This window comes from Dasypus novemcinctus, chromosome X (genome assembly GCF_030445035.2).
Source record: "Dasypus novemcinctus isolate mDasNov1 chromosome X, mDasNov1.1.hap2, whole genome shotgun sequence".
In the NCBI taxonomy this organism is placed as follows: domain Eukaryota; kingdom Metazoa; phylum Chordata; class Mammalia; order Cingulata; family Dasypodidae; genus Dasypus; species Dasypus novemcinctus.
The window spans coordinates 39,784,505-39,856,593 of record NC_080704.1 but is presented as its reverse complement, the minus strand read 5'-3'; positions in this window follow the sequence as shown (position 1 = coordinate 39,856,593).

Genomic DNA, 72,089 nt, shown 5'->3' with positions numbered 1-72,089 from the left:
CTTGTGGGTGTGGGATGATAAGAGGCTGCAGTCCTGCCCTTAGTGACCATGGCAAGGACTCCAGTCCCAGGAAACAGTTTAACAATGCAAGGTCTAAAAACTTTTATTCAGGGGAAATGCAAACCATATATGCTAAAAGCTTATCTAGATAATGCCTGAAGTCCATGCTAAAAGCTTACCTAAGATGTGGAAGATATTTATGCTAATTCAAGCCTATTGAGAACTGAAACAAAAGGACCATTTAACCTTTACTCTCTGTATAAAAGATACTTGAAAATCTTGTTCTGGGCTCGGGATTGAAACAGAAAGCTCCCTAGTCTGGCCCGCGGCTGTCAATAAAACATTTTTCCTTCTCGAAACCATTCCTGAGTCCTGGCCTCTCTATACGCAAATAATTGAACCTCTCTCAAAATCTACAACAATCTGATATCCAGAATCAGATACCCCCAAGAAAAACCTCATGTGCCATCAATTAAAATCAAAGGGCTCCTTAAAATACTAAAGGAATAAAATTCTTTTGTTTTGATCTGTGTTCAACTTTGAAATCTATTTAAATTTGTCAGTTTACTTGTGCCTAGAAAACCAAATTTAAAGTTCACCTTTTACAAGTTGGATGATGGTAAAAGGTAACCTGGAAATAAATGTTTGAATGACAGTACTGTCTTGCTGGTAAATTTAATGCATAACTCATGAGTGAAATTTACTTAATTGCTGAAAAAGGCAGAAAAACTACAGAATTATTACTAATAAAATATTTTAATTGCATAATTAATAAATAAAGGTTTCCAAATTAATTTTATGGAAAACTTTCTAAAAACTAAGAGTTAAAATCATTGTATAAGTACCTTTATATATATATATATATAAATTCATAACTGAAATTATTAGAGTGGAGTAAATGTAGCATAGATTTCAGCTATTGTAATAGTAATCTTAAACTAATTTACCTTTGTTTATGGCTACTTCAAGTTTATCTAGTGCTTCCTATAATAATAGTAATTATAACTTAAACTTATCTTTAATTATGGTTATTTTATAACTAATTTCCCCTACCCCCAGACCTCAATTATTGTGATGGTAATTATAAACTGAATTTGCCTTTGCTTATGGTTACTGCAAATCTAAAAAAAAAAATTGTATCATAACACTGGAAACATTTTGGTTATAAGCCATTAATTAAAAAATCCACAAAGGAAGGAAACCATGAACCTCTAGTCTGGAAAAGCCAGTAAAAGAGAGCCTTCAGAGAAATCTTTCAAGTGTTGTTTTACAATTAAACTTGTTTTGTAAAAAAAAAAAAAAAAAGAAAAAGAAAAAGAAAACAACATTCTTTGTTTAGACAATAACAGTTTCAACTTATTTAGCCTGAGTTTTATCTCTTTGGTTTGTAAAATACCAGGTTAATAAGTTAATATTATATGTATTAGATCTTTAAAATAATAAAAAACTATAAGTTCATGTTTAATAAAATTGAGTTTAAAAATATGTAAATCTGCCCTCTCCTAAATGCATAAAGTAAAATCCATCAGTTGCCAATTATAATTTAAGGTAAGTAACCAGTCTATGTAATTGCATTTAAGTATAAAAAATTTGTGAGAGCATCTTCCAAATTAAAGCATTTAAATGACTAGTTCTAAAAACACATTATTAATTAGAAATCTAAATTGTATTAATGGAAAAAAAAACTTCATAATAATAAAACCTGTCTGAAAGTCACCTCAATGTGCATATTCAAGTGGTGGCAGTAAAAGTTACCTTAATTCCACTAGGAATCTTCAGTTTTCATTTTAAAAATAAAAAGTGGTTTCTCCTCTACTCCTCTACTACTAAAATAAAATGCCTATGTAATTAATGTCTTCATAATAAAAGTATAAAAGTAAAAAAACAAAGTACTAAAAGTTCATTTAATATATAACACATTACATTAAAAATGTTTAAAAGGTATATGAATGTCAAAACATAGACTTCAGCATTGTCAAAGTCTCTTGTGCATTCAAACCAGGCATCTAATACACTGCAGGGTGCTTCTCCATGTGAGTTATTGGCTAGATTGTTCACTGACCTCTAAAACAATAAAAGTACCTACTACATCTCTGGTCATGCTCCTGAAGTGAATGGGAACTACTTTGCAGTTTTGAACTCCTGCAGCAGCCAGCAGTGGTTCAGTACAGCCAAATGTACAATGGATATCATCTCCAGACTGGCAATGTTTCATAATGCCAGAGAACACTGTGCACCAGGCTGGTAAAATCTACTCCCTGGTTTCTCTCTAGAGTCAACAGTGCTGCAGCTTCTGTGAAGAACATATGAAGTAGAGAAATGAATACCAGAATACTGTGAGTAGAACTTAAACACAATGGGCACTATAGCTTGCTCCCATGGAGAAATAACCTGTATGGTATTGCAAACCTGAAGCTGAAAGCTATCAATTACAGCTCAAAAAAAAAAGACTTAGGCATTAAGTAGTACATTAATTAGTATTGAGTACTGTACCTATATCCTATTCTAGATATATGTCTGATAACTATGGTAATGCTTCTAGTAAATCATATGCAAAAAACACCAAACATGTATTAAAAGTCCTAATCAATTTCATTTTCAGAATAGTTAGTGAACATGTCTACAAGATAAAAATGGCCACCTTACCTAAAAGCAGTAAAGCCAATAGCTTTTTAATTGAAAAAGTCACCAAATTAACTTGGGAACAACCTCTCACAGTCTTCACTCCACACCAGGTAAAAATGTGCTTAAGCTCAGAGCCACCAGTGGCTTACAGGTAGTTGGTTAATTAATACCAGGCTCAATTACTAGAAACTACCAAGGTGCAAATAAAGGTATATCAAACTCTCAACCCAGTTTTCCCTCCTACCCCTTATTCCAGCACCCATACTAGTACTTAAAGTTCCACAGTGCACCACATTGTACCCAGGGTAAACAAACCAGGGTGCTGGCTTCGGGTTCACCCTGGAAACTGATGGGTGGCTTGTTAAAAATGCTCAGATCTACCTGCCAGTAGCAGTGCAGTAAAAAGTCCTTCATGAACTTCACCAAAACACTCATCTGGGGAGAAATGCCCTAACCAGCTTAGCCAAATGGGTTTCCAAAAAGAACAAAGCCTGATAAAAACAGTCAAAAAATTATCAAAAGTTACTCAATTAAAGCCAAAATATAAAACCTTTACTCTGTAGTTCTGATCACTCCTATAGCTATTAAAGCTAAAGGGATGTCCAGCTTGATTTACTAATCCTGAATGAAATCAGCTACTCAAGAGAGCCAGTTCACCAGAAGCATCTGATGAAGCACATGAGTGCCAGTCATTGGACAGCCTGGGATGTGTCTTCACAAAAACAAAGCTAAGTGCTTAATACTATTGTCTATTACAATTTCTCTCTGGGGTTAACCAACAGCATAAAATAACTTTATATATATATATATATATATATATATATATACACACACACACACACACACTGCTGTTTGGGAAGGTGCCACCTTTGCAGGCACCTAAACTTTTCTACTTCTGTGGTCCAATATCCTCTTAGAGAAACCATGTATTCTCAAAATTCTAATTAAGTATATTTCTTCCAGAATGGGCATCTTCTTGGCCATATGAAAACTTCATCGAGCTTTACACAGAATGCCAGATTCTTCTTTCACCAGTCAAAATAAAATAACACACTTTTTACATCTTGTCAGGTAGGGACTAAAGCCCATGGCCAGCAGGAAGTAGCCACAGAAAAAAAGATCATCTCCTTTCAGCACCCCTTTAAGATTAAAGATGTAAACTCTCTAAAGGGAAAATAAAGCAAGTGAATAAGATAGAAAATTAATAAAAGGATCTGGAACCTGGCAAAAAGTCCATGTGGACATCAGTAACCCCAAGATGGCTGCTGGAAAACCCCCACCCCCAATATTCTGCTATCCAAAACAAAAACTTTTTCTGGGAACAAGAAAAAGCTCCAGATATTACCCAAGAACTTTTATCTTTAAGCCCTCACTAGAAAATGAATAGGTGGAATAATCAATCAGAACAACAAACAGCTGCCCACCTCATAACTCCAACAATAGTGATGCCAAAGCATTACAAGTTAAGCTGGCATCAGAGGGGGGAGATGATATGCGTTGTGAGGATGGGGCTGTGTGTTTCTTCATAAATAACCTGGACTGTGTGTGTAGACTAAATGTGTTAATTCAAGCTTACCTGGAACGTGGAAAATATGTGTTAATTCAAGCTTACTGGAATGTGGGAGTATGTGTTAATTCAAGCTTACCTGGAGAGTATGTGTTAATTCAAGACCTATCTGATACTCAGATAAAACATTTGAAACTCTAATAACTAACAAAAAGTCTTTTGCATATAAGCACCGTTTGACTCCCCATTCCTACATCCTCTGTATAAAAGGAAACCAAAGATCCTATCTGGGCCTTGGGTTTTTGAACAAGAGTCCCCGAGCCCAGCCAGTCATTAATAAATTTTCCTTCCCAAGAACATCACTGAGTCTTGGCCTTCTATATGCAATCTTTGAATCTCTCTGCTTCCACAACACTACATCTGCTTTCCTATTCTTTGATAATTTAATGAAATGTGTGTGATACTTATACAAAAGATCTAACCACTAAGCTATTACTAATATAGCTATTATAATATAGTTGGTAGATTCATGATGAAAAATACTATGATTACATTGTAGTATTTCCCATCTTTCTGTTATAATTATATGTATTTCTTATAAACTCATAAATAAGAGAGGAAAAAAGGGTATACTGAGGTTTTATAAGTAACATGTACAGGCGGTGGACTTGGCCCAGTGGTTAGGGCGTCCTTCTACCACATGGAAGGTCTGTGGTTCAAACCCCGGGCCTCCTTGACCCATGTGGAGCTGGCCCATGTGCAGTGCTGATGCGCGCAAGGAGTGCCCTGCCACGAAGGGGTGTCCCCTGCATAGGGGAGCCCCATATGCAAGGAGTGCGCCCCGTAAGGAGAGCCACCCAGTGCAAAAAGAAAATGCAGCCTGCCCAGGAATGGCGCTGCCTACACGGAGAGCTGATGTAGCAAGATGACACAACAAAAAGAAACACGGATTCCCATGCTGCTGACAACAGAAGCAGACAAAAGAAGATGCAGCAAGAAGACACAGAGAACAGACAACTGGGGTGAGGGGGAAGGGGAGAGAAATAAATAAATAAATAAATCTTAAAGAAAAAAAAAGTAACATGTACAAAATAATACCTAAGTGGGGACTTAAGTGGTATAAATTACAGCCTGAGATGATCATATCAGTTTTAATGAATTGAGAGATATCTTGACTTCCCAGAGTAAATTCCAGAGCAAGGTCCTTTTTCTATTCTTTATATTTTCATTAAACACTCCATGGTCTGACTCATCTCATATCCCAAATAAAGTAAACAGAAATAAAACTATATACACTACTTCCATCTGTTCGCCTAAAGAATGATTTTTTAAATAATTCCCTTGCCATGTAAAGGGAATCCTTTTATTTCAAGAGATGGCACTGCACTCTCTACTATGTTGGTTTTTATAACAATGCCAAAGTTGGTGGACTCTGGGAGTTCTTGTTTCCTTTGGTGTGTGTGTGTGTGAGAGTGACAGGGAGAAAAAAACAGAGAGAAAGAAGAATGTGTGTTAGTAGATGTGGAAGTGGCGATGGGGTTCAAAGGAGAGCATGTCTGACCAAGAAAGAAAGAAGCTCCGCTGTTTGCTAAAGATCTTCAAGGGTCAGGTGGAAATGTCACTCTGAACAACAAACTTGTCCCTTTGCTGTGTGTGGTGAGTTAAGACAGCCTTGATTTCATTTACAAGAAAATAAACACCATGCCACTTCTCTCCCAAGAGGCCCCAAACTTTTCCATTATTTATACTATTTGGTCATTATATTTGCATCAGAAAATTTAATATCACACATTTTCTGAAGGAACACACATGCATAACACACATATGCACATATACACACAAGAGAATTCCATTGTTTAAGTGGCCCTAAGAGGAAGCTTTATTAAGTAATGAGTACGTATGGGAATAAATCTTTTTTGCCTGTCCTCTGACCCCTCCAACTGTCTTGCGTTTTTTCTTTTTTTAGCAAATTTTTTATTATCTTTTTTTAAAAAGATATATAGGTCACACAAAACGTTACATTAAAAAATATAAGAGATTCCCACATACCCCACTCCCCACCCCCCCACTCCTTCCACATCAACAACCTCTTTCATCATTGTGGCACATTCATTGCATTTGATGAATACATTTTGGAGCACTGCTGTACTGCATGGATTATAGTTTACATTGTCGTTTACACTCTCCCCCAGTCCATTCAGTTATAGCCGAATATATAATGTTCTGCATCTGTCTGCAATATCATGTATCAGAACTCCAAGTCCAGAAAATGCCCCCATATGACACCTCTTCTTTCCTCTTTAAAAGAAGGCACTGCTTGTCTTCCAACTGCTCACATAAGCACCTGGAATACTCAATCCTCCTCTGCTAAGTATGATTACAGAAAAATCAAAATGTCCATAAAACATTTAACGTGGTTAAACTCAAAGAACAGTGAAGACCACATTTATAGAATTATGAGAGTATGATTAATACTTCAATTATGATGTGCTAGGCTTGGGTTCTACTTCTAAAACCTGAAAAGATTCATTGAACCATGGAACATTCTTCCTTTCTTTGTGTCAGGCTCTTGCTTCAGTTCCTTTATAGAGAAAGGAAGAAAATTGCCACAAAGGAAAAGGGACTTGAATAATCATGCATATTCACTGCAGGAGGTAGTACATTGCTATCTAAAACTGGAGCTGTGCCAACTATAGACTGTATGTGCAAATAAGATGCACAGAGAAGTCATTTGCTGGAATTTAGGGGCATGATGCTACATAGTGGAAATGTGCGTTGCATGGATTTGATCATTAGCCATTCAAATGGATGTAGGAATAGCTAGATAATTAAAATCAAATACAATTGTGGGATGAGGGGGACAAAAAAATGTCTATTACATGGATTGAGAATTCAACAACCAGCACTATCCTTCTGATAGTTGTAATAGGCCAATATTGCATAAAGCTATTGGGTGCAAAATTTGAAAACTTTTGCCACAAAGAAAACACAGAATCACGGAATGAAAGAAGAAAATCCAGAGCATAGTAAGGATAGAGAAGCTACCATAGTACTCCCCATACCCAGGGAGAAGTGATTAGCAATTGCCGCTCCAGCCACAATGTGGTTAGACTTAACATTAATTTGCAATTTGTTGTGAATCTATAAATGTTACAATAATTATAGGTCATCGTTATTTAGAGTCATCCTTGCCTTATTCAATAAATATTTGTTGACTGTTATATTTTGTGATTGCTGCTTAATTAACAATAGAATGCAGAGGACATTTAAAAAATTTAACTTCTGATAGTAATATTTAGCGTTTCTAATTAGAGAAATTAAAAAATGGTCAAGAACAGAAACTGAACTATTTCAAGAACATAAATATAAAAAGATTTAACTCTCTTCATTTCCCCAACTTTTGAATACACTACTTCAGCACAGAACATTGGTGCTGTCAGGAACCAACTCAGCCAATATATTTCTCTAGTTAATTCATAACTTACTTGTTTCTAGAAAGTAATGTACTGTTTTGGGTTTTTTTTTGAAATTGTGGCTGATAAACCTTTTTTTGAGGAAAGCCACTAACTCCCTTTTTCATGACTTCAATGTAAACTGTTAAAGGTCACTTACCAAAAGAGGAAGGAATTTTGATAGTATGGCTTGGAGAGGATGTTTCTTTACTTTGAAAATAGAATTTAGGCAATTGCATAATGGCTGATTTTTAAAATTTTATTCTAAAATAAGTCGTGCTCATAGATAATAATTCAAAGCATACAGAAAGTTATAGGGTGAAAATGAGAATCTTGCTCTACTCTTTCATGCCTCAATTCCCAGAAGAAAGTTCAACTAACATCTTCTTAAAAAGTTGTGTAATAGATTGGTTAGTTGTTCTGATGTGGGCTATAGGTGGGAGGCTCTTTGTCTCTTCAGAGATAACCTAAGCTCTCTGACTTGTGGGTGTGGGATGGTGAGAGGCTGCAGTCCTGCCCTTGGTAACAATGGCAAGGACTTCAGTCCCAGGAAACAGTTTAACAATGCAAGGTCTATAAACTTTAAGTATTTAGGGGAAATGCAAACAAAATATGTTAAAAGCTTATCTAGAATGTCTGAAGTCCCTGCAAAAAGATTATCTAAGATGTGGAAGATATATATGCTAATTCAAGCCTATTGAGAACTGAAACAAAGGGACCATTTGGCCTTTCCTCTCTGTATAAAAGGGACTAAAAAATCTTGTTCGGGGCTCGGGATTGATACAGAAAGCTCCCGAGTCCGGCCAGCCTTCAATAAATCATTTTTCCTTCTCAAAATCATTCCTGAGTCCTGGCTTCTCTATACGCAAATAATTGAACCTCTCTCAAATTCTACAACAGTTCACTAAACCTATTCTTTCTTCTTCCTGGACAAAAAGTTAAGTTACATTTCCCAACCTCCCTTACAATTAGGTGTGGCTCTGTGACTGAGTTATGACCAAAGGAATGTGATCCTAAGTGATGTGCTACACTTTCAGGCCAGGCCCATTCCCATCCCCCTCCCCTGCCATTTGTCCTCCATGTTCTTCCCTTCCTGTTTGATTCAGATTAAGATGTTGAAAATGGCTGAGGCACTTGTTGAAAAAGCCTAAGACTTGGAATCACTGTTTAGAAGATTTACACTCCCTGAATAGAAACACATTTTGAGCTCTACTTGAGCAACAAATTTATTTCAATTGCCTTAAACCACTGAGATTCAGGGATTTATCTTTTACAACAGCTAGCATTATCTTTACAAAAATTATAGGAATGTTGTAAATGTTCACAGAGGCATGCACTTGTGCCCCATTAAGCATCACACCCATTTCTGTAACTTGTTACTTAAACCTAATATATCATGAACGATTTTCTATATCAGGACATACGGATCTATCAGTTTCATTTTTAATTGCGGGAATACAAATATAACATAATATTTACTGTTTTACCATTTTGAAGTGTAAAATTTAGTGGCATTGAGTGAATTCACAATGCTATGCACATCCATCACTTCCATCCAGAATATATTTATCACCTGAAAAGGAAACCCTGAAACTTTTAAGGAATCACTCCCCAGTCCCCTCCTCCCAGCACCTGGAAAACACAAATCTGCTTAATGTCTTTATGGATTGGCCTGTGCTGGCTATCACATATAAATTGAATTGTACAGTATGTGACCTTTTGATTTTGGCTACTTTCATTTAGGAAAATGTTTTCAAGGGGCATGCATGAATCAGTATTTCTTTCCTTTTTATGCTGATAATATTCTATTGTATGGATATACCAGAATTTATTTGTCCATTCATGTTTTTATGGGCATTTGTGTTGTTTCCTCCTTTTGGCTACTATGCATAGTGCTACTGTGAACATTCAAGTTCAAGATTTTATTGGGTCATATGGTAACTTATCGAGGAACTATCAAACTGTTTTCCACAGCAACTCTAACGTTTTACCTACCCACCAGCAATGTAGGAAGGACCCAGTTTCTCATATCCTTGTTAACATTTGTTATTTTCCATTTTTTATTATAACCATCTTAATGGGTATGAATTGGTATCTCACTTTGGTTTTGAATTTTAGTTCCCTAATTACTAATGACGAATACCTTTTCATGTGCTGGTTAGCCATTTGTATGTTTTCTTTGAAGAAATGCCTTTTCAAGTCCATAGTCCATTTTAAAAATTGAGCTGTTTGTCTTTTGGTTATCAAGTAGTAACAGTTCTTTATATGTTTTGAGTCCTAGACCCTTATCACCTATATGATTTGGAAATATTTTCTCCCATTCTGTGGAATGTCTTTTCACTTCCTTGATAGATTTTTTTGATACACAAAACTTTAAAAAGTTTTATGAAGTCCAATTTACCTATTTTTTCCTTTGTTGATTATGGAATCTTTCCATAAATCCCTATTTGTTTTGTGTGTGTGTAAATTTCAAATCAGTCAGTAATTATTCCTTGTAAGTCTACTACATAGATAACACCATACTAAGTACTCTGTGGGCTGTGAAGTTGAGTAATATATAATGATTGACTTGAAGATAAAAAAATAAAAATATTACTAACTGTAAAAGATCAAAAGTGGTAAAAACAATACTGAGGTTGAACAGCAGAAATTCTCCATGGAAGAAGAAACATTTAATCTGTGCTTTGATAACCAGAGACAGATTGAGAAGGCCTGAAGATAGAGGGAGTAGCATAAGCAAAGACACACAAGTAGAGATTTAATTCATGTCTGACATTGGACAAACATATGACAACATGGAAGTTAAGCAGCAAAAAAATACTTTATACAATATATTGACTTTAAATGCCAGGACAAAGAGCTGGTTATCCATTTTGGAAAAGAGTGGCCAAGTATTTAAACATTTAAATGGCGGCGTGAAATGGTCAATGCTATAATTCCATCACATTTACCTTGACAGTGTTGTGGAGAAAGGAAAGGCTAAAATCAGCATTATTATGGGGGTGCACAATTGTGATAGTGCACAGTTGATAGAGGCTTTGAAGTTCTGAATCAGGGGTTGTAATGATGGTGATGGAAAAGAGGAGATGATATGTGATATGAAATTAGAATTCCCAATACTTGGCAGTTGATTAGATGTTGGTAAGGGTATTTGTGACAAATTATCCAAAACTTAGTGGTATAAAACAATAAATAATCATTATCTTTCATAGTTCTAGAGGATTGAGAATTTGGGAGTATTTGACTGGGCAGTTCTGACACATCATCTCACGAGCTTGGGGGCCGGTGTGAGGTAAAGGCTGATATTATCTGATAAATTGACTGGGGCTGGATGATCCACTTCCAAGGCTTTCACATGGCTGGCAAGTTGATGCTGGCTATTGGTGCAAAGCTTCAGCTTCTTTCACATAAGGTTCTTACATGGTGGCTAGATTCCCTCCAAGCCAGTGAATGAAGAGATGAAGACAGAAGCTGCAATGTCTTCTATAACCTGTTTTCAGGAATCTCATACTCTTGTAGAATTTGAGAGAAGTTCAATTATTTGAGTATAGAGAGGCCAGGACTCAGGAATGATTTTGAGAAGGAAAAATGGTTTATTGATGGCCGGCCGGACTTGGGAGCTTTCTGATTAAATCCCGAGCCCTGAACAAGATTTTCAAACGTCTTTTATACAGAGAGGAAAGGCCAAGTGGTCCCTTTGTTTCAGTTCTCAATAGGCTTCAATTAGCATATATATCTTCCACATCTTAGGTAAGCTTTTAGCATGGACTCCAGATATTCTAGATAAGCTTTTAGCATATTTGGTTTTTGCATTTCCCCTAAATACTTAAAGTTTATAGCCCTTGCATTGTTAAACTGTTTCCTGGGACTGGAGCCCTTGCCATTGTCCCTAAGGGCAGGACTGCAGCATCTTACCCTTCCAAACCCACAAGTCAAACAGCTTAGGTTATCTCTGAAGAGACAAAGAGCCTTCCACCCATAGCCCACATCATTCCCCCCTTTTGCCAAAGTTTAACTTGCTAAGCTTTGGCATAATTATTGTTGGAGCTATGAGGTGGATGGCTGTTTGTTGTTTTCATTGATTATTTATCAGTCTTTAGTACAGCATCCAGGACTGTTTTTAGAAGTTTAGAACTTTTTATTTTGGACAGCAGAATCTTGGGCAGGGGCCTCCTGCAGTTATTCTGCTGCCACTGGCACTCACGTGGATTTCCAGTTAGGTTCCAGATCCATCTATTACTTTTATTTTACTCTTAAAGAGTTTACACCTTTAATTTAAAAGGGATGCTGAAGGGAGACGATTTCTTTTCTGTAACTGCTTCCTGCTGGCCATGGGCTGTAGTCATTGCCTAATAAGGTGTAAAACTCTTATTAATTTATTTAAACTGGAGGAAGATGGATCTGGCATTCTGTACAAAGTTGGATGAAGTTTTCATATGGTTAATAAGATGTTCACTCTGAAAGAAACAAACTTAATTAAAAATTTGGAAAACCCATTTTTAAAAGAGGACATTGGATTACAGAGGTAGACAAGGTGAGGTGCCTATAAAGATGGCACTCCTTCTTAAAAGCTGGTGGGAACAGCATATATATTCTTTTTTTTTTAAGTTATTTATCTTTAGAGAAAAATTGCAACAGACACTTAGCTTTGTTTGGAGACACATTCTAAGATGTTTAATGATTGGCACTCATTCACTCTGTTAGATGCTTCTGGTTAACTGGCACTCCTTGGGCAACTGGCTTTACTCAGGATTAGAACACTAAGTTGGAAATTCTCTTGGTTTTCACCTGTGGAGTGATTAGAACGACAGAATAAAGGTTTTTTTTTTTTTACACTTTGGTTTTAATTGTACAATTTCTAGCAATTTTGACTTGTTTAATAGGTGACTCAACATTAGCAAGCAAGTCTCACCTTTGCTACACAGCAGAGTACAGTAGAATATAGAAGTTGACTGAGACTGGCTGAGACGGCCACCTTATTCTATAGACATGTTATTAACTGTTTAGAAAATGATTTTACCAGGAATTTAACATGTCTAATATACTTTTGCACTTGATCTAAAATAGAAAAGATAATATTACAATTATTAGGCATATATTTAGTACAGGATAAAAGTACAGCACTTAATATTAACTAATGTATTACTTAATGCATAAGGATTCAGAGTTGCAATTATTAGTTTTGAGTTTCAGGTTTGTAATACCTTACATGTTATTTCTCCATGAGAGCAGGCCATAATGCTAATTGTGTTTAAGTTTCACTTACAGTATCCTGGTATCATGGCTCCACTTAGCATGTTTTTCAACGCAGTGAGCAAGTTGCAGCATCTTTTATCTTAGAGAGATTTTCTAGTATTCTACTAGCCTGGTGCATAGTGCTCTCTGGCACCATGGAACAGTGCCAGTCTGGAGGCGATATTTATTGTACACTTGGCTGTACCGAGTTATTATTGGCTGCTGCAGGAGCTTGAAACTGCAATATAGTTTCCATCGACTTCAGGAGCAGAACCAGAGACTGATATAGCACATATTTTAATTGAGGGGTTAGTGACTAGCCTAGCCAATAATTCACATGGAGAGGTCACCTGTAATGTATTCAAGGCCCGGTTTGAATGCACAAGAGTTTGACAATGTTAAAGTTTATTCCTTGTTTTTATATATATTTTAAACAACTTAACGTAACACATATATCAAATGACTGTTTACTTACACAATTTTACTATGAAGATAACAGTAGGTACTTTACTTTAGTAATAGAGGAAAAATATTATTTTTCATTGTTAAAATGAAAACAGAATATTTCCAATAGAATCAAGACAACTTTTTATTACCATTTACTTAAATGTGTACTTTGCAGTGGCCTTCAGACAGGTTTTATTATTACGAAGTTATTTCTGCTACCAATACCAATCTAAGTTTTTTAGTTAACAATGACTTCTACAACTAGAATTATTTAAACATTTTTAGTTTGGACGATGTTTTACAAACTCTTTATAACTGACTATAACCACATTGACTAGCCACCTCATGTTTAAATAAACTCACTAAATTACAATTACCAATGAAAGAAATTTACTCTTTATTTAAGAGAGCATATTTACAATTTTTTTCTTTTAGCTTAATTTCACCAATGTGAACTTACAATTTTCATTACTGTAAAGAATTTGTACATATAATGTTAATTTAGTTCATAAATTAACTATGGGAGATTACACTCAAGTTAAATAAAATTGAAATCATAATACTTTATGCAAGGAATGTTCTCTTTTTTCCTTACAAGAAGCTAAAAACTTTTTTTCTTTGTTTAAGTTATGAAAATTAATAATTTAAAAGCATACTGACTACTAGGTTTTAAAACACATTACACAATTATTTAATTTTTTTTTTTTAATCATAACCTAGGAAAGATCTTTCCATAGTTTTTATGGACGTTACTTACTGAAATTTGTTAATAGAGCCACTAATTACCTTTATTTTGTTGGGAAGAAATCTTTTGAAAGAAAATAAGGCTCACTAGATTGTGGAGAAGAATTTATTCTCAATCTTGCAAGAAGGTGCACAGAGCCAGATATGGCTGGTGCCCCGAACAAAGAAAAATGACACAATTTATACCCCTAAGCCTAGCACGCAAGCTCTTCCTCTGTTTTTCCATAGATTGGATACTTCAGAAGTTACAGCTTATCTGAGATCTAACCTTCCCACGCAAAAGTTTGTGATTTAACTGCTTCCTCTATCACATTCCAACCATTTTAGTTTTTACCTGCTCCCCTTTGTCAAATAAGGAATAGAATTTAGTGCTGAAATGGCATCGACTTAGTCCTTCTTGGGCATCCTTCCACTGCCCATAGGACTGGCCTAAACTGGTCTCCTCCACTGCTGTCCAACCCGGGAGTGGGAGACTGAGGCAGCAGGCCGACGGGTTACATCAACATTTTTCTTATGTGAAAATTAACCTAATCTTTGTTTTTTGTTTTTTTTATTTTATGGCTGACAAAAGGTTTAAACTGGGAAATTACAGGGCAAACTGATTCTTAATTCCCTAGCCTAGTAGATAGGTTTAATCTGCCACACCTAGTCTTGCCTTTAAAGCTCTTGCAAAGAGGAGGCCCTTTCCCAATTGTTTCTATAATCAGATTTCTATGACTTTTCCATCCTGCTTAGTTTAATTTGGGCTTTAAGAATATTTACAAATATAACTGCATATTTAATTTTTAACAATTTGAATAGAGCTCTTTTAAGAATTTTTATTTGTTAATTTGATATTATCCTGATGTATGAAGACATACACTGAGCATTTTTTTTTAATGGGCAGACACAAAGAGTTAGACACAAACACAACTCATTGATATTACTTATAATTTGCATTATTTTATATACTGTTTAGCTTAATTAATTAGGGGTCCAGAAATACATATTACTTATATAACTGCATATTTAACCTCAACAATTTGAGCAAATAGGCAGATATAAAGTTTGAGACAAAAACGTAACTTTAATTACTTTAAACTTCTAATCTTTACAAAACAAGTGTGACTGCAAACATTTCAAAGACTCCTGAAACTTTCCTTAATTTGCACTATGACCATGCAGTTTACTAGAAGAATTTTCCTTCTTACTTAATGGATTGTAATAACCAAAATGTTTTCAATGCTTTAGAGCACCATTTTGTTTTAGAACTTTATATTTTACTTTGAAATTAGCAGAATTTCGGATAAACAACAAGATTAATCTTATATATTGACTGAGGCTATTTGAAGACTCAGGGAGACAGACGTTTCTCTCATGAATTGCCACTCTTAGGGACACTGACTGTCCAGGCAGGAGACTTCTCCCCCTCCACCCCTCTTTTGATTTTGGAGATAATAAAATTCCAGTGGTCATTTAACCTTATTCCATCAGGCAGCAATTTATTTAGTTTACACTTTAATTCATGAGAGAAAGGGTTACTAATACCAGGACAGGAGACAGTGATGTCCCAGCTCTTTTCTGGCCTATAGGGGCAGAAGCTATTATGAAATAACCATAGGCAAAGGCAAGGGGTGAGGTTAGGCTTGAAGTAACCATAAACTAAGGAAAGTTAAAGTTTAGATTTTACACTTAAATAATTTCAGGCTAAATTCACCCAGCTATAATTTCAGTTATTACCTTTCCACTGTTTTATAATATAAATGCATTTATAAATGATTTTAACGACAAAGTCATCTTCTGTTTCCTTAACAATAAAAACACATTCCATATATCCCACATACTAAGTTACCAGGCAAACTTCTTACAACATAATTGCCATTAATACTAAACAAGCTTGTTAAAATAATGAACTTTTCTTCACTTTAAATACTTAGCATGTAATACCAGAAACAGTTTCTTTGGAAGCAAGTTGGCAGGGGAGGCTGGCTGCCAAATAAATTTGTTATAAAATTACCTTTTATTATTATTATTATCAATTCAGTTTTTGTTTAATAATGACTTTCTGCTATTTGCCATTTAAATACCTTAATTTAAACAATGGCTTGTAAAACTTTTATAATTATTTATACCTTTAAGACAAATTTTACCTTCACAGAACACATTCTCTTACTTAAAGTTACTACAATACCTTCTAAGAACCTGGGCAGAATGCAAAGGTATTTTGGCTTTGACACCCTAAGGGGGGAACTTTACTGCATTTATTCTGATTCTGCTTTTCACCCCCTTCACTTCCCCCCCTTCCAGGCAGTCGGGTGCACAACAAACAAGAATGCCGCTTATGAACAGAAGGGTGGACTCACTGGAAAGGGGCAAGCCGCTCCCCGCTTTCCAGCTTTCAGCCAAAATGGGCAGACAGAACCTACTCAAATTTGGCAACTCTCCCGGGGACCCAGCCACCCTGACTGGGACATCCCCAACAAACTTGGGTGCGTGGCGCGGACACAGATGGCCTCTAAGCCCCGGCAAAGGGCCAGACCAGAGACAAGACAGCAGAGCATGCACAAACATCTAGACTCTGCAAACATCCAGACTCCTCAGCTTTTTGCCCCAGAATCATTTCACCCCCTTGCCAATGGCAAGGGAGGGCTCCAGCTCAGCTGTAATTCTACTTTACATAAGGACACAACTCCAACACTTGCATTGAGCTGACACAGACAGAAGCACAAAGGTCACTAATCTGACCCACAAGTTTATATATATTTTCACCATGGCTGCCCCCACAGCCATCACAAACCTCAGAACACTTAACATTTGGTATAAAGCGAATTCATTCACAAATTAGCACCATAACAAAAGATTTCAGCTAGACTTTTCCACTGTTTAACTTTACACCCAGACCAAGCTCCACTAGAAAAGCTGATCCATTTTTCTGTAACCAAGTTTGTTTGTTTGTTCTTTTTAATCCAGACCAATTTCCAAGACGTTAGGACTTGAACCTATAAACAACCCTTCCTATTAAAATCGAGACTCCACTCCTTTAGTGGATATAAGACCAGTACCAGATTCTAACATGCAGTTAGACAAACCCAAAACACCAGGGCTTTTCCCCGGTTTTTCTCCTTTTCCCAAGCCTAGAGAGAACGGCTTCCCCCCAGCCTTCTGGGGCTACTAGGGTTCTCTCGGGAGGTGATCAGCCTCCCCTTCCTAGCAATTAAAGCTAGGGCCTTCCAGACTGTGCTCACCCGGGGAGTCTTACCTTCTTCCATGTTCGGAGTTCTTTTTCGTTCCCAGAATCTTTCTCTTCAGACCTTCCATTGCCCTCGATTTTTGTCGGGAAGATTCTGGTGGAGCCCACATCTTTTCTGGATTAAATTTAATCCAGGGGCGCCCAGATTTGGGGTTCACCCGAGTCCTCCCGGCTTCCTCGGGGATTTGGAAGGGGCAGCAAAATGCTACCGTCTGTGGCCTTTGTTTGTAGTCCCACCAGAGTCGCCAAAAATGTTGTAGAATTTGAGAGAAGTTCAGTTATTTGAGTATAGAGAGGCCAGGACTCAGGAATGATTTTGAGAAGGAAAAATGGTTTATTGACGGCCAGCCGGACTCGGGAGCTTTCTGTTTGAATCCCGAGCCCTGAACAAGATTTTCAAATGTCTTTTATACAGAGAGGAAAGGCCAAAGGGTCCCTTTGTTTCAGTTCTCAATAGGCTTGAATTAGCATATATATCTTCCACATCTTAGGTAAGCTTTTAGCATGGACTCCAGATATTCTAGATAAGCTTTTAGCATATTTGGTTTTTGCATTTCCCCTAAATACTTAAAGTTTATAGCCCTTGCATTGTTAAACTGTTTCCTGGGACTGGAGCAGTTGCCATTGTCCCTAAGGGCAGGACTGCAGCCTCTTACAGTTCCACACCCACAAGTCAAACAGCTTAGGTTATCTCTGAAGAGACAAAGAGCCTTCCACCCATAGCCCACATCAGTATGTTTGGCTCAAATGCATCAGAAATTCTTCATGTCCTATTGAGGTTAAGGGGAGCCCCATGCGCAAGGAGTGCGCCCCTTAAGGAGAGCTGCCCAGCGCGAAAGAAAGTGCAGCCTGCCCAGGAATGGTGCCGCACACACGGAGAGCTGACACAAGATGAGGCAACAAAAAAGAAACACAGATTCCCAGTGCTGCTGATAAGGATAGAAGTGGTCACAGAAGAACACACAGAGAATGGATACAGAGAGCAGACAAGGGAGTGGGGGTGGGGGAGCCGAGAAAAAAAATAAATCATAAAAAAGAAAAGTTCATCTAATTCACAAGAAGTTTTTAGAATTTTTTGTGGTTGCATATCTAAGCTATGCTAACCATTTAGCCATATTAGTAATAAAACTGTACTTTGATTTATCTCTGATTCCTTTGCCTATCACTCAATTAGTTTCTAACCTGGGTGCAGGGAAAATGGGTGCTATTGATAAGTCACTTAATACTTAACATCTTGAATCATTGGTTGATATTTAGGGAAGAGAAGATTCCTGCTTACAGCACAGCCCGGGCAAGAGTCAACTGGTGTCAAAGCTTTAGTAGGTCATACAAGAGTTTGACCTTGGTGCTTTGCAGCAGTTTATATTGTTTTGGTTTTTCAACTGACTCAGAAGTGACAGGCCTCAGTAAGCATAAACAATGAGAGCGGCTGGCTGACCTTTCCCTAACCCTCACCGGCTTAGCTTTTAACCAAACCGGCTCTGTTGACACAAGGATTAAATGACCAAAGAAGAAAACCAGTTAGTCATAGTTAAGATCTATATCAAAATAAGCTTCACTTTCCAAGCACTGGTGCACAGGAGAAAAAGAAAAAAGAGATAGAGGGAAACATTTTGTTCTTTTCTCCATTGTTATATATGCCAAAATTTTAAACTTCCAATTGCAGAAAAAATTATGGGAGATACTGGCCAACGATAAGTTAGATTTCTGTCAGTCATAAGTATGTAATGCTGGTTCCAAAGCCTCAGTTCAGTTCCTCTTAAAGTCAACTTGAGCTATATCCAGGACTAAGGGGGAAAAAAACCAAACTGTAGCTACTCCCATATTTTGGAATTAAGTGCCTTTTCCCATGTGCTCAATTCTAAGACCTCACCACAAAATTTCAAATAGGACCTGGATTTGTTAATTTCATAAATCTGTACCAAGATTTCAATCACAGACCCAAACTGTGTTTTCACTTAGAAAATAAGGGTGAATTTTTTTCATGAAAAATTTAAAAAGATGCATTTAAAATAAAGGCAATATGGTATCTCTTTTTATAGTGGTAGAGAAATATCTGAATGAAATTACAATGTCAAAGGTTTAGAGAACAAAGAAATAACTGTGCTTGATACACTGTCTCAAAGAAACAAGTTTATTCAAGAAGTCAAAGAGGATCCAGAGTGGTTTGAAATGTATACTTCAGATTTACTGTCTGCATAGGAGCAATGGGAAAATGAAGAAACAAACAAAATGAAGGAAAGACTGATTAAGGTGACAGAAATTTACTTTAAGAATTTAGAATCCAGACTAGGCAGGTGCAAAATATAAAAGAAAATGCTTCCATTTCTAACTGTTCTTTAAGGGGGAAACCCAGACACTGGTCATTAATGAAAAATAGAAGGGCACTGAACATTTATTATTGCTAAATGACAAACTGAGCAAGAGTTAAGGTTTGGCCAACAACTTAAAATTAATCTCTGGAATACAAGGGTGAATCTGAAATGTTTATTGAAAACTGATTATTACTATAATATCATAATTTAAATTTAGTAGTCATTTTTCAGCATGGTGAACTTCAGGAGCACTCCAGAAATCACTCTGCTGCTCATTTGTGATGCTCTCTACTCACTTTCAACCAGCATGTCTGAAAGAGGATCTTGAGCTTTCTTCTTTTTCGTCCCCCTGTTATGCTTTACTATGTGTGGTACTTAATTTTGGAGTTTTTCTTGAGAAATCGTGAGATGACAAGTTTGACATTCTGCTCTTACTTGATTCTCACAAACTATAAAGACTTTCCAAATTGGATTTCTATTTGAAAGTCTCATGACCAAAATGGAATTAAATAAATTGAAGATATCCATGAAGTTTATATGCATATAAACTTAGCATATATGGTTTTTGCATATGAATCCAAGTATATTAGACAGCTTAAGATAGTACTTATCATTCTGCCTGGAATTATTTAAATTTATATGGTTTATACAACTGTTGGCTAAAACACAATATAGTGCTCTCATAAAGTTTTCTAGCTAATATACCCTTAATAGTCATATTGGTAATCTATTTCTTTTTTAACTGAACATTCTTAATTGTTTTGGGGCATCATTCATTATCATCAAGTTTACTCTTGCAAAGTAAAATATATGCTTATACATAAACTGAATGTTAGAATTGCAATCTATAAAACACAAGATTTTTGCTTCAAGTTATGCTTAGACTGGGAATCTATATTTGAAAGCAAATATTCAGATGTTAAAAATAAAGCTAGATGATATATTATGAGTGTATTACTGATTGCTACACTGATTAAAATGCGTAAAGCTAGGTAATCATGTGATCAAATACAATTCAAGAATGCCAGAGACAATAGTGAAATAGACATTTAGCTCTTCAGCTTTCCAAAATATAAGGCCAAAGCTGAAATCATATACTAGTTTTTAGCCAAACTGAGGTCCAAGTGAACCCAATTGGCAGCTATCATCTTAAAGCTGCATTTATATAGTATATAGTGTTGCAATTTTGGAATAACCACTGAAAAATTATATTCTTCTGTGGCATATATTTTTTCTTAATATTATGTTTTTAAATTTCCACTGCCCTTCACGGTACATCACTGAATATGCAACTGTTTATAGCTCTTCAATAATGGACATTTAAGGATATTTGGATTATTTATTCCTTTTCTTTTTTCCTGCTAGAAATACTGTTTTGAGCGTCCTTGTCCATGTCTCCTTGTAAACATGTGTGTCTCAGGGGTATATACCAAAGAGTGTAATTGTTGGTTTGTCAGGTAATGTCAAACTGTTTTCTAAAATGACCATAAAAATTTCCTGTCTATAGGAGACATTAGTAACCTACTGAATATCTATTTCCCAGTCTTCTTTGTACTTCAATGCCTGAGTATTGGCCAATGGCATGGAGGCAGAGATTGTGTGCAGTCTTGAAGGAGACCAGCGTGTCCCTCCCCTTGTTATTCTCACTTTCTTCTTGCTAGAATAAAGATTAGGATGGCTGAATGGGAAGGCATCTTAGATCATGAAGAAAAATCATGCCTTCAGATTAACGGGAACAATCAAGAAAAAAAAAAAAGAATGTGCCAGCGTCTCATATGATAATGGTTCTCCATACTACTAACAGATTGAACTTCTAATGCCTATGTGAGAGAAAAATAAACCACTATTTAGGTTGTGTCACTTATATTTTAGGTTTCTTGGTGCTCTCAGCACATTATAATGCCAACTAATATTCAATCTCAACAGCAGCTAATAAGCATTCCCACTGGTCTTCATTCTTGTCAACACTTGTTATCATGTTTTTTCTCCATTTTTGAGGATTTGGTGGGTGTAAACTGATGTCGGATTGTGACATTAATTTTCATTTTGTATTATTAATAAAATTAAACATATCTTCACATGTATATTAGATGTTATCAATTTATGAAATAACTGTTCTTAGCTTTTGAGTATTTTTTCTATTGGATAGTTTCTGTTTTAGCGATTATTAAAAATTTAAAAATATACATTCTACATATTAATCTTCTGTTGTTTATATAAATTGCAACCATCAAAATCCAGTTTGTGGACTATATTTTCATTTCTTGATGATTCATGGAAATTCTTAAGATAAAACACTTGTCTTTATTAACCATTTCCATTATGGTTTATGTTTCTTATGTTTTATATACCATGCTGTCATAAATATATTTTCAATTTTATCTATTAAATATTTTGATCTCTGATTTTGTCCTTTAAATTTTTACTATGCCTGGAAATGACTTTATCTACATATGGTATGAAATAAGGAATAAATTTATATTTAGGCCCATATGGCTTTCCAAATATTTCAATACCATTTATTAAATAGATATGTCTGTGCCTACTGAATCTCTGTCATCAATCAACTAATTTGTATGGGTCAGTTTTGTGAGCTTTGTTCCTTAGGTCTATATACCAATAGTATACAACTGTTATTAATAAAGTCTGAAACAAATCTTAATCTCAGACGGGATAAGTATCCCAAGTTTATAAGCATTTTCCTTTCAATCCATTAGAAATCACATTTCTAAGAATCTACTTGAGATTACAGGTTCATAAATACTAAAAATAGGCTAAAAATATGTCATTTTTTTATATGTTGACCAACTTACCTTTGTAAAACTTATACCATTTTAAACTCTCAGCAGCATTGTGTGAAAGTGACTGTTTACACAAATTCAATGCGCAGTACAATAGTAATTAACTGCAAAATGTTCAGTTGGGTAGAAAATTCTTTACATAGATTAGGTATTGATTCTAATTCTTAGCTAAGAAGCATCATTATAGAAATAGCAGTTGTCCTTTTCTCTGAGGTCAAAAGCTTTTGAAGATTAACCTTTTGACATAGAAACTTGATTTTGCTTTAGTTTTGTTTAATAAAATTATTCTAAGTTATTTTTCACTGAGTATGTTAAATAATTGCAGATAAAATTAAATTTGCTTAAGAATAACTCTTAAGTCTTTCAGTCAGTACTAATATTTTTAGTAAATCCTGGTATCAGTGATTTTTGAAGTGGAGTCAAATACTAGTAATTTGTCTATATAATAAAGATTTGTAATTCATAGTCAGCAAAAATAAAATAAATGAATACTGTTGGTTATATGTGCCTTTAGTTTCCAATTATAGGAAAGACATAGCAATAAGATCAATTGATTAGAATGACCAAAGAACAGTGTAAGGGAGAAATTTAAATTTTAAGTTTTTTCCAAAATGTTCAGAAGTGGTAAGGAATGGTATTCGGTGTTATCACATACTTGTGCATTTGTCTCTTCAATCATTCTTAGGGCACTTTCATTCTTCCAATAATAATAATAATAATAAACAAAAAACAAACAAAACTCATCACCTCTCAATCTTCTCTATGCTTCCCCTGCCATACATAACTGCTATTCTTTTTTGTTCTCTCTTGTATATTTGTATCTATATTTTGTAAAAACAGTTTTATATATATACAATATCACCCATATTTGTGTTTTACATGAGATTTTACTATCTTATTCAGTCCCATGTTACAGTTTTTAGCTCTCCTTCTGGTAATATACATGACCTCAGACTTTCAACCACTGTCATACCCATAAAATAGCTCAGATAGTTACAAACATCAAGATATGCTTTTACCATTTCTATTCATTTCCAAAGATTTACAATCTTTTTACCACTTCTGCACAGATTAACCCTCAGCTTTCCATTCTCTACCCTCCTTCTATTTTCCAGTGACCTATATTCTAATTATTAACTCCATGTGTTTACACAATATAGTTAGTTCATAATAGAACAGTCATACAGTATTTGTCCTTTTGTGTCTGGCTTGCATCATTCAACATAATGTCCTCCACGCTCATCCATATTGTCATATGCTTCATGACCTCATTTCTTCTTATCGCTACATAATATTCCATCGTGTGTATATACCACAATTTGTTTAGCCATTCATCAGGTGATGGACACCTGAATTTTTCCCAGCTTTTCGCAATCATGAATAATGAAATATGGACATTTTAAATCTCTAATATTATTTAATGCCAATTATAGTCATTATATGGGTGTGTTATATATCTATCATATGAATATATATAAACATATCCATAAATTTAATTGTTTAATAATAATGCAAATGATGGCTATGATTTATTTAGTATTATTTATGTATACACACAAATATGATAACAAATCCTTACAATAAATTGGTCATTCTCCACTCCAGTTCATATAGATACAACAGAGGATCAAGGATGTTAGAATCTCATAGCTAGGAGGTGTCAGAGTCAAGGTTTTCATTGAGGCAGATTTAATTGTAAAGCCTGCAGTTTTCCTACTATTTATATTGTACCCTATTTATACTGTAGAAATAGGGGTGTTTAAGATCAACTAATTATTTTTTTAAAATCCTGATATATCTATTAACTCACTCTTAGCAACTGCTTCCAAGATTAGCTTTGCATTTATATATTCTTTCTCATCATCAGAAATACCAACCTATTTTCCCGTATGTTAACTCTCTCCATCCATACCTCTCTAACTATAGCTACCTCTATTTTAAAGTAAAAATAGTAGGTTAAAATAGGGTACTGAATAAATGAAACAGAAACCATGTTATATTTTGTTCTCCAGTGAATATATAATGAGATACAAATATAAAGGAAGAAGAGGATTGAAATAGATGCTATGATGGCAACTTATCACAAAGCTAGTACTGAATAAATGAAACAGAAACCACGTTATATTTTGTTCTCCAGTGAATATATAATGAGATACAAATATAAAGGAAGAAGAGGATTGAAATAGATGCTATGATGGCAACTTATCACAAAGCTAATGAAGCTCAGTCTTCAAGTCCCTTCAATTGTATAGGCTCTTTCCAAGGCTCTGTATGCTGTGATAAATTTAAGTCTTTTTTCTTCAAGAGCTCCCCACCCCGAATTATGTAAGCTTTTTCTAAATGACTAGATTCTCTCCTGAGAAATAAGAATAGCAGATATGGGTATTGCTCGCTCAAATACAGATCAAGATCAAGAAAATAAAAAAAAATAGATAACAGCAAGGAAAGGTGAGGAGCACTAAAAGGCAAAATGATTTTTAAAAAATCGAAAGTTTGGGAGTAACTGAGAAATCTCTTTAGAAGAGATTGAGAAAAAATTATTAATATAAGATTAAGGACTAAAGAAATATTTGTCTCTTCTTTCACTTGGGAGCATTCCTAGGCAATTGACCTTACCTATATACAAATATCAGTATATTATAGGGAAGATTGTGCCAACTCACAATTAGGAATTGCTTATATTTCTGTAATTCTTGGAAACACATGAAGAAGTTAAAGCTCAGCATCCATAGCCAGAACACATCATAGATAAATGAGGTGAAACAGGTCAGATAATGCTAGAAAAAGTCTTCTTCAGAGAAATCCAGGACCTTCTGATCTTTGCTTACTTATAAACAAAATATTGAATCATCTCAGTTCTGAAACGCAGTTTTCTGGCTGCATGTACTCAAAGGGATTCTTTTAATTTTTTTTCTCCTTCTAACTAAACGTGTAATAATTGAAAAGAAAAGAATTTCTCTCCTTTGCCTAATATAAACTTTTTATTGTGTTCTGATTTATGGTAATATTTTGGATCTGCTTTACTTTTATGTGATCTTTGTTTACTTCCATAAGCATTTTCTTTCTCTGCTGGTGCTTTATCTTTCCTTAGGTTGACAACTTCTAGAGGCCTTTGAAAAAACAAGAAATAGAAATGCATGAAGCTGTAATTAATGTTTAACTTACCATTTATAAAGACCCTTGATAGCAAAACAATTGGATGCTCCATTTTTCTCAACTAAAAATTGACATAAAATCCAAAACTCCTGAGTAATGTAGTAAAGGGTCACTTTTCAAAGCAAAAGGGAAAAAGATTAGATTAAGGACGACTTAGAAAAGAAAGTAACGAAATAGTTTTGTCTCTTGATGACAGAGAAATGGAAGGGTAGGGAAAATTTATGAGCATACCAGAGGGAAGATTAATTTTACTCAGATGATCAAAGAAAATTATTTGAACAAATCAATAGGGATAAGACGTTTATTATAAATAATATGAAATAATCCTATACAATAAATAGTTTAAAACATTTTATTTTTACTTTCAAGGACACATAATCAAGGTGGGCTTATCTATTTGAGACCCGATTCTCCATGATTGTTGCGGTGGTTTCCTGTGCGTGTGTGTGTGTGTGTGTGTGCATGTTTAGGAGAGGGATGCAAAGGAACTGTATGAGGTAGAAAATCAGATTGAATAAAAAAACAACTATAGGCGGCAGAATTGGCCCAGTAGTTAGGGCGTCCATCTGCCACATGGGAGGTCCGCAGTTCAAACCCCGGGACTCCTTGACCCGTGTGGAGCCGACCCACACACAGTGCTGATGCGCGCAAGGAGTGCCCTGCCACAGGGGGGTGTCCCCCGCATAGGGGAGCCCCACGCACAAGGAGTGTGCCCCGTAAGGAGAGCTGCCCAGCATGAAAGTGCAGCCTGCCCAAGAATGGCGCTGCACACACAGAGAGCTGACACAACAAGATGATGCAACAAAAAGAAACACAGCTTCCCGTGCCGCTGACAACGACAGAAGCAGACAAAGAAGTAGATGCAGCAAATAGACACAGAGAACAGACAACCGGGGTGGGGGGGGGGGGGAAGGGGAGAGAAATAAATTAATAAATAAATCTTAAAAAAAAAGAAAAAAAACAACAAATATAAAGGAACTAATATCTATGATTGTGTGAAATCTTTCAGACATTTTTAGGACACTTCATGAGTTAACTCTCATGATCACCGTGTACAAGTGTTACCCTTGAGGAAAGTGAGGCTCATATTGATTCACTAATATGTCCGACATCACTCAGTGATGTAGTTTAGAAACAGTGGCATGAATTAAGGTGACTTTAATGTGAAGTTCTTACTAAATTTAGCTCATCGAGAGTGTACTTCTGGCGGCAGACTTGGCCCAGTGGTTAGGGCGTCCGTCTACCACATGGGAAGTCTGCGGTTCAAACCTCGGGACTCCTTGACCCGTGTGCAGCTGGCCCATGCGCAGTGCTGATGCATGCAAGGAGTGCCCTGCCACACGGGGGTGTCCCCCACGTAGGGGAGCCCCACGCGTAAGGAGTGTGTCCCATAAGGAGAGCCGCCCAGCGCAAAAGAAAGTGCAGCCTGCCCAGGAACGTCACCTCCCACATGGAGAGCTAACACAACAAGATGACACAACAAAAAGAAACACAGATTCCCGTGCCACTGACAACAACAGAAGCGGACAAAGATGACACAGCAATAAGACACAGAGAACAGATAACCGGGGTGGGGGGGGAAGGGTGGAGAAATAAATAAATAAATCTTTTAAAATAAATAAATAAATAAATAAAAAAGAGTGTATTCTATGCTCCAACAGAAGGAAAATAAAATTAGCATTATTAAAGGTAGACACTTGCCAATAACATCTACCCTGCACACTCACCTATCCATTCATTTATCTATCTGTTCACTTATTCAACAAAAACTGCTTTACAAATCATTATGTATTAGGCTCTGGGAAAATCATTTTATGAGAAGTATAGAGGATCCATTCTGATTTAGACATGGTTTGTGATTTTCTAATTTAGAAGACACAGTTTTGATTATTGTTTTGCAGGATGATTCTCTCACATAGAGACAAAGATCAGATAATTATTGTGAGGGACAATATTTTAAGGGATTTAAAAAATCACTAAAAATTTTACTTTTTCACCTTCATACCCTCTTCCCCTGCCCCAGTAACATACACTAGGGAATAGCATTAGTGGAATGAAGAGCTGTGGAAAGATTTTATTTGTTTTATATTCATGAAGTTATATAGTTTTTATCATACAAATACAATGTGGTGAGTTGAGTGTTTATAATATCCCTGATTATATATTTTATTTCACATTCTTTGTAATTAAGTCACAACTAAGAATGCTGGGCTTGTTCCATCTCAAATTACTCTTGAGTCTACAGAATGGCTATATTTTATCTCCTTGTGTGGGGCAAGGAACAGGGGAGGGCATATGACTAGTCATGACTAATGGACTCTAAGTGGAAGTTATTAATGCCAGTTCCAGACTTGTGCCATGAAATACTCCAGTGTGGGAACTGTCTCTCTTTTATCCTTTCCCATAAACCTCTAAGGCCACATGTAGAGGAGAGTTCCAATAAAGAATCTGACTCTACTTTTAATATTTGCTGACAGCTTTCATACTCCACTTGTCTGTTTCCTCCTGCTGCTCTCATTTGGACATCAAAGGAGGGAAATTTGATAGCCTTAATATAACTTCCATTAAAATGACAGAAGCAGGGATGAATGAGCACAAAATAAAGCAAATTTGTAAACAATGGCTGGGAAAGAACTGTGAGAGAGGTCACTGGCACATGGAACTGCCTGGAAAAATGCAGTTGAGAAGCCTACTGGGTTGTTTTTATTGTTGTTTGTTTGTTTGTTTGGTACCAGGGGCCAGGGATTGAACCTGGGACCTTGTAAGTGAGGGGCCGGCACTCAACCACCAAGCCACCTAAGCTCCCCTGAGTTTGTTTGTTTGCTTGTTTTGCTTGTTGTTTATTTATTATTATTTTTTTTTAGGAGGCAGAACTCAGGACCTCCCATGTGGGAAGCAGGTGCTCAACTGCTTGAGACACATCTACTTCCTACCTATTGGGTTTTTAAAGGGAATTTTATTAGAATTTTATTACTAACTCAACTATAACCTCCTGAGAAAAAATTCTGTAAGTTTTCAGAGAGCCTTAAAGTAATCTTTGCACAGGAAGGAGGCTACCATCTCTTCACAACACCCTAGGAATTTATTTTCTCCAACACTGGTTTTTGATGTCACCAAGGAGAATCACCGACAAGAAAAACTATGTCACAGGGTAGAGCCAGGAACTAGGGAAAACAATAGATAAGAGTTCTTCCCGGAAGCCAGAATCTGGACTTTCACATTGTCTATCCATAGGTATTTCATAATTTGCATACACCAAGGACTGCTGCTTATTTCCTTCTAATTAGGGATTGTTAGTGTTATGATAGTGTTCCTATGTCAATATTCTTTATTGCATGTGACAACAGAGTGCACTGAGGAATTTTCTTTTCTTTTAAAAAAGAATAAAAATATCCACACTAAATTTATGATCAGCTACATTTAGTTTTAGCTAGTGTAGGTGATTCATATATTCGAATACCTTAAATTTCACATTCATCAATCATTTTATTTTTTTAAACTCGAGCAGGAAAAATTTGACTTCTTCTCATACCTGAAACTGAAATATCCATGTTTGAGTACACATTCCGCCAGAACATAGCTAGGAGGTAATGAGGAGAAACCAGGAAACTATAATTACTCAGTATTCCTATGTTGCTTGGGCATAAAATTCCTGGAATTCTCCCAGACAAGACGACAAGACAAGAAACAGAATCAGAAAGAAAAGAGAAGAAAGAAAGGAAAACAGAGGTAAGCCAGTGTGATATGCCTTATTCTTTTTGCCTTGGTGAGTTTTCTTGCTCATTCTTTTAAGTCCAGTGTTCCAATGTCTATTGCTTTCATCTTCATTCATTCCTACTCTTCCCAATTGCCTTAGTTTGATCAGGCTGTTGTAACAAAGTACCACAGACTACTTGACTTAAACAACAAGAATTTATTTTTTTGCGGTTGTAAGGCTAGAAGTCTAAAATCAAGGTGTTGGCAGGGTCGTGCTCTCTCTGAAGTCTGTAGCTTTCTGGTAGTGGCTTTCCAACAATTTTTAACTCAATCTCTGCCTATTTCACATAGCTGCCTTTCTCCCTGTCTATCTCCCCTCCCTGATTTCCTCTGTTTATAAGGACTCCAGTCATATTGGATTAAGGTCAACCCTGATTCAATTTGGCCTCATCTTGACTAAAAGTCTTTAAAGATCCTATTTAAAAATGGATTCACACCCACAGGGCCAGGGTTTAGAAATAGTCTCTAAAAACGCCTTCTTGGCAGAAATGACAACCAGTATCAGGGGGATTTATCCAGGATTGACTAGAAGAAATAAGACTCTCATAATGTTAAAGCATGATGGATTATAGTGAGCTCTAGCCCTTTGTTTTTCCATCTGGGGAAACTGACAGCCAGAGGCACAAAAGAGATTACTGAAAGCCATAGATCTTTCAAGATTTGGGATCTTTTCATTACTCTAAAAGACCTATAAAAATATGGGTAGAGAAGTGATCCCAGGGTAGTTTCATTGTATCAAGCAATTCTACAACTGAACTCCAGGGCTCATTAAGTTGTTCTTATATTCTCCTTCTAAGTCTCAATGATCCAATTTGAGTAATTCTACTTAATTGAGCTATCATTCTAAAGAGCTACTTTGCTCAAGGCACCAGGATGTTAAAAAAAATACCTCATTCCTTACCTCTATTTTACTTTCCTAGACATGAGAAAAGGCCATATGTAAGAAATAATATACTTACAGTACTTTTTTGTTGTTTCTAGCTCTCAGGATAATGCCAATATTGACCTACTTCAATTTTAAGAGTCTTACTATGGAAAAACCAGATCTGTATGAATTTCTGTCAGGGTTATACCTCAGGCATCTGCAAATGATTGTGGTACAATCATTTCTCTACTTAGGGACACCAAACTGGACAGGTTGAAAACCCCATTCTGCAAGATCTCCCTATCTGTATTTGGCTAGTTTGATAAGAGCAATTAAACCACTTTTGTCCTTTTCCCTTAAAATGAAATCTAGTCTTTCCAGTATCTGTCATCTAAATACCTGGATTCTTTGTAATGATGAAAATGCAAGGACTGTCCTCATGCCCAGTGGCAATGTAATTCTAGTAGCACTGCTGGATGCTGAAGTTGTTCTGTCCCTAGTTCCAACAAAGAATTTCAAAATCTTATTTTTTTTTCCATTTTGACACTTTTGTTCCTTGCCCTTAATATTGGCCTTTGTTATCTTTTACCACTCTTAGGTGACAAAAAATTCCATGAAGTGAAAATTCTGTGAACACTCTAACCAAAATCCTTTAACACTAACAACTACAACAAAGAACCTTCTTAAACTATGATGATGATAAAATTGTTCACAACAAAAGTTGGTCTCACTATTCTCTGCCTGTCTAAAGTGAAAAATGGCAAGCTCCCATAGTTGAATTATATTTCTAGATACTAAATTTTTGACAGATTTTCTAAATATTTCTGTTTAATTGAAAATAAAAACTTAGTTTCTGGATTAATAATCAGGATTTATTCAATGTATTCTAAGAACACATGTTTATTCACTATAAAGGAAAAACAGAGAGGCTACTTGCATTTTTAGGATGAAATATACTACTTCAAGTCAAATAGGGCTAAAATATTCTTTACCCTTTCTTATTCCATTCTTTATCTCATTGAACAAATGTTTTAATAGAATCAACAATTATAAATTAATACAGCAGAAAACATCTTAGATTTTTACTTCTGACAGATGGATTAGCTAAAGTATACATAATATTATTGCGTATACAGAGTAACACTCGCACTATTTAATTGCAACTGTTAAGAAGTGAAACAAGAGGGCCAAGCATTGATCCTTTTACATTTTGTTTCTTCTAGAATAAAAAGGAGACAATTTTAATTGAAGAATTTTTTATTCATAAAATCCTATCTGATTCTGATGAAGATTTAATTACTTGGGTTTTGGGGAGTGAGTAAACTTTTAGGTCACCTTCAAACAAGAATTTGCAACTGTTAATTATATGTTGTAACATTTAGTATATCAGCTTCCCAGCAACCCAGGAGAAAACTGCAATTGTCATGACTCAATTTTATAAAATATTCATGAAAATTTAAGGCTATCATGAAGAATGATATTTTTTCCTCTAAAACTGAATCTTGGTTCCTCTTAATGGTAGCTAAATTTTCTAAAATAAAATGTCATTACAAAATATCACTTTTTAAAACATCTAGCAAAATATGATTGACTGTATTTGTATTTATATTTTATAAAAACAGTCTTACATAGGCAATATCACCAATATTCATCTTTTACCTAAGGTTTCACTGTCTTATACAGTTCCATGTTACAGTTTTTAGCTTTTCAATTAGTAATATACATGACTGTAGCTTTTCCTTTTCAACCACTGTCATACCCACATAATAGCTCTACTAGTTACAAACACCATGATGTTCTTTCAACATTTTTATTCATTTCCAAAGATTTATAAACAACCTTTTTACCAATTCTGCACAGATTAACCCTCAGCTTTCCATTCTCTACCCTCCTTCTATTTCCTGGTGAACTATATTCTAATTCTTAACTCCATGAATTTACATTATATATTACTTCATATATTAATGTAGTCATACAGTATTTGTCCTTTTGTGCCTGGCTTGCTTCACTCAAGGTCTTGAAGATGCTTTCCTACATTTTCTTCTAGGAGTTTTATGGCTCTCACCTTTATATTTAGATCGTTGATGCAATTTGAGTTAATTTTCTAATAAAGTGTGAAATAGGAGTCCTCTTTCTTTCTCTTGGATATGACTATCAAGTTCTCCCAGCACCGTTTGTTAAACGGACTGTTCCGGCCCAGCTGGGAGGGCTTGACCTACTTCTCAAAAAACACTTGATTGTAGACATGAGAGGGTCTAGTTCTGAGTTTTCTATTCAATTTCATTGGTCAACCTGTCTGTCTTTTTGCCAGTGCCATGCTGTTTTTACCACTGTAGCTAAGTAATACTCTTCAAAGTCCAGAAGTGAGAGTCCTCCAACTTCGTTCTTCTTTTTTATTTTTTTTACTATTCATGGTCCCTTACCCTTCCAAATAATTTGATAATTGGTTTTTCCATTTCTGCAAAAAAAGGCAGTTAGTATTTTTTATTAGAATTGCATTGAAGCTGTAAATCAGTTTGGGTAGAATTGCCATCTGAACAATATTTTGTATGCTAATCCATGAGCATGGAATGTCCTTCCATTTATTTGTCTTCTTTGGTTTCTTTTAGCAATGTTTTGTAGTTTTCTGAATACAGGTTCTTTATGTTCTTGGTTAAGTTTATTACTAAATATTTGATTGTTTTAATGGCTATTACAAATAGAATTTTTTCTGATTTCCTCCTCAGATTGCACATTGGTAGTATATAGAAATGCTATTGATATTTGCTTATTAATCTTGTATTCTGCCACACTGCTGAAGTAGTCTATTAGTTCTAGTAGCTTTCTTGTGGATTTTTCAGGAGATTCTAGATATAGGATCATTTCATCAGCGAATAGTGAATGTTTTACTTCTTCCTTTCCTATTTGGATGCCTTTTATTTCTTTATCTAGCCTAATTTGCTCTAGCTGGAATGTCTAGCACAATATTGAATAACAGTGGTGACAGTGGGCATCCTTATCTTGTTCATGACCTCAGCAGGAAAGCTTTCAGTTTTTCACCATTGAGTCCAATGCTAGCTGCGAGTTTTTCATATATGCATTTTATGATACTGAGAAAGCTTCTTTCTATTCTTATCTTTTGGAGTTTTTTAATTTTTTTATTAAGAAGGCATGCTGTATTTTGTCAAATGCCTTTTTTGCCTCAAGCGAGAGGGTCATGTGATTTTTATTATTCAATTTATCATTTTGGTTTATTACACTGATTGATTTCTTTTGTTGAACCACCCATGCATACCTGTGATAAAACCCACTTGATCACGTTGTATAATTCTTTCAATGTGCTTTTGGATTCAGGGTGCAAGTATTTTGCTGAAGATTTCTGCATCTATATTCATTAGATATATTGGTCTGTAATTTTCTTTTTTCATAGTATCTTTACCTGGTTTGTGTATTAGGGTGATGTTGGCTTCATAGAATGAGTCTGGTAGCATTCTTTCCATTTCAGTTTTTTTGGAAGAATTTGAATAAAATTGGTATTAGATCATCTTTGAGTAATTGGTAGAATTCACCCGTGAAGCCACCTGGTTCCAGGCTTTTCTTGTTTGGGAGATTTTGGGGATTTTTTGTTTTGTTTTTAAAAAATCAATTTTATTGATACATATTAATAAAGTATACAAATCATCCAAGGTGTAAAATCAATATACCTTGGATTGATACATTTGGTATAATCCCATAGTTGTACACTCATCACTTCAATCATTTTTTAGAACATTTTCATTATTTCAATAATAATAATAAACAAAAAAACAAACAAAGAAACAAGAAAAGTCCTCACCTTTCAATCTCTCTAATTTTCCCCCAGTGTACATAGATGCTGTTTCTGGCTATTCTATTGAAAATGTATAATCAATGGCTTTTAGTATAATCACAATGTTGTATATTTATCAGTTTAAAAATTTTAGAACATCTGTTTCAATCCCTACACTTGTGATTGTTTTGTTTAGGTCTTCTATTACTTCTAGAGTCAATATAGGTGGTTCATGTGCTTCTAGGAATTTGTCTGTCTCATCTACCATTGTCTTTTTTGCATAGAATTGTTCATAGCATCCTCTTATGATCTCTCTTATTTCTGCGGGCTCACTGATAATGTTCCCCCTCACTTCTGATTTTATTTATTTGCGTCTTCTCTCTTCTTTTCTTTGCCAGCCTAGCTAAGGGATTGTCAATTTTGTTGATATTCTCAAAGAACCAACTTTTGGTTTTGTTGATTCTCTCTATTGTTTTTTTTTTTTTTTCTTTTCTTGATTTCATTTATTTCTGCTCTGATCTTTACTAGTTCCTTCAGCTTGGTTTGGGATTAATTTGCTGTTTTTTTTTTCTATTTTCTCCAGGTGTGCAGTCAGATCTTCATTTTAGCTCTTTCTTCTTTTTCAAAGTAATCAATGAAGTCTATAAATTTCCCTCTCAGCACTGCCTTTTTTGTGTCCCATAGGTTTTGATACGTTGTGTTCTCATTTTCATTGATCTCAAGATATCTGCTGAATTCTCTTGTAATTTCTTCTTTGACCCACTGATTATTTAACAGTGTGTTATTTAATCTCCATATATTTATTAATTTTCCTTTTTTCTGTTCATTATTGATTTCCAGCTTCATTCTGCTATGATCAGAAAAAGGTTTTGTTTAATTTCAATCTTTCTAAATTCATTGAAACTTGTTTTGTGACCCAACATATGGTCTATCCTGGAGAAGGATCCATGAGCACTTGAAAAGAATGTATATCCTGCTGTTTTGGGGTGTAATGCTCTTTAGATGTCTGTTAGGTCTAGTTTATTTATCCTATTATTCAAGCTCTCTTTTTCTTTATTTATCCCATCCAGATGTTCTATCCAATAGTTAGAGTGACATGTTGAAGTCTCCAGCTATTTTTGTAGAGACATCTATTTCTCCCTTCAGCCTTGCCAGTGTGTGCCTCATGTACATGGGGGCTCTCAGGCTACATGCACAAATACTTAGTATAGTTATTTCTTCTTGGTGAATTTCCCCATTCATAAATATATAATGACCTTCTTCATCCCTTATAACAACTTTCCATTTAAAATATATTTTGCCCAATATTAGTATTGCTACTCCAGCTCTTTTTTTGGTTCCTATTTGACTTGAATATCTTTTTCCAACCTTTCACTTTTAACCTGGTTCTATCCTTATTTCTGAGGTGGGTCTCTTGTAGAGAGTATATAGAGGGTTCATAGTTTTTATCCATTCTATCAGTCTATGTCTTTTGATTGGTGAGTTCAAGCCATTAACATTCAATGTTATTACTCTAAAGACATCACTTATTTCATCCATTATATACTTTGGCTTTCTGTTGTCATATTGTTCTATTGTCTGTCTTTTTACCCTTTAATTTACCATTCTTAATATTCTTCATTTCTACACTCTTTTCCCTATGTCCCACCCTTGTTTTTACCTTGCATGCTGAAGCACTCCCTTTAGTATTTCTTGTAATTATGGTCTTCTGGTAACATATTCTACCAGTATTGTTTGTCTATGAAGACTTTGAACTTACCCTCATTTCTGAAGGACAGTTTTATAGAATATAGAATTCTTGCCTTTCAGTTTTTCACTTTCAGTACTTTAAATACATTATAACACTCTCTTCTCACCTCCCTGGTTTCTGATGAGAAGTCATCACTTAATCTTATTGAAATTCCCTTGTATGTGATGCTTTGCTTTTCTCTTGCCACTTTCAGAATCCTCTCTTTATCTCTGATATTTTTCATTCTGAATAGTATGTATTTTAGGGTAGGTTAATTTGGATTTATCCTGTTTGGGTGTATTGTCCTTCTTGGATATTGATATTTATGTCTTTCATAAGAGTTGGGAAGTTTTCAGTCATTATTTCCTCAAATATTCTTTCTGCCCCTTTTCCATTCTCTTCTCCTTCTAGACACCAACAATGTTAATTTTTGTGCATTTCATGCTTTTTTCAATTCCCTGAGACTCCATTCCATTTTTTTTCCATTCTCTTCTCTTGCCATTCTCCTGTCTTTTCCAGTTCAGATGTTGTCTTGGAAGTTACTAATTCTGCCTTCAGGCAATTCAAATCTGCTCTTATGTAACTATATTGTTTTTGTTTTTTTTTACTTTTTTTTTACCCACCCCCACCCCTACTCTGCTGTTTTTGCTGTGTCCATTCTCTGTGTGATCGTCTTTATTTCTCTTTTTTGTCTTCTCATCTTTCTCCTCTAGGATTCAGAGGGATTTGATCCTGGGGACCTCTGATGTGGAGAGCAGTTCCCTGTCAATTATGCCACCTCCGTTCTTGGTCTCTGCTGTGCTTCACCTTGATTCTCCTCTTTGTCTCTCTTCTGTTGCATCACCATCTTGCTGCGTGACTCACTTGCATGGGCACTGGTTCACCATGCAGGAAGGCTTTCTTCTTTTTCACCAGGAGGCCCCAGGGATCGAATCCGGGTCCTCCCATATGGTAGGTGGAGGCCCTATCACTTGAGCCACATCCGCTTCCCTATATTGCATTTTTAATCTCATCTATCTTGTTTTTCATTACCCTAAGGTCTGGTATTTTTCTTTTCAGGGTTCCAAATTGTTCTTTATGCTCACACAGTGTCTTCTTAATACCCTTTATCTTTTTAGTCATGTTTATTTAAATTCTTTGAATTGATTTAGGACAGTTGTTTGATTATCACTGATTGTTTTAAATCCTGTTCCTCCTCATGATACTTGGTTTGTGCCTGTGGCTGGGCCATCTCTTCCTGTTTCCTAGTATGGTTTGTAATTTTTTGCTGATGTCTAGACATCTGAATATATTGGTGAATTTACTCTGATGGCCAATTTCTCTCTTTTGCTTACTTTTTTTTTTCACAGCTCTTTTTTTGATATTTTGTTCAACTTATTCTAAGTCTTAAAATTGCCCAGCTAAGTGAAGAAAATCATGTCAGGAATTCATTAACGGGGCACAGATTTTCTCCCTGGAGTTAGAGTACAGAGAGAAACAAAAGTAGTTTGTGTCCATGCAATTTCCAGACTGGCCAGCAGAACGCATTCATCAGCACACCTTTCCATGAAGGTATTTCAGCCTTGGCTTTCCTGTGTTTTGGTTTGACCAGGGCCAAGTCTCAAAAACAGGCTCTACTGGTTGAATTCACTAAAGAAAAGCCCCTGACTCCCCCTCCCTCTTCATTTGTAACAGCTTACAGTCAGGTAGCTGTCTGTTCCCCTCTCAGTCAGCTGCAGTGAGCCTGGGGTTTTATCCCAGCTTAATATCTTGGGGGTAGTGGAGGGGAGCCCTTACCAGTAGCTTCGGGGGGTTAGTAAGTCACATTTACTATTTTGGATTCTTTCTCTCTCTGTCCCTCACTGTCCTGGGAGTTGTGGTGCATTGTCCTGGTCTGCTGAACCCAAAGCAGGTCCCCCAACAGCTTTTGGCACTTTTTCTGATGTTTTTGTGAGAGCAACCTGCCTGCCTAGTCCGACACCATCTTCCAAAATTCTCTATGTTTGACTACAGAAGGAAGTAACAGACCCACAAGGAAAGCACAGCAGTGAAAAACCTGTAACACTTTTTTTTTTCCTTTGGACCACCATTTTTTCCTATACTTCTAGTACAATGTTTTTCACTAAGGTACTGATGTAGGCTATGGGTGGGAGGCTCTTTGTCTCTTCAGAGATAACCTAGTTTATCTGTGACTTGTGGGTGTGGGGCTTCGTGACCTTGGCAAGGACTCCAGTCCCAGGAAACAGTTTAACAATGCAAGGTCTATAAACTTTAAGTATTCAGGGGAAATGCAAAGCAAATATGCTAAAAGCTTATCTAGAATGCCTGAGGTCCATGCTAAAAGCTTACCTACAATGTGGAAATATATGCTAATTCAAGCCTTTTGAGAACTGAAACAAAAGGACCATTTGGCCTTTCCTCTCTGTATAAAAGGGACTAAAAAATCTTGTTCGGGACTCGGGATTGAAACAGAAAGCTCCTGAGTCCGGCTGTCAATAAACCATTTTTCCTTCTCAAAGTCATTCCTGAGTCCTGGTCTCTCTATATGCAAATAATTGAACCTCTCTCAAATTCTACAACAGTACCTTTGAAAATTATTTATTCATTCTATTATTCATTAATTTTAAAAATATTAAATAACTGCAATAGATCAGATCCCATGGAAAAATAATAGAAATAGAAAAATGAACATGTCCTGCCATGTGAACAAATTACAGTAAAATATGACAAATGCTATGGAAGTGTGGGGAGCCACCCGCTGTGAGGTCTGTTTACAGCCTCCAACTACATGGCCGAGTTCACAAATCTGCCCTGTCATTTCCTTATTCTTCTCCTCCCTGCTTCTTTGTTCTCCCCCTCCCGCCACTACTCAGGTGATCACAGCAGTACGCATGCGCAAGGCGCGAAACTCCACAGACCCGATGCAGACCCGATGCAAGCTGTCGGCCAATCCCCTCCTTGGATGTCTGCCACCCACAAGACCAGCCTATCACCTATGTACACGTTCCCTTCCCTCACTATATATCCCCGTGTTTTACCCCCAATAAACGAGGCTTGATCAGAATCCTGTCTTGTCTCCATTCTTCTCGTCCCCTGCCCCACTCTGCTTCTTCCCACAGGTCCCTGAAACTCGCCCCCGCCGGTTCAGGCATGGAAGGTTTCTGTGGCAAACACTATGCCTGTCTATCTAATAAGTATATCTCTTTATCTCTTCTTTGTGAATAAACTCTGATTCTAATCAAGTATTGGTTACATGTGCGTTGATGTTAGTTAAGGACCAAATCTATTATCTAGGGATGGCCTGTGTATTAGTTTCTTATTGCAGCTATAACAATTGCTAACAATTAGCAGCCTAAAACAATAGAAATTGATTAGCTCACAATTCTGGAGCTTAGATATCTAATATGGGTCTTACTGGGCTAATATCAAGGTGTCATCATGGCTATTAGTGGAGAATCTGTTTTATTGCCTTTTCATGCATTGGGTCCACCTGATAATCTAGAATCACTGCCCAATTTCAAGGTCAGCTGATTAGCATCCTTAATTCCATCTTCAACCTTAATTCACCTTTGCCATGTAACCTGATATACTCAGAGACTCAAGGAATTAGCATTTCTGGGGGTGGGGCATAATTCTGCCTACCATAGCCTGTAACTCAGTTATGTCCAATTTTTTTTTAAAGATTTATTTATTTCTCTCCCCTTCCCCACCCCCCCCAGTTGTCTGCTCTCTGTGTTCATTCGCTGTGTGTTCCTCTGTGACCGCTTCTGTTCTTATCAGTAGCACCGGAAGTCTGTGTTTCTTTTTGTTGCATCAGCTCTGCATGTGTGCAGTGCCATTCTTGGGCAGGCTGCACTTTCTATCTCACTGGGCGGCTCTCCTTACGGGGCGCACTCCTTGCACGTGGGGCTCCCCTACATGGGGGACACCCCTGCACGGCATGGCACTCCTTGCATGCATCAACACTGCACATGGGCCAGCTCTACATGCGTCAAGGAGGCCAGGGGTTTGAACCGTGGACCTCCGATGTGGTAGACAGACGCCCTAACCACTGGGCCAAGTCCACTTCCCTGTCCAATTTTTTTTTTTTATTAGAGAAAGTCTGCTTAGTAGGGGTATTTCAGGAACTATTCCCTAATAAAATGTTAAAGTGGTCTGAGGAGTGAGGAGTGGGACCTTCTCTCTCTCCCCACATTCCTTCCCTGGTCTTTTTCTTTGCTGTAGTTATATCCCTGCTTTCTGCCTTTGAATGTGATCAGATACTTGAGGTTTTCTGAGCTGTTTGGCTACCATGAGGTAAAAAACCATGAGGTAAGAACTTTATGAGGACATCATGGCAGAAGAATGCAAGAAGAAAAGCTGACATGATTGAGTCACAGAATCATGCACCTATTTCTGTACTTCTTGCTGTGTGAAAGGGGAAAAAAAGAACCCTATTCACTTAAACCAATGCTGCACTTCCTGTTATCACAGATAAAAGGATCTTCACTGCTATGGCTTTATATGGGAGGATGTATTTGAATTTGATTTTGATATATGAATCATAAATATGAGAACAGAGAAAAGTAGTCTAGAAATTTAAGCTAGAGAGAGAACATGCCTATATTTCAAAATCCTTATTGTGTTTAGGAAATTGCGAGAAATACTCTAATTGGTTAGAGAGAAAAGCAAAGATTGTGTTTCAAGGTCAGAAGGCCAGACCATCCTGTAGGCAACAAGGGGAACTGATAAAATGGAGAGTTATGTGATGGAATTGATTTTTTATGTTGGCGACTGTCATGGCAGCTTAAGGATAGACTTAAGCAGGAAGAGTTTGATTTCGGAGAGAACATTGTTCAAGCAGATTCTTGCACATTCTGAGGAGGGTCAGATGCCGATTCTTCACAGAACCTCAGTGGATGCTGTGGAGCACCTCTTGTGTTCATCCTTCAGGATGGTGAGGCACTCATTCCCAGGGTTACCAGGACTGTTGGTAGCTGAAAACCTACATCGGATTCCCTCCTGAGAAATCTCCCTCAGCCAAAGGAACTTTTGTCCACAAGGACATGCCGTTTTCTCAGGGACAATCCATGTCTAAACCTGGTCACTGCAGGGATACAAAGGCATGGACCCCTCCCTCAATTTGAGATCCCCTGAGGGGCCATTGCAGTTTTAGATCCCCGCAAGAGCATCAGAGTCCAGCTTTCCTCTCTGGTTCAGAACCTGCTCTCCTTACTCCTTTACAGATGTTATTCCTGAGAACATTCTCTAAATGCAAAACCCACCTCAGAGTGATTCCTAGAGAATCAAACCAAGATAGTTTATTCCATGAGTGGCCTGAGAAAGAGTATTTGAGCATGGGGTTCCATGCTGGGTCACCTGCTGTCCAGCTGAAAAGGAAGACCATTTCACTAGTGGCAGGCAGAATACTGATAGCCCCTGGCAAGCTGTAGCAGTGTGACTTAAAATCTCACCAGTGGTGAAATGGGATGAAATAATGGTGGAAAGAAATACACTGGCAGAGATAATATCTCAGATTTTGAGAAGGTCTGCAGAAGTAAAAAATGTAAGCATTTTGGAATTGGTTGGTTGTTGACCAGTACATGAATGAAAAACAATGAAAGTCTGCGGATAAATATTCACTAATTTTGGGTGAAAGATGAGAGTCAAAGAGCCTCCTTAGTGGCATTTAACAGGTTAAACAAAGGATCAGACCAGGACTTATTTTAAAGAGTAGCAGAGCTAAAGAAAAGACTGCATTCTCAATGACAGCAAATCTGCTATACCAGGACCCAGATTGGGAAGGACTGGGACCCCGAGTCTTGGGATGGGAACAGTGTAGATTGATGTACCTGAAAATCTTATGTCCTCATTCCTCTGGACCCTTTGGGACTGCAGAAGTGGCTCCTCCCTGAAAAGTTTTGAAACCAGTGCAGAGGTTTGTGTTTTACTTTCACATGAGCCCCCTCAGATCAATCCACCTCCCTTCCTGGCCTCCAAACAAATAACTAGGTTCCAGTTACAACATGACCCAACTAGGAGGGTGCTGTACTGGCTAAGGGAGGAAAGAAACTATGCCCCAATATGCTGTAGAACCTAGAAAACATTTGCAGCAGGAACTTGAAGAGTACCATTGATGCAGAGTGGATACACTACACAAGGCTGGAAAATGCACCAGCAGACTGCCTGCTGGCAAACCTAGCAGATATTCCATTTACCAAGGAGATGAGACTTTGGTTAATGTGAGAGGATTTCAAGTGAGCATGCAGTCATAACTGGTTATCATGTGCTGATTCTCTCAGTATTAAATTGTCTTTTTTTAAAAGATACACAGACCACAAAAAATGTCATATTAAAAAATATAAGAGGTTCCCACATACCCCTCATCCCACTCACCCACTCCTCCCACATCAACAACCTCTTTCATCATTGTGGCACATTCATTGCATTTGGTGAATACATTTTGGGGCACTGCTGCACCGCATGGATTATAGTTTACATTGTAGTTTACACTCTCCCCCAGTCCATTCAGTGTGTTATGGCAGGATATATAATGTCCAGACTCTGTGCCTGCAATATCATTTAGGACAACTCCAAGTTCCAAAAATGCCCCTACATCTCATCTCTTCTTCCTTCTCCCTGCCCTCAGCAACTACCATGGCCTCTTGCTCCAGATCAATGCTACTGTTTCTTCCATTAATAGTCACAATAGTTCTATAGTAGAATACCACTATGTTCACCCTAATATATTATTCCTCCATCCTGTGGACCCTGGGTTGGTGATGTCCACTCTACCAATCACTAACTGGTGATGCAACTAGAAAAAGACCTTTAATAAAATGGGGAAATGGTAAAGACAAATGAGTATATATGGCTAAGAGTCTTCAAAAAAGAGACAGAGGTCATCAGAGGGGTCATGCTTACACACCCCTCAGTAGGATTCCAGAGACAGCCAAAGTAGATACAACTCCAGGTACTGGTGCTCCTGAGGGCTACAGACACACACAGGTTCTATGGTCATGGCAGTTGGCTCTGGAGTTCAGTGCCTTGTCAGTGGGCCCTACTTTGGAATTTGTGTTCCTGAGTGTGATGGAGTTGGACTCAGATGTGGCCTTTCTACACATGTCTCTTCTGTCACTTTTACTGAACCTGTGGCTGGTGCTGGGGTTGGTGTATACCCAGGAGAATTGAATCTCTGAACTGTCCATGGGCCAGCTGGGCCCTGAGCCTCAGCCTAGTTGCAGCTTCTACTCTCCGTTTTGTTGGACTTGCACAGGTTGGCTAACAGGGAGGTAAAGATGGTCAACCACCACACCAGGGAACTGAGAGTGCCTACAACTCCAAGCAGGAAAATCGCATCCATCAACCATGTGGGATCTAAGCCCCTGTCGATATAGAGGTGGAACAGTACACTTTAATGGAGGTGTTATAGCCAGGATTGGGCATGAATAGAGCCCGAAGGCACAAGTATATTGCACAAGAAAGTAGCATATCCTCCACTGTTTTACCAGCACTTCCCCCTCACTTCATACTCATACCCACACAAGAGGGGGCCCTTACAGCTAGGGTCAGAGGGAGAATCAGGAAGAGTATAGCTCATAATGGGTTTGCTTCATATGGAATGCAAGCCCAAAATGGATTATTAAAGCACTACAGCCTCATTCAATCACAGCCCTAACAGAGAGTTGGTTAGGAGAAGCCTCCAAATAAGCAGTTCTTCAAAAGATTCATTGAAACATCTGTGTGTTTGTTTTTCTGTTTGTTTTTTGAAAGAGATATGTCCTGAGTTCAGAATATAACATCTTATGGGCAGTGGTGAATGGTTTGATATGTTGGTCCTCCATATCTGATTGGAAGAGTGGTGAAAAAGAAGTCTGGGGAAGAGGCATATGAATGGACCAATGGAAATTTGCATGAAGGGTAAAGACTTCTATATTGTAAATCAATGCCTACCAGAGATTATACAACACGGAAGTGATACTAAACATCCAGGTACTCAGAATAATCTAGCTAGGTAGCAGTAGCCACCCTCTGACTTCAGCTACCTCTATCTGACCCAGTGAGCATACAGCCAAGGTGGAGAGATAGAGGCTATGAACAACCCTAGAGCATGGGCTCCCACACTCTAGGCTGAATTAGCTACTACTGTCAAATGTTCTGCCTGCCAGCAAGAAAGATCAACAGTGAGCCCACAATACTATTCCTCAGGAAGACCAGCCAACCACATGGTGACTGATTAAATAGGATACCTTCCACCTTGGAAGGAGCAGCAATTCATGGTGATCAGGTTCAACGCATATTCCAGGTATGGATTTTCCTTCCTAACTAAACAGCATCAGCCAGGACCACTATTCAAAGGAATACACAAGGGCATAGGATCCCATATAGCCTCACATTGTACCAAACGACCTACTTTACAGCAAAGGAGGTGAAGCAATGGTCAAGTGACCATGAGTTCCTATAGTGTTATCTCATACTATATCACTGCATAGTTGTTGATCAGAAGGAATGATGAAATAAGCTTTTAAAGTAGCAGCTTGAAGATGATGCCCTATAAGGTTGATGTGCCATCCTCCAAGTCACTCTACAGAACCCAAATCTATGACCATTGTATGAAGCTGTGCCTCCAGTAGGTATAGTGCACAGGTCTAGGAACCATGAGGTGGAAATAAGAATATTCCTTATGACCATCACTTCCAAGGACCCACTTGAGTTATCTGTGCTCCCCTTCCCACATGTTCTTCAGTCTTAGACATTCTGGCTCTCCTAGAAGAAATCTTCCATCCGAAGATACAGCTGGAGGCCCACTAAACTTTAAACTAAAGCTGGTACTGAGACATTTCAGGCTGCTTGTACAAAGAGAGCAACAGTCAAGGAAAGGAGTCACCATCCTGGCAGGGGAAGTTGACCCTGATCATCACAAGGAAGTAAAACTACTGTTATAAGGAAGTAAGGAAGAATACATTTGGTTCCAAGATCATCCATTGGGCATCTTTTAATATTCTACAGCTTAATTCAGATGGTGATGAACAACTCTAGAGGCATACCCTGTGGAGTATATTGAACACTGCACAAATAATTTAGAAGAGCTATCAGACCTTTTAGAATGTTGATGGGTTTACTATTGTCCAGACTCAATCATTGGTCCCTTGCTCAAACATGTGATGATATCAGCAAACAGTGTGTATCCACCAGTCAGGGATCAACTCACAGTAACCCTATGTATCAACCTGGGGCCCAGCAGGAAATGGATGTCACACTAGGATGAGGTATTGAAATATTTTATAAAGGGACAATTTTCAGAAGTGTGAGCAGAGTTAAGGGAATCCAATGAGGGCTGGTGATACTCCTTAGAAGCCTCAACTGCCACTACGCCTGAAGGGGCAATGGGGCAGGGTGGTTTTCAAAACTTGAAGAAACTTATTGCTGAAGATGAGGACTCCTCTTCTTAGAACCATGGATTTAGTAAGAGAAATGCAGTCACTACTAACCTGGAACCTAGCAGGAAGGACTTTGGAGAAATAAATTCTTACCTTGTCTTTCCTCTTGCCTTCTGAGTTCCTGCTGGTGCCACACATTGATCAAATGCAAATAGGAGACCAAAGAGCAAAGGATTCAGACAATAGAGTCCGTGTTATAAAAATCAGTCTCTCAGAAAAACTGAAAAATATTCATCACACTATCCCTCACTTCAGAAAGTAATGTGTAAACCAGAATACAAATGTCTTACTTCACAATCCAAAGTAATTATCCCCAAAACAAGAATTCTTGCAATTGAAATGGCTTAGATCTTCTCCCTGTATATAGGAAGCAAAATAATTATCAGCAATCAACTTGGTGAGCATGAGGAGTTAAGCATGATATTTTGTTTGCTTAAAACCTTCATCCTTGAAGTAGGAATTGAATCTAAGACTTGGAACATCTCATTGCGGTGCTTAGATGGGGGATGCTAAAGGCTTTTTCTTTTTTTAATGATCTTCCATTTCTATACTTTCTTGACTGAGCCTCTTTGTGACTGACTCCATTTTTCAAATATGCATTCATTCAGGTAGAGTGAAGTCTTACCAAACTGGAGACATTCCTCCCTCCAAGTTTGTTTTCTATACATTTAATTCATTTTGCATTGATTTGATTTTCAGAGAAGCATTTTATTTCCCTTATTTTAAAATTACTGGGGTAAAGAAAGTTGCACGTTTGCCTTGTGTGCTGTCTACCCTGGCCTGGTGATGTGAAATCTGAGTTGATTTTTTATTCAGGTGTCTGTTCTCTTAATAACTCACTAAGTAACCGTGTAAGTCACAAATCACTTTTTCTCATACCCCAAGTTTCTTTGCCTGTAATGTCAGGCATCTAAAACTCAGGTCCTGAATGAAAGGTCATTGTTCCCCACAATCATGCCCATTCCTCTGTAACCTTGATTCTGGTTAGGGACCACACCATCTGGTCACCCATCCAGACCCCTGGGTCATTATAGATACATTCCTCTCATTTTTATTCTCCTCTCTCTCTATCTAATTGGTCTCTAAGTCCCTTTCTTATGTATTTTTTCTCCTTATAAACCTGTTCTTTCCTCATTCATAACTTGGGCCTTAAATCTAGCCAAGCCTATCTTAACAATCTTCTCATTATAATTCTGCTTTGAAATATTTTGCTCATAAATTCTGTCTTCCCTATTCACAAGGTATTTCTTTGAGGTCAAGAGCCAGATTTTATTATTTTCTATCTCTTCTGTCTTCCCTATTCACAAGGTATTTCTTTGAGGTCAAGAGCCAGATTTTATTATTTTCTATCTCTGCCACCGACCATAGTGTCTGATTCAAGTCAAATGTTTAGTAGTTTGTTGAGCAAATAGATTAATTTATTAAGGGGATTATAGTAAATTATTTCTTACATCAGCATTCTGAGACATTCCTAAATTTTAAATTAAGCATATGATATTATATAAATATTTATATTTATTTAAGTGATTAATGAGATTCTGGGAACAACAGTCAGCGGAAATGCCCCAGTGTGGCATACCTGTCAATTTCCCTTTGTATTGGTCAGGCACTCAGCCTGATTGGTTAGAGCTGGGGACATGTGAAAAATATTTTGAATATCACTGTTGTTTGAATCTACCTGTTCAAAGATACTTATCCAAATGGTTCAGAAATTTATTGATTTTATTTTCTAAATAGTTTTCTACTATTAGTATTATAACTATTACAGAACAAAATTTATTGAAACCTTGGCAAATGTCTTACAACAATCCTATTAGAGGTGTATTATATTATCTCTAGTTTACATATGAGTAATCTGAGGCCCAAAGGGGATAAATAACATGCTTAAGGTCACTCAGATTCTCTGCAAAATAAAGACAACATTTCAAGTTTATTTGATTCCTAAGTATGTGTTATTATTTCTGAATTTCTCAGCTTTTCCAGTGAGAGAGAGGAGAGAAAATACAAGTTTCCAGAAGTCAAATGAACAAATATTAAAATTAAGACTATGAAAATAGTGTAAATGACATTTCCATATATAAGGAGTGACTTTTGTTTTACCTAATCTAGTCAATTTAATTGAATGAAGATGCTAATATAATGTAGTACAACCTATTTGGAAAGGAGTTTTACAACATATACCAAGTATCTTAAAAATATTATTACAATTAATCCAATAACTTTGTATCTATGAATATTTCTCTATAAAATATGATTGATACTGAACAATTCACCTGTATGAAGAAATTTTATAATTGCAAACTTATTTGCAAGGGTAAAAAATAAGAAACAACCTAAAGAGTTATAAATGGAGTGAATAAAATATGACACACCTTGACTGATGAAATATTATATGGCAATTTAGAGAATATATCTAAGGAATGTACAAAATATGAAAAAGTCATGTTATAATGCTAAGTAAAAAGAAATGCAGGATACAAAATTGTACATATGCCATATAACCAAATTTATGTAAAAACTAAAAAGCAATATGAAGACAGGAATGAAATACACTCAAATGTTAATGACTTGACTTTGATGGTGTTTTAATTAAATTATTTATTTTTATCTTTTCCTTCTCTTTACATTTCTACTTCAAAAAATTTCTTTGATTAATGGATGTCATGTTCAAAAGATCATAAGTACCTGTATGTATGACTCTACTATAACTATGTATAAGATATTTTTCATTCTTATAATTGAACTTGCAACATTTAGAGAATTTTTGGGTAGCATTTCCCTCTCTTATATCATTTACCCAGTTAGAGACTACTATGCTCAAGTAGTGTGTTTGAATGGTACAAATTTTCTTTTTCATGGTACAGATTTGTCAATGACATTTTCACTCCATAGTAAACAATCCATGTGAATATAATTAAATAATATATTTAGAACAGAGATGTGTCTTATGGAAAGCATTTATATTCAGTTATATAACTTATAAAATGTTTCATTTGGTATTAACTGCCACTCAATCTCATCTGGAGCTTATATTCAGATCTTGATGAAATTAAGGCTTTAAAACTGAATTATATTATACATAAAATCTTCTATGTTGTTATGATCTAAAGTTTGGGAGTATGGGTATTGGAGCGAGATTTGCAGGTTGTGTAAAGGGGTAAGAGACTTCAGTTATTGCTTCAGGTGTGCTATTTGTAATATGGAATTGTATCTATCATATGGGGTTGCTATAGAAATTAACTGAGATATATAAAAAATATATTCAGAATGGAGGCTGAAAATAATGTTCAGTGTTTGCTATTACTACTATTACCCTCAGTTTTCAGATTAACATTTTGTTCAAACATCTGAGTTATTTCTCTGAGCTGTTGGTGGTATCTCTGTAATTCTTCCACAGACAGACTATCTTTTCTATTCTATGAGAAGTGATTGAAATAGACATTTTCAATTGTTTTTTACTCCATCAGCACCTATTAATGATGTAGACACCTGTTCATCAGTAACAAGTTATGAAGCATCACCTGAACAGTGGTTCTCAGCAGAGAGCCAAAAGCCATGCTGATAAACATTGAATGAAAACAATAAATTTAGTTCATGTTTCAAATTTTGGCTAGGATTTTCTGTGTTACTTCCTTACCTTTTCCTGCCTCGATAATTGTAGTTTTCTCTCTCCCCATGACATGAAAATGAAGAAAAATCATCTTAAAAATACTGACCCATAGCTGGGCCTTACCCCAAGAGCAGAAACTATTTTCTTCATCATTCTTAAGGAAGAGGGAAATAGATTTTTCCCAGTTTCTTTCTTTCTCCATGACGGTGATTTTTTTCTCCCAAGCTTTTGCCAACAGGAATCCCTAGGTGGATATAGTTCAAATCCAATATTCTCCTAGGGGCACTTAGAGCAAGAACTTTTTGTTGAATTTTTCCTTTCCTGTAGGTGTCAGGCTCTTTCTGTTTCTATCATTTTACCCTAGCTGCTCCTGGCAATAAACTTATCATTTAAAATCCAACTCAGACCAGTTTGCCTTATTCCACAAGCCACCATGCTATCCTTTCCATTCCTTGTCCTAGTGAGAATAGCCCTCACAAAGAAATGTGGTGTGAAAGGTAAAGTCTTATCATAAACAAAGTAGGAGTTAGAGAATGATATAAACATCCACAAATGCATCTGTGAAAAGGATAGCATGAGTGCTCCAGGAAATACAGAAATTTGCTGTTAAAGAGATGAAAACCATAGTTGTACTTATTGAATCAGGCTTAACAGTGCTGTCTGGGTCAAAGGAATAAAGATTTTCCCATAGCATACTGGAAATATCTGATGTGAAAACTTAGCAAGAAATGAAGATTTTTTAAAAACCTGTGTTTTAATTTTATGTGGACCTGTCACTTTCAAAAATCTACAGACTGTTAACAAATGAAAATTAACAGTCTGATTATCCAAATAGTTATAAAACAGTGTGTATCATTCAGCCTTGGATAAGTTTTGCTGCAGTCGCTTTCAACCCCAAAATCTCAGAGACTTACACAAACAAAATTTTATTTTTCATTCATTTTACACTTCTTGATCATGGAACAGCTGTGACTCTAATGAAAGGTGTCTTTATTCTGGGAACCAGAATGACCACAGGCTCTACCCAAGATATTCGCCAGCTTAGTGGCTGTGCAATAACATTTAGAGTCAAGAAACTAGACAACAAATGAGGGTATAATGAACATTATGACTAAAAAGATAACAAGTGCTCTTATTAAGATGTCTCTGAGTCAGGGTCCCCAGGGACCCTAACTGATATTAGAAAATTAGTATCCTGTGCCTGAGGGGGTCCACCTGGAAAAGCCAAGTAGCCTTTTCCTTAAACTGATATATAGATTGTACCACCTTCCCAGTTTCATTTTTCCAAGCACTGCAAGAAGCAGTAGCAATGGCACAGACACTACCATGATTAGCTGGTAAAAAATCTAAGGCAGTGCGATTATTCATTACTATTTGGGTCAATGAGCTAAGACTAATTTGCATACCATCTAAGGCAGAAGTAGTATTAATAACCTCTGCCATGGTTAGTGATAAATTTCTCTCACTGCCTAACTCCCATACTTGGGAATACCACATACACACATATGAGCATGGGATTCAGAATGAAATATAAGAACAAATTATTAAGGATGCCCTGATATTTATGTTAGCCATTAAGACTTGCTGGTCTCTCATTTTGTGTTCTACTCTAGGAGTGAGTACCAATATTGGCATTGGGGCTACAAGTTGGCCTCAATCACATTCCCAGCTGCATTTGAGGAGTTAGGGGATTAAAAAAGAGAGTTTTCTATAAATATGCCTTAATTTATCTTCATAACACACTGAAATCACAATAATTACATCTACTTTAGGAACTGTGAAACTAGATAAGGTAGTTCATGACATAATGATATAGGGATATTGGAGGGGAGTAATCTGCAAGGAACATATGCACGGAAGGCATATCTTTGGGACCTGGTAATACAGAGTGATGTTACTTACGGGTGTTATGAATGTGTCAAACACAATTAGAAAGATGGAAGAAAATATGGAGAAAAGTCGGTGTGATACCCAGGAAATTTGGGAACATATATAGTGGGAGAAATATTCAGGCAAAGAAATGATGATAAAATGAAAACTGAGTTTGTTAGGCAAGAGAAGTAAAAGGAAAGCAAATGGAGCTATTAGTGAGGTAGGAACAGGGAAGAAAATAGTTTGTTCATTTGTGCTTTGAACTACTGCTCTGTGCTGATATGTCTTAGGTGATCAACAAAGCTAGTGAGCAAGAAAATGTCCGTAAATCCTTGGATGATATTTTATTTGAGCTTCTCCTTAGGGCATCCCTTAAATTCCAGGCTGGACAATCATTAGGGGCACAATATCTGTTTCTTTCAAGACTCAAAGTGCAAGCATTTCTCTAAAGGTGACTTGACAATAGTAGTGTCATTAGTGATATTCCTTCCAGAGTTATTAGACTTCTTTATTTTTATGGTTATAGCTGGTGAATTTTTTATCCCTCCAGGAATCACCAGATGATAAAGTAGGGGAAACAGCTTTTTTCCAGTACACTACAACATCTGTGGTGTTTTGGAGTTATGTACCCAGAAAAACATGTTCTTAATCTTAATCCATTCCTGGACCTATGAATCTGTCATAAGTAGGACATTATGGTAAAGTTACTTCTGTTAAGGTATAGCCCAAATGAATCAGGATGAGTCTCAATGCTATTAACGGAGGTCTTATAGAGAAGGCCACAGAGAGAGAAGCCATAGTGCCAGAAGCTGAAAGTCTACGGAATCCAAAAGAGAAAGAAGAAAGCACTGCCATGTATGTTATCATGTGGCAAAAAAGCCAAGAAACTCCAAGGATTACCAGTCAGCCAGAAGATACCTACCCAGGGAGGAAGCAAGCCTTCTAGCCTCTGAAACCATGTGCCAATAAATTCCAGCTGTTAAGCCAGCCCATTGTATGGTATTTATTTTAACAGTCAGGAAACTAAAACAGTATCCAAGAATAATTATCCTGATAAAATCCTGATATATTCTTCCAAAATTAATCTCCTTGGTTGGAAAAAACATATCAAATAATAAAAAGGCATACTGCATACATTCACATCTTTCTAGGCTTGGTCCTCTGGTAGGCTCACCATTGCAGAATATAATAATTCTAAGAATCTGTAAGACTAGTCAGAGACATACTATAAGAATCAAATACTGCATTTTAAAGTCTTGATCTTGCTTCCATTCCTTTAAAAAGTTTTTCTCCTTTAAGAAAATCAGAATAGTTCTCTACTTACAAATAAAATCCCATTATGAACAGTAGCTCTTGAGGAAAATTCAGTAAATCTAGAGAATTGTTGGTTTTATCTGGGAAGCTGGCCAGTCACCCTTATGGTATCTAGACTTTCATTCCATGTAGTGATAACACCAGATGGTCCAATTTCCCATCTGGCCTGAGTCACTCAAATTCTTTCCAAAGAGAAATATTTGGGGATTCCCAAGCTGACATGCCAAAAGACATAATGCAAGATGTAAGAGGAAAAGTTCCTTTAACAGTTTATTTTACTCGTACTGGCATAACGGTAGATATATAGACCAATGCAATAGAATTGACCCATTTATCTATGGCTAACTGGTTTTCAACAAGAATGCCAAGTACATTAATTGGGGAAAGAATGGTTTCCTTAACAAATTGTGCTTGGAAAACTGGATATCCTCACGCAAAAGAATGAATGTGGTGCCCTACCGTAACCATATAAAAAATTAACTCTAGGGAGCAGATGTAGCTCAAGTGGTTGAGTACCTGCTTCAGATGTATGGGGTCCCAGTTTCAATACCCAGTACCACCTTAAAGCAAACATATGAAAAACCAACTCTCATTGAGGAGTGGGTAATAGCTCAGTGGTTGAGCACCTGCTTCCCATGAACAAGGTCTTCAGTTCAATCCCTGGTACCTCCCCCCCAAAATTAACTCTAAATGGATCAAAGACCTAAACATAAGGGCTAAAACTGCAAAATTTTAGAAGAAAACATAAGGGGAAAGCTTCATAATCTTGGACTTGGCAGTGATTTCTTAGATTTGACTGCAAAACCATAAACAACAAAAGAAAAAATAGATAAAATAGACTTCGTCAAAAGCAAAAAGTTTTGTTTATCAAAGACCATTATCAAGAAAGTAAAAATACAACCTACAGAATGAGAGAAAAATAATTGCTAATCAGATATCTGATAAGAGATTTAATATCCAGAATATAGAAGAATTCCTACAACTGAGCAACAAAAAGACAAATAGCCCAAAATTAACATGTCCACAGAAGATATACAAGTGGTCAATAAGCACACAAAAACATGCTCAATGTCATTGGTCAACAGGGAACTGCAAATCAAAAGCACAATGAGATACCACTTCACATCCACTAGGATGGCTATTATTTAAAAAACAGAAAATAATAAATTTTGGTGAGGATGTAGAGAAATAGAAACACTTCTGCATTGTTGGGGGCACTGTAAAATGGTGCAGCTACTGTGAAATTCAGTTTAATGGTTCCTCAGAATGTTGATAATATAATTACCATAACCTGGAAATTCCACTTCTTGGTATATATACCCCAAAGAATTGAAAGCACAGACTCAAATAGATATTTGTACACCAAAGTTTAATGTTTATAGCAGCATTATTCACAATAACCAGAAGAAGAAGCTACCAAGATATGCACCAATAGAAGAATGGATAAACAAAATGTGATATATACATACAATGGAATATTATTCAGCTGTAAAAAGGATGAGGTCCGGATACATGATTTAACATAGATGAACTTTGTTTTTTTTTTTGTTTTTTTTTTTAAATTTTATTTTTTTAATTGACTTTGTAATAATATTACATTAAAAATATATATGTGAGGTCCCATTCAACTTCACCCCCCCACCCCACCTCTCCCCCCCCCAGCAACACTCGTTCCCATCATCATGACACATCCATTGGATTTGGTAAGTACATCTTTGGGCACCTCTGCACCTCATAGTCAATGGTCCACATCATGGCCCATACTCTCCTCCATTCCATCCAGTGGGCCCTGTGAGGATTTACAATGTCCGGTGATTGCCTCTGAAGCACCATCCAGGGCAGCTCCATGTCCCAAAGACGCCTCCACCTCTCATCTCTTCCTGCCTTACCCCATACCCATCAGCCACCATGTCCACTTTTCCCAATCCAATGCCACCTCTTCTATGTGGACACTGGATTGGTTGTGTCCATTGCACCCCTATGTCAAGAGGAGGCTCAGATAACATAGATGAACTTTGAAGACATCATGTTGAGTGAAATAAGTTAGACATGAAAAAACAAATATTGTATGAGCTCACATATATGAAATAAGCAAATTCAAAGAAACAGATAGTAGGTTACAGGTTACTAGGGGCTTGGGAGGTGAGGAGATTTAGGAGATATTGCTTAATGGGGTAAGAGTTTCTGATTGAGGTGCTGAAAAAGTCTGGGTAATGGATGTTGGCAACTGTAACACAAGGTTGTGAATGTAATTATTACCACTGAATTGCACACTTCAAAGTGTGAAAGATGGGTTAAGATAGGAAATTTTGTGTTGTACTTATGTCACTACAATACAAACTTTAAACAGAGTTATAAAGGAAAGGAATTATTACAGCATGACATCTGAATAGACATATGGAAGAGAGAAAAGTTCAGAAATAGACCCAAATATGTACGGGCACCTGATTTTTGATGCTGAAGCACAGTGCCTCTTGAATAAGTAATGTTCATTCATTTCTACATAAACATAGAAATAAAATGAAGCAAACTTTACTTCATCTTTAGAGGAGGCAGTAAATGGTCACCCAGTGATGTCACATACTAATCCCTGGAACTTTTGGTTAAGTTACCATACATGGCAAAGAGGAGTTAAAGTTGTATATAGAATTAAGTTAGCTAATCTGTTGACCTTAAAATGGAGAGATTATCTTGAATCATCCAGGGGGGCAAATAAAACCACACTCTTCAAGCTGGGAAAGAGATTCTCCCCTGGAGCCTCCAGAAAGTAACACAGTCCTCCTGACCCCTTGTTTTCACCGCAGTGAAACTATGTCAGACTTCTGAGGTATGGAACTATACAATAATGAATTTGTGTTGTTTCAAACCACTAAATTTGTGGTAATTTGTTATAGCAGCAGTAGAAAACTAATGCAATGCCATAGACAAATATCAGATACATAGTAACTGTAAACCTGAACATAAATGTTAAAGGTAAAATTAATAAACAAGAATACTTATAATAAAATTGAAGATATGTTTGTAATTTCAGGGAAGACAAAAGTTTTAAAATTAGGATTAGATAAAGGCACTAAATAAAAAAACAGACAAATGTAGGAAATTAGACTACATAAACATTAAGTTAATTAAAAGCAATGCCATTAAGAAAATAAAAGGCAAGCCATAGAGCAGGTGAAAATATTTTGTATACATATATCTGTATAGGCCTTGCTGTAGAATATATCTTCTGCATCTGTAAAAAGATGCAGACAACCTAACAGAAAAATGGTTAAAATCTTAAGCACTTCACAAATGATGATATACAATATGCCAAAAATTATTATTATCAGAAAAGGGCAAACGAAAACATAAATTCAAGACCACTAATTGCTCATTAGAATCACTAAGGTGAAAAATCATAGACAGATGATAAATAAACAGATCAATAGATTGATAGATCAATTGATCAATGGATGCATAGATAACAGAGATGATAGATGATAGAAAGAGAAGAGATAGATAGCTACATAACTAGATGATAGATAGACAGACAGAGATACATTTTGTTGAAGATATGGAGCAAATCATTGCTATTATGCACAGCTGAGGGGTATGTAAATTGGTGAAGCCACTTAAAGAAACTCTGGTAGTATCTACTAAAGCTGAATATATACATACCTAATGATTAAGCGATTCTATTCTTAGGTATGTAGCCAATAGAAATGCATAAACATTTTCACCATGGTTTATGTTCATAGATATTGAGAGCAAAACTACTCATAATATCCAAAAATAGGGAGGAAATGTCCATTAGCACTGGAGTAGAGAGCTATATAGTATTTTAAAAAGCTGAATACTGTTTAGCAATGAAAATGAAAGAACTAAAACTACCCATAGCAACAGAGATGACTATCACACACATGCTTCTGAGCAAAATATGCCTAAATAAAAAGAATACCTTGGTATGAGCTTATTAATATAAAGTTTTAAAACAGGCATTACCACTGGATGGTTTCATTTATTTATTTATTTAAAGATTTATTTTATTTATTTCTACCGCCACATCGTTTGCACTTAGTGTGTGCCGTATCTTTAGGAGGCACTGGGAACTCATCTTGGGACTCCCATGTGGGGGGGAGGCACCTACTTGCTTGAGCAACTTCCGTTCCCTGCTTTGTTGTATCTCTCACGTTTTTTCTTCTTATGTCTCTTGTTGCATCATCTTTTGCATCAGCTTGCTGCTCTTGCCTGTTGCATCAGCTTGTTGTCTTCCTCATTTTCTGTAGGTGGCACCAGGAAACTCTGCTCCCTGCTTAGTTGAGTCTCTTATTAGGTTTTTCTTCTTGTGTCTCTTGTTGGGTCATCTTGTTGTGTCAGTTTTCTGTGCCTGCCTGTCATGCAAGCTCGCTGTCTTTAGGAGACACTGGGAACCGAACCAAAAACCTCCCATGTGGTAGATAGGAACTCAGTCACCTGAGACACATCTGCTTTCTTATTGGATGGTATAAGAAGTCAGGATGGTAGTCACCTTTTTTGGTTGAGGGAAGGAAAAGTAATTGAAACAGCACAAGGGGGTCTTTTGTGAGTACGGCAATGTTTTGTTATTGACTAAATGATGACTACATGAATGTGGTCACTTTCCTACATTTTATAATTCAATGAAGTGTTTACTATAATACATACATGCAAAATAAGTTTTAAAAAAGAGTTTATTTTCTTGTCATCAAAACTTTATGAGAGTTTACATTGTGATTAAATTGATGGTCCATTTATTGACTGACCATCATTCAATTCATTATGTGCTCAATTTAATAGTGTCCATCCCTAACTTACCACATCTTAAATCAGCCGCAGGTACTAAGGTTGCTCAGATTGTAGGCTGTTCATCATTTTTTTAAAGATACACAGATCACACAAAATGTTACATTAAAAAATTTAAGAGTTTCCAATATACCACACTCCCTAACCCTCCCCCCACTCCTCCCACATCAACAATTTCTTTCATCATAGTGGCACATTCATTACATTTGATGAATACATTTTGGAGCACTGCTACACTGAATGGATTATAGTTTACATTGTAGTTTACACTCTCTCCCAGTCCATTTAGTGGATTATGACAGGATATAATGTCCTGCATCTCTCCCTGCAATATCATTCAGACAACTCCAATTCCCAAAAATGCCCAAATATCACATCTCTTTTACCTCCTCCCTGCCTTCAGCAACTCCCATGGTCGCTGTCCCCACATCAGTGATATCATTTCTTCCATTGCTAGAGTCACAATAATTCCATAGTAGCATACCAGTAAGTCCACTCTAATCCATATTTTATTCCTCCATCCACAGGACCCTGAGATGGCAATGTCCACTCCCCCTCTAAATTGAGAGGGGGCTTAGATCCCACATGGCTGATGGACAGGAGTTTCCTGCTTGCAGCTGTAGACCCTCGGTTCCTTGGTGTGGTGGTTGACCATCCTCACCTTGCTGTTAGCTGACCTGGATTAAGTCCAACAAACCAGAGAGTAGGTGTTGCAACTCTGTTGAGGCTCAGGGCTCAGGTAGCACATGGCCAGTCCAGAGATTCAATCCCCTGAGTATATACCAATGCTAGCACCAACCACAGGTTCAGTAAAGGTGACAGAAGAGGCATGTGTAGAGAGGTCAAATCTTAGTCAACACCATCACATCAGAAGCACAAATTAAAAAGTAGGGCCCACTGGGAAGCCACTGAATTCCAGAGCCATCTTCCATGACTGTAGGACCTGGGTGTTTCAGTAGCGCTCAGGTTGTACTTGCTTTGGCTGTCTCTGGGATCCTGGTGAGATGCACGTGATACACCTCTGATGTCCTTCTGACTCATTTTCAAGTCTCTTAGTCGTATAAACTCATTTGTCTTTATCATTCCCCCCCCCTTTTATACAAGGTCTTTTTCTAGTTGCATCACCAGCTGGTGCTTGGTAGTATTCCCTCAGCACCAGGAGTAAAGATCCACACTGGGGAAAGGTAATGCATTTACATGCTGAGTTTAGCTTAGAGAGTGGCCACATTTGAACAACATGGAGGCTTTCAGGAGGTAACTGTTTGGCAACCTACAGCTCTAGGTGTAGTTGGAATTTCAAGCACACAGGCTCCTAAGCATAGTCATCAGTATCAAGTCATTGGGGCATCCTTCTTCACAGATCTTTGCCATTGAATTTCAGTGATTGTTGCTGCTCCATTGGGGAATGCGACAGGGTTCCCCAGGATGGGAACTCAGCACTCCCTCAGTTGTTGTGTGAAACTCTACCCACTATGACAATACCCAATGAACATCTGAACATATCTATATACCCTATATACATGCCCTGGAGAACTCCCTCCTACCATGTATCCCCCATCAATGACACCCCATACGAATGCTCCTCCTCTTCCATGGTTGAACCCCTCTGTGATCCAAAACTTCTTTAAAAATGAAGCTTAATATATTGCCAAATTCAATTAGTAGGAAAATGAAATAGTAATGATAGGTTTAAAGACTAGAAATAGAATACATAATAATTCAGAAAAATTAAAAGGAAGTAAAAAATAAATTCAGGTATTAAAAAATGAAAAATAACAAAACTTTTTGGACATCATGCCTTTCATCGCTGTAATAGGTTTTGCCCTGTATGTACAGTGGCAAGGCAGTCGCATCCATTTCTTCCTCAGTGTCTACATCCTTTTTTAAAAAAAATTATTATGTCCTCAGAAAAGTCTTAGGTCACAGTAAAGTCACATATAGAATATAGGGGACCCCGATATACCCAACATCAAACCCTTTTCCCCCTTCTCCAACAATGATCTTTTTTATATGTGGATGTTACATTTGCTACAACTCATGTACAGATATTGAAACATAGCAACTAATCATGGTTCCATTATGGTTTACATTATGGTTTATATTTTAGACTGTACACTTTTATAAAGTTTTGGAGAAATTTAACACGGCCTGTATCCATCATTGCATTATCTTGCGGAACACTTCCATTGCCCCCCAGTTACCCCCTCTTCCATCTATTCTATTCCTCTCTCCCCCTCCCCCTGATGCGCACAGTGACAACCAAGCTTCACTGCTTAAAGGACAAGATTCATAAATACCTGCAACAATGCTGAGGACTTGACACACAAGTCTGTCTTCCTCCACTCGGAGCCACCCATGCTCTCAAGAGACATCCTTCTCTCTGTTTGAGAACATCAAGCCTCCCCCAGATGGAGTTACAACACCTTCCCACTCATTGTATGGGTCTCCAACCACTGATATAACACATTATGACAAGATGAGAATTCACACACTCCCTAGAAGCCTGTCCCAGGTGAACCCTGTGCCAGATGACCCCCGTCAAACACCTTAAACAAGTAACCCTTCCTTATTATATTTTCTAAGAGTTTTCTGAAGATTAAAGTTTCAACCATGTACCCCGTGTTCACCTACTCCACCCCAACCATTCCCCAAATTCAAGGAACATCTGACCCATCCTCCCACCCCTAACCCCCCTCCAGCCTACAATGCCCCACCCAATACTATCCATATGCCCCCATCTTAACCCTTCCCTGCACAAATACTTACCTTCACATTGTCATAGATTTTGCCCTTTTCATTCTGCATTTCTCTATTGGCTAGTGAACATTGTTTCAAGTTCTTTTGGTCATTTGTATATCTTCTTTTGACAAATGTCTATTTGTATTCTTCAGAGCAAAGTATTTTGCCTACTATTAAATTGGGTTGTCATTTTGTTGTTGAGGTATAGGATATCTCAGTAATTCTAGATATCAAACCCTTAGGGCAATGTGGTTTCCAAATGTTTTCTCTCTTTGCATAGGTAGTCTTTTTACCATCATGATAATGTCCTTTGATATACAAAAGTGTTTAATTCTGATGAGTTCACATTTCTCTATTTTTTCTTTCGTTGACTGTGCTTTTGGTGTAAAGTCTAAGAAGCCATTGCCTAACACAAGACCCTGAAAATGCTTCCCTATGTTTTCTTCCAGACATTTTATAGTCCTGGTTTTTATATTTAGCTTTTTCATCCACTTTGAGTTGATTTATGTATGAAGTGTGATGTAGTGGTCCACCTTCCTTCTTTTGCTTATGGGCATTCAGTTCGAGTTTCCCCAGCATCATTTCTTGAAGAGTATTCTTTCCCACTTGAACGGACTTGGCACCATTGCCAAAAATCAGTTGGCCATTGTCAAAAAGGAGGGTTTATTTCTGCACTCTTAATTAGATTCCATTGGTCTATATATCTGTCTTTTGTCAGTACATGCTCTTTTCTCTCTCATGTTTCTTTTTCTGTTTAGGAAGTACCAGGGAGTGGACCTGTGTTACAACCCAAATCATGAAGGGCACGAGTTGGTGCAGCTGCAAGACACACCTGGCATTTAGTCAGGCGTAAGCTTTATTGGGACTTATGGACAGGAGAGAATCTCTGAAGGCAGCAGTTCAGAGAATGAAGATAGCGCTCAGCAACGAGATGAGAAAATGAAGGATGATATATAAGGGATTTTAGAATTAGGACATTCCATAGGGTTTGAGAACAGAGTTCCTGGTAGGGTCATATGAAGCGTATACTTGGGGTGTGGATATTTAACAAGGACGTTTAGTTCTTGGTAAGATTACAGTTTATGATACCATCTATATATTCTCTCCCCTCTGAGGAAGGTTGTTAACCTTTAACTTATGCCTAGGTCACACAGGCAGCTATAGGCTGAGGACATGGGGAAGGAACCTGGGTCCCCACAACCCAGGGTCTCATACATGGGAAGCAGGCACTCAACCACTGACTACATCCACTTCCCACTACATGCTCTTTTGTTTACTCTGGCTTTGTAGTATGTTTTAAGATTGTGAAGTGTGAGTCCTCCATCTATGTTCTTATTTTCAAGATGACTTTGGATATTGGGGGTGCCTTACTTATATTTCCAAAGAAATTTGATGACTGACTTTTCCATTTCTTCAAAGAAGGCTGATGGAATTTTGATTGTGTTTGCATTGAAACTGTAAATTATTTTGCCTAGAATTTACTTAATGATATTTAGTTTTCCAAGCCATGAACATGCAATGTCCTTTCATTATTTAGGTCTTCTTTGATCACCTTTAGCCATATTTTGTAGTTTTCTGTGTACTAGTCCTTGGTTAGTTTTGTTCCTAGATATTTGATTTTTTTAGTTGCTATTTTAAATGTAATTTTTTTTCTTGATTTTTCTTCTGACTGTTCATTGCTAGCATTTGGAAATATTACTAATTTTTGTGTGTTCATCTTGTCAGATACCACTTTGCTGAATTTATTTATTAGCTTTACTAGCTTTGTTGTGGATTTTTCAGGATTTTCTGCACATTGGATGACGTAATCTTAAAATAGGTATGTTGCAGAATTTCAGAGAGGTTCCATTATTTGCATATAGAAAGGCCAGGACTCAGGAATGATTTTGAGAAGGGAAAATGGTTTATTGACGGCCGGCCAGGCTCGGGAGCTTTTTGTTTCAAACCCGAGCCCCGAACAAGAATTTTGAGTTCCTTTTATACAGAGGAAGGGCTAAATCATTCTTTGTTTCAGTGCTCAATTGGTTTGAATTAGCATATATATCTTCCACATCCCAGGTAAACTTTTAGCATGGACCTTGTACATTCTAGATAAGTTTTTAGCACATTTGGTTTGCATTTTCCCTGAATATTTAAAGTTTATAGAGTTTGCATTGATAAACTGTTTCCTGGGACTGGAGTCGTTGCCATGGTTACCAAGGGCAGGGCTGCAGCCTCTCACCCTCCCACACCCACAAGTCAGGACAGACAGCTTAGGTTAGGGTTATCTCCGAAGAGACAAAGAGCCTCTCACCCATAGCCCACATCATTTCCCCCCTTACGCCAAGGCTTAATTTGCTAAGCTTTGGCATAATTATTGTTGGAGCTATGAGGTGGATGGCTGTTTGTTGTTTTGATTGATTACTTTACTTATCAATTTTTAGTGTAGCATCCAGGACTTTGTTTTTAGAAGTTTAGAAGTTTTCATTCTGGACAGCAGAATCCTGGGGCAGGGGTCCCCCAACGGTCATCCTGGGGCCACTGGTTCTCACCTAGATTTCCAGTCAGGCTCCAGATCCATCTATTAATTTTGTTTTACCCTTAAAGAGTTTATACCTTTAATCTTAAAGGGGTGCAGAAGGGAGATGATCTCTTTTCTGTAACTGCTTCCTGCTGGCCATGGGCTGTAGTCATTGCCTAACAAGGTGTAAATCTCTTATTTTATTTTAACTGGAGGAAGATTGATCTGGCATTCTGTACAAAGTTGGATGAAGTTTTCATATGGTTAATAAGATGTTCACTCTGAAAGAAACAAACTTAATTAAAATTTTGGAATACCTATTTTTAAAAGAGGACATTGGATTACAGAGGTAGACAAGGTTAGGTGTTTATAAAGATGGCACCCCTTTTTAAAAGCTGGAGGGAACGGTACATATATATATATATATATTTTTTTTTTCCTCTCAGGTATTTTTAGAAAGAAATTGCAATAGATACTTAGCTTTGTTTTGAAGAAGCATTTTGAAGAAGGCTGTTTAATAATTGGCACTCATGTGTTCTGTTAGATGCTCCTGGTGAACTGGCACCTTTTGGACAGTTGGTTTCATTCAGGATTAGTGCACTAAGATGGAAATTTTCTTAGTTTTTAGCTGTGGGAGTAGATGAGAACTACAGAATAAAGTTTTTTACATTTTGGTTTTATTAGTACCATTTCTGTTAATTTTGACTGTTTAAAAGGTGACCCATTATTAGCAAGCAAGCCTCATTTTTGCTACACAGTAGAGTACAGTAGAATAGTAAGTTGGCTGAGCCTGGCTAAGACCGTGGCCTTATTTTACAGACATGTTTATTAACTATTTAGAAAATAAAGTTACCAGGAATTTAACATGTCTAATATACTTTTGTACCTGATCCAGAATAGAAAAGATAACGTTATAATTATTAGGCATATATTTAGTACAGTATAAAAGTACAACCCTTTAATATTAATTAATATATTAGGATTCTGAGTTGCAATTAATAGTTTTAAATTTCAGGATTGTAATACTTTACATGTTATCTCTTCATGGGAGCAGGCTATAATGCCAATTGTGTTTAAGTTTTACTTACACTATCCTGGTATCATGGCTCCGCTCCACTTAGCATGTTCTTCACAGTGAGGAAGTCACAGCATCGTTGATCCTAAAGAGTTTCCTGTATTCCACCAGCCTGGTGCATAGTGCTCTCTGGCACTATGGAACAGTGCCAGTCTGGAGGCGATATTCATTGTATACTTGGCTGTACCGAGTCATCATTGGCTGCTGCAGGAGCTTGAAACTGCAATATAGTTTCCATCGACTTCAGGAGCAGAACCAGAAGCAAATATTTCTAAGTGAGGGGTCAGTGACCAGCCTAGCCAATAACTCACACGGAGAGGAAACCTGTAATCTATTCAAGGCGTGGTTTGAATGCACAAAAGAGTTTGACAATGTTAAAGTTTATTCCTTGTTTTTATATATATTTTAAACAATTTAATGCAACACATCATATATCAAATGACTGTTTACTTACACAATTTTACCATTAAGATAATAGTAGGTATTTTACTTTAGTAATAGAGGGAAAAAGCTATATTTCATTGTTAATTTGAAAGCAGAAGATTCCCAATAGAATCAAAATAACTTTTTATTACGACTTACTTAAATATGCACCTTGCAGTGGCCTTCAGACAGGTTTTATTATCACGAAGTAATTCTTTGCCACCAATACTAATCCAAGTTTTTAGTTAACAATGACTTCTAGAACTACAACTATTTAAACATTTTCATTATGGAAGATGGTTTACAAACTCTTTATAATTGACTACAACCACAATTGACTAGTTACCTTACGTTTAAATAAACTTATAAAATTACAATTACTCACCAAAGAAATTTACTTTATTTATTCAAGAGAGCATATCTACCATCTTTCTTCTTTAGCTTAATTTCATTAATGTAAACTTACAATTTTTATTACTCTAAAGATTTTGTACATATAATGTTAATTTATTTAATGAGCATTTTATAAACTAAGGGAGATTAAACCCAAGCTAAATAAAATTGAAACCATTATAGTTTATGCAAGGAATGTTCTCTTTTTTCTTTACAGAAAGCTAAAACTTCTTTTCTTTGTTTAAGTTATGAAAATGAATAATTTTTAAAGCATACTGACTACCAGGTTTCAAAACACATTATACAATTACCTAATTTGTTTAATCGTAATTACCTAATTTGTTTAATCATAATCCAGGAAAGATTTCTCCATAGTTTTTATGCACTTTTTTTTTTTACTTACTGAAATTTGTCAACAGAGCCACTAATTACCCTTATTTTATGGCTGTCAAAAGGTTTAAACTGGGAAATTACAGGGCAAACTGATTCTTAATTCCCCAGCCTAGTAGATAGGTTTAATCTGCCACACCTAGTCCTGCCCTCAAAGTTCTTGCAAAGAGAAGGGCCTTTCCCAATAGTTCCTATAATCACATTTCTACATGACCTCTCCATCCTGCTTAGTCTAATTTGGGCTCCAGGAATATTATTCACATATATAACTGCATATTTAATTTTTAACATTTTGAATACAGCTCTTTTAAGATTTTTCATTTGTTAATTTGATACTATCATCCCGATATATGAAGACATACACTGAGCAAATGGGCAGACACAAATAGTTGGACACGGAAACACAACTCACTGATGTTACTTATAATTTGCACTATTTTATATACTGTTTAGCTTAATTTGGGTTCCAGAAATATATTACTTTATAACTGCATATTTAACCTCAACAATTGGAGCAAATAGGCAGACATGAATAGTTTGACACAAAAACATAACTTTAGTTACTTAAAACTTCCATTTTTTACAAAATAAGTGTGACTGCAAAACATTTCAAAGACTCCTGAAACTTTTCTTAATTTGCACTATGACTGTGCAGTTTTGCACAAGAATTTTGTTTCTTAACTAATGGCTTGTAACCAAAATGTTCCCAATACTTTAACACCATTCTCTTTTGTTTCAGAACCTTATATTTTACCTTGAATTTAGCAGAATTTTGATAAGCAACAAGATTAATTCTATGTATATTTACCAAGGCTTTTTGGAGCCTCAGGGAGACAGGCTTCTCTCATGAATTGCCACTTTGAGGAACACTGACAGTCAAGGCAGGAGACTTCCTTTTTCCCCCCACTCCTTGGGAGATAAAAAAACTCCAGTGGTCGCTTAACCCCAAGGGCTAAGAATTCCACCAGGCAGCTATTGAGTTTACACTTGGATTCATGACCTAAAGCAGGGTTACTAATACCAGTAGGACAGAAACTGTTATGAAATAGCCATAGGCAAAGGCAAGGGGTGGGGCTAGGCTTGAAGTAACCATAAACGAAGGTAAGGTTAGTTTATAATTTACACCTACAATAAGAGTTTCAGGCTAAATTCACCCAGTTATAATTTCAGTTATTATCTTTCCACTGTTTTATAATATGAATGCATCTATAAATGATCTTAACTCTTAGTTATAGTTTTTATTAATTTTTTTAACTTTAAGGTGAATTGGATACCTTTATTAATTAAGCTACAAGAATTTTATTAGTAACAATTCTGTGAAGTCCTGCCTTTTCTTAGTAATGGAACAAATTCTCATCTGCAAGTTATGCATTTAATTTACCAGCAAGAGATATTGAGGAAAAAAAAAAAAAGAGAGAGTACTGGCATTTAAAGATTGATTTTAAACCACATTTTTACCTTTTTATCCTGAATTCTTGGGCACCAGCAACTGAAAAAAGCCAAACATAGATTTCAAAGTGGCATTTCAATTTTTTTTTTTCTTTTCGCTCTGTAGGTAAAGTTTTACTTCTTCCTTTCCAATTTGGATGCCTTTTATTTCTTTCCCTTGACTACTTGCTCTGGCTACAACTTCTAGTACAATGTTTAATAACAATGTTGACAGTGGGCATCCTTGCCTTGTTCCTGATCTTTGAGGGAATGAATTCAGTTTTCACCATTGACTATAATGTTAGCTGTGGGATTTTCATATATGCCCTTTATCATTTTCAGAATGATTTCTTGTATTTCTAGTTTTTGGAGGTTTTTGTTTTTTATCAAGATGAGATGCTACATTTTGTCAAATGCCATTTTTACAGTAATTGAGCTGATCATGTGGTTCTTTTCTATTGTTCTCTTAATGTGGCATTTTACCTTAACTGATTTTCTTATGTTGAACCACCCTTGAATACCTGGGAAAAATTCCACTTGATCATTGTGTACAATTCTTTTAATGAGCTGATGGATTCACATTGTTAGTATTTTATGGAAGATTTTGGAAATGTTCATGAGGGATATTGCTCTGTAATTTCCTTTTTATTTTGGTGTCTTTATTTGGCTTTGATATTAGGGTGATGTTGGCCTCATTAAATGAATTAGCAAGTGTTGCCTCCTCTTCAGTTTTTTGGAAGAGTTTGAGGAGGATTGGTATTAATTCTTGGAATTCACCTGTGATTCCCTCTGGTCATAGGTTTTTCTTTGTTGGGAAGTTGTTAATTACTGACTAACTCCCTTTCCTAGTTATTGGTCTGTTGTCATCTTCTATTTCTTTTTGAGTCGGTGTTTCTAGAAAGTCATCCATTTCATCTAGGTTATCTAATTTGTTGGCCTCCAGTTATTCACAGTACCCTCATATAATCTTTTTTTATTTTTGGGCTTCATTAGTACTGTCCCCTGTCATTTTTTATTTTATTTGTGTCCTCTATCTTTTTTTTTTTTCATATACCTAAATGTTTGTTGATGTTGTTGATCTTTTCAAAGAACTAACTTTTGGTTTTGTTGATTATTGTTTTTTTCTATTCTTTATTTATTTTTTCTCACTCTAAGCTTTCTAGTTTCCTTCCTTCTGCTTCACACTTTTAGTTTAGTTTCCTCTTCCTTTTCTCTCTCCTCCAGTTGTGAGGTTTTGGTCTCTCATTTGAGATCTTTCTTTTTTAATGTAGGCATTTCAAGCTATGAATTCTTCTCAGCACTGATGTTGGTGCATCCCATAACTTTTGGTAGGTGGTATTTTCATTTTCATATTCCTAAATGTATTTCATAATTTTGCTTGTAATTTCTTCTTTGACCTGTTGGTTGTTTAAGAGTACATTGTTTAATTTCCACATTTTTGTGAATTTTCCAGTTCTTCCTCTGTTTTGATTTGAAGCTTCATTCCATTGTGGTTGGAGAAGATACAGTGTTTGATTCCAATGTTTTAAATGAATTAACACTTATTTTATGACCTAACATATAGTGTCTCCTGGAGAATGATCCAGGGTACTAGAGAAGAATGTGTATTCTGTTGCTGCTGCGTGACATGTTTTATTTATATATGTGTTAGGTCTAGTTCCTTTAGCGGATAGTTCATGTCTTCTACTTCCTTATTAATCATTAAAATTTCCTACTATTAAGATAGAACCATCTCTTTCTCCCTTAAAATCTGTCAGTATTTGTTTCATATATTTGGAGGCTCTATGATTAGGTGCACATGTATTTTTAATTGTTTTGTCTTATTAAATACCCCTTTATCAGTATATAGTGAAAGTCTATTTTATGTGATATTAGTTTAGCTACTCCAGCTCTCTTTTGGTTAGTGTTCACATTTTTTCAGTCTTTCACTTTCAAGGCTATTTTTCTCTTTGAATTTAAAGTGGGTTTCAGGTAAATAGCATATATTTTGGTCATGTTTTTTAATCCATTCTATGAACAGGCAATTTTGCCATTCATGTGCTGTATATTGTAGCTAAGGATACATCATCTGCATTGCATCTGATTTTGTTTTTGTTCCATAGAATAGTAAAAACATCATGAACTTACATTTTTTCATGTATTAGGCCAAAGTTTCCTTGAAATGACAGTGAAAATTTGAATTGCTTAAAAATGGCGATTTTACAATTTGATGGGATTTAAAACCATTGAAATATACTTACTGAGTTGTAAGTTCAACATATCGGCAGTCTGCTTTAAATACAATTTTGCCAAAGTTGTTTGAAAGTGTCCTAAGCATTTTACATTTTACAGTAGATCCAGCATATCTGCTACAATCTGTGTCCTCCCGGCTCTAGAATAGACAGTCACCTGCTGGAAAACCTTCGACCTGTGTTGGTTTCTCTCTACTTAAACAACGAAAGTGCACCTGCATCTTTTTCCTGCTGCTAAATTGAATGGGAATTGTTCCTTTGTCTACAGTAGTTCTATCATCCCAAGGTTCCTCTTGTGTCGATAATGTCTTGTTGAAAATAGAGTGATGCTGACACTTGCATCCCGAATCCTTAATAAAATCCCAGGGAAAGAACCAGGTGCAAGCATCCACAATGTCATATCTACAGGCAGGAGAACCTGCCAGTCTTACTCTCTTTTCCTTTAGGGGAATATTTTCACGACTACAATGCAAAAGATTCCTCAGGCAGCTGAAAACGAAACTCAAAATTCTCCGGAGTTGGGCATCTGGACTTGTATACAAATTAACAAAGCTAAGTGATAAGATGTTTAAATTATGTTCAGTCATGCACAGGAAACATAACTGTAGGAAATGAGGAATTGCAAATAAGATTTTGATCTATTTAATATATTATATATTTGGTATTATTCAGGAACAGACAATGCTAAAAAGTATCTGCCAGTGACTTACTTCTTTTCTTTCGGTCCCTTCAAATCCAGGTTTTGTGGAATAATGGAAAATTCTTCAGATCAGGGGACTGTGATTCTAATTCTTGACCAAGAATTAACTGCATGCCCACAGCTTCCAGTTCAGGTTCAAATGATTTATGAACTGATACTCTGCAGAATTATGCTGGTCAACCTACCCTGCCTTACCCTTAGCAAGATCAGGAGATTTCCCACAACCTCCTTAATACCTAACCATGTACCTGTGGCCTTCATGCAGTGGTCAAAAGGATCTGTTCTCATAGGGAGGCATTAGATTACCCATTAAGTTTCTTCCCACACCCCTGCCACCAACCCCCTGTTCTCAATGCCCCATTTTATACAACTCAGAGCTCAGCTCTGTTGCACTCAATGATGAATAGAGCAGAACCACAGGCTTCTTTGATCATGCTTTTATTCATTGGAAATAATAAAAGTGTACAAGTGGGAGATCCTCCAACAAATCAATTTTATTCGAAGAACACGTGTATTTTACAAAATCTAAAATAAACACTATATAGAGACTTAAAGTACTCTACCAAATAAGGTTCTCTGTAAAGCAATGACATTCATGACTCTTAGCAGAGAATCACTCAGTCTTGAAGTCTAGATACAAATTCCAAAATTAATACAACAATAAGATTGCCTCAACTAGGGTGAACTGACAAGTATTAGAGCAAGTATCTAGGGATTCAGTGACAGGGCAAACAAGAGAGTATCTATGCAATGAGCAGGTCTCAGACAAATGGAGCTTCATTGAAAGACCAACTGGCCCGTGACTACTGCCTTCCATCTTGTAGTATAACAAACATAGTACGTATACATTTTGCCATCTCCCGAAAAATACCATTGCAAGGTCCCTTTGTAAGCACAAATGCAGATATTGTAAACCTAGGGAAAACCCAAAGTCCAAGTCAAATTCAAATACAAAGTCACAGTAGCCAAAGGGGAATCCAGTCAGATCTTGGAATAGCTGATGTCATGGGCCACTCCTGCAGTCAAAGGAGTGCAGGTGAAGTTCATGGCTTTTGTAGAATTAATGTGATTCTTTGACTTTCAGAAATGGATGGATATTATAAAATACTATATTACATACAAATTGAGGAATAAAGGCAAACCAATTAAATAGAAGCTCTAATAGGCATTACACAGTTTTCCTTGTAGAGACATTCTTACCCTTGCTTTCTAAAATCTTTATACATACAAAGTAAGAGTTGAGGTGTTGGGGTGCAGCACTCTCTGGAATCATGGGAGGTTCTATGATCACCTCTTAGCCCAAGTTCCCAGATCCCTTTGTTCTGGTCTGTGGAAGTGAGGATTAGCTGCCTGGGTGCTGGCCTAACCCATGGTCCACAGCCTGGAGCTCAGCACCCTGACTAGTAAACCTATAGTCTCCCACCTGTAACTCTGGCAGGGTCAACAACAGGCCTTTCCAGTATTCTATAGGACAAGGTGTTTATAACTGAAAGGGTAGACTGAGAAAATAAGTGAATCCTATTACGCATCCACCCACCATGTTCTTTTGTCAAATAGATAAAGAACAGTACAGTGAGACTCATGAATAGAAAGAGGTAAGGGAAGCTCAGAATGCCAAACCACATTTACAATGTTGCATGGTCCGCCTGCCTGTGGCAGTCAGTAATGTGCCTGCTATGATGTGGAGCAAGTAATAAGGCAAGCCCAAGTCCAGAGGGGAGTGGCCAATGTGAACATTCACTGTACACTTTTAGAGAGGATCCTGCATGTGCAGTCTTATCTGCAGATGGCCACTGGGGTCTAAAACTCAGCAGCCTCAGTACAGCTTATTGACAGTCCCAGGCAACCTTTCTTCCCCATCCACAAATGTGCAGAGTATGATCAGCAGAAGGGTGCAGGAAGTTATTAGGAAAATGCTTGGATAAAACCCAAATTCCATTCCCATACTCTGCATTAGAATTTCTAACAGGTACTACTTTCCCATTATTTTTCAATGTGGAAATTGTACTCTACAGCTCATCAGTGTAAGGCCATCTCCCATGCCCCAGAGACTGCCAGTGGCAGCGCATGCTTCTCTGTGTGACCTTAAAGAAGGCACTTGAGTCATAACAAGTGCGCAAAAAAGGAATGATGTGTCTGCTGGTGCATGCGGGAAAAAACTACTACCAAGAGTTCTTAGCTTCCATATGACCCCAGCTCACTAAAAAAATAATAGAGTGAATGAGTTTGATGGAGAATAAATTCCACAAAGAATTTACAGCACATAACCATTCCCATGTCAGTAGACATTTGTTGAGGACATGCCAAAGGTGCATCAGAGCCAAGGCTGGCATAAGAAAGAATTTCTCAGAAGGAGCCAAGGACCAGGCCACACCTTAAATTCTGAGGAAGGTTGTCTTCTTTCTCCAAGAGGGTCTCGATTCTTGAAATTACCACGGATTAGTGAATCACTGTTTTTGGAATTCTCTATCATTTGAATGCTTTTCAATGCCAATACTCAGTGGAATCATCCACTAGGCCAAACCATTCACTTCTGTTTTTCAGACATTGAAGAGAGACCCAGTATGACTTCAGTGAGCAGAGGGCACAAGAGAATGTGTCCTTTTGGACTTGACACAATATAAATACTGCTTTGTGACAACCAAAAGAGCAACATGGTCTCAGAATACCAACAGCCAAAGGCTTAGAGCAGATAAACAGGGAAAGTGGCAGCTAAAGCCAGATGGTATTGCCCTCTTGGGCACTGAGGAGTGGGAGGTATTAGGCATTCTATAGAGAGACCTGTCCTGACAGGTTCCTGGACCTCCAGTATCATCTACAGATTGCCACAGGGATTCAAAATAATCAGACTCAGTTACTGATTACAGACAGTAGTCAGGTAACGTTTTTGTTCCCACCAACTTGCAGAGTATGAGCAGCAGAAGAGTGCGGGAACCTTTCAGAGAAAACCCTGGAAAATATTCACTTTGTTTTCCCAGACACTGAATCAGGATTTCTATTAATTACTAATATCCTATTGTACTGCGATGCGGACAACATCCTCTTAAGCAGATTAGTGCAAAAGCACAGGAATCTGACAGTCAGATATCACCGAGTACTTCCCTGGAGCCCACAATTTCCCATTTCCCAGTTGCTTTCAATGCCAGTGTATGTGTTCCTGTGTGACCTTCATCTAGGCGATTGAGCCATGTGAATGTGGAATAATGAGTGCTGTGTCTGGAGGAGTATGCTGAAAGAACATATCAACACCAGCAGGTCATGTTCATAAGTGTCTCCAGAGAACTCTAGCTTGTTATGAATGTGATGGAGTGAGGGGTGAACTCAACCAAGAGCTAGAGATCATCGGAAGTGACAGCAGTTCCTTCCCTCAGTACTGTGCTATGGAACAATGCTCAGGGAATATGGAAAATAAGTCACTGTCTCCATCATGTATGTCTCATTTTTGCAAGAGGGCTATATCTGGGCATAGAACAATCAACAATGTGCACTGCTGTCTTCTGTACCCCAGCTACACTGACTGCAAACTAATGCAGGGGATGGGAAAGAGAGCAGGACACTCTCCCTTCAA